The 72,089-nt window shown below is 42.8% G+C and overlaps 4 protein-coding genes across 9 annotated transcripts in view; 1 reads left to right on the top strand and 3 right to left on the bottom strand.

Moving 5' to 3' along the window:
* Positions 1 to 3,694, bottom strand: part of LOC135546399 (clustered mitochondria protein homolog) — a 29,855-nt gene extending 26,161 nt beyond the window's left edge. Inside the window, exon 1 of one of the 2 annotated variants that reach the window (XM_064974783.1) lies at positions 3,354 to 3,694. In XM_064974783.1, the coding sequence (XP_064830855.1) occupies positions 3,354 to 3,477 (124 nt within the window). In that variant the 5' untranslated portion in view covers positions 3,478 to 3,694. Of the gene's footprint in view, positions 1 to 2,223; positions 2,305 to 3,353 lie in introns of those variants that run through there. The other variant, XM_064974784.1, reaches the window with a different exon arrangement.
* Positions 3,695 to 12,241: 8,547 nt separating this feature from the next.
* On the bottom strand, positions 12,242 to 24,618 carry LOC135546398 (coiled-coil domain-containing 92B-like). The gene is made up of 4 exons (XM_064974782.1): positions 24,150 to 24,618; positions 23,006 to 23,163; positions 20,275 to 20,322; positions 12,242 to 17,872 (listed from the first exon to the last, which is right to left on the bottom strand). The coding sequence occupies exons 2-4, from the start codon at positions 23,139 to 23,141 to the stop codon at positions 17,061 to 17,063; spliced, it is 996 nt and encodes a 331-aa protein (XP_064830854.1). The 5' UTR covers positions 23,142 to 23,163; positions 24,150 to 24,618; the 3' UTR covers positions 12,242 to 17,060.
* Positions 24,619 to 32,265: 7,647 nt separating this feature from the next.
* LOC135546397 (TLC domain-containing protein 2-like) lies at positions 32,266 to 59,313 on the bottom strand. Its single transcript, XM_064974780.1, has 5 exons — positions 58,988 to 59,313; positions 58,577 to 58,659; positions 53,228 to 53,310; positions 37,566 to 37,734; positions 32,266 to 36,556 (listed from the first exon to the last, which is right to left on the bottom strand). The coding sequence occupies exons 1-5, from the start codon at positions 59,164 to 59,166 to the stop codon at positions 36,315 to 36,317; spliced, it is 756 nt and encodes a 251-aa protein (XP_064830852.1). The 5' UTR covers positions 59,167 to 59,313; the 3' UTR covers positions 32,266 to 36,314.
* Positions 59,314 to 66,126: 6,813 nt separating this feature from the next.
* The window catches only part of LOC135546393 (vacuolar protein sorting-associated protein 53 homolog), a 36,364-nt gene continuing 30,401 nt past the window's right edge, over positions 66,127 to 72,089 (top strand). For 2 of the 5 annotated variants that reach the window (XM_064974772.1, XM_064974773.1), the window contains exons 1-4: positions 66,130 to 66,293; positions 66,755 to 66,835; positions 68,173 to 68,222; positions 68,310 to 68,376. In XM_064974772.1, coding sequence (XP_064830844.1) covers positions 66,204 to 66,293; positions 66,755 to 66,835; positions 68,173 to 68,222; positions 68,310 to 68,376 — 288 coding nt within the window. In that variant the 5' untranslated portion in view covers positions 66,130 to 66,203. Of the gene's footprint in view, positions 66,294 to 66,754; positions 66,836 to 68,172; positions 68,223 to 68,309; positions 68,377 to 72,089 lie in introns of all 5 variants that reach the window. The other 3 variants (XR_010456579.1, XM_064974771.1, XM_064974774.1) reach the window with 3 other exon arrangements.

The following is a 72,089-nucleotide window of genomic DNA, read 5'->3' as shown; positions in this document are numbered from 1 at the left end:
ACGCAAGTACAGTGGTCGCTCAATAATTGTGACAATGATGAGACCTATCCAAGTTTGACAACTGAACTAACTATAGTGTGTGGAAAGTTATAGTTGTGCCAACACAGGCGTCTATGCATGCAACTCAAGGTCCTGTCAAATGTGACACTGAAAGCTGTGGCATTGTCATGAAAGCTGTCTAAGATTGTGTAATTTCAACAGTGGCCATAAATTCACCAAACCTATACCAGTACTACGTCCTGTGACTGTCTCGACTAAAGGTCGACCAATTCATCTGAATGGGTGATTAATTAGGGCCGATTAAGTTTTCATAACTTCGAAAACAGGTATTTTTTAACACCTTTATTTAACTAGAACACATTCTTATTTTCAATGACAGCCTAGGAACTTGCAACCTTACAGTTGGTGGTGGCAGGGTAGCCTAGTGTTTAGAGCGTTGGACTAGTAACCGGAAGGTTGCAAGTTTGAAAACCCCCAAGCTGACAAGGTACAATTCTGTCGTTCTGCCCATGAACAGGCAGTTAACCCACTGTTCCTAGACCATCATTGAAAATAAGAATTTGTTCTTAACTGACTTGCCTGGTTAAATAAAGGTTCAATAAAAAAAAAAAACTAGTCCAACGCTCTAACCACCTGCCCCTCATTGCACTCCACGAGGAGACTGCCTGTTACACGAATGCAGTAGAAGCCAAGGTAAGTTGCTAGCTAGCATTAAACTTATCTTATAAAACAAACAATAAATCAATCATAATCACTAGTTAACTACACATGGTTGATGATATTACTAGTTTATCTAGCGTGTCCTGCGTTGCATATAATTGATGCGGTGCGTATCGTTGCTCCAACCATGAACATCAATGCCTTTCTTAAAATCAATACACAGAAGTATATATTTTTTAAACCTGCATATTTAGCTAAAAGAAATCCAGGTTAGCAGGCAATATTAACCAGGTGAAAGTGTCACTTCTCTTGCGTTCATTGCAAGCAGAGTCAGGGTATATGCAACAGTTTGGGCCACCTAATTTGCCAGAATTGTATGTAATTATGACATAACATTGACGGTTGTGCAATGTGACAGGAATATTTAGCCTAATGGATGCCACCTCTTGGATAAAATACGGAACGGTTCCGTATTTCACTGAAAGAATAAACGTCTTGTTTTCGAGATAATAGTTTCCAGATTCGACCATATTAATGACCGAAGGCTCATATTTCTGTGTTATTCTGTTATAACTAAGTCTATGATTTGATAGAGCAGTCTGAGCGGTGGTAGGCAGCAGCAGGCTCGTAAGCATTCATTCAAACAGCACTTTCGTGCGTTTTGCCAGCGGCTCTTCGTTGTGCGTCAAGCATTGCGCTGTTTATGACTTCAAGCCTATCAGCTCCCGAGATTAGGCTTGTGTAACCGATGTGAAATGGCTAACTAGTTAGCGGGGTGCGCGCTAATAGCGTTTCAAACGTCACTCGCTCTGAGACTTGGAGTAGTTGTTCCCCTTGCTCTGCATGGGTAACGCTCCTTCGAGGGAGGCTGTTGTTGTTGTGTTCCTGGTTTGAGCCCAGGGAGGAGGGAGGAGAGGGACAGAAGCTATACTGTTATACTGGCAATACTAAAGTGCCTATAAGAACATCCAATAGTCAAAGATTAATGAAATACAAATGGTATAGAGAAAAATAGTCCTATAATAACTACAACCTAAAACTTCTTACCTGGGAATATTGAAGACTCATGTTAAAAGGAACCACCAGCTTTCATATGTTCTCATGTTCTGAGCAAGGAACTTAAACATTAGCTTTCTTACATGGCAAATATTGCACTTTTACTTTCTTCTCCAACACTTTGTTTTAGCAAAATTTAAACCAAATTGAACATGTTTCATTATTTATTTGGAGGCTAAATTGATTTTATTGATGCATTATATTAAGTTAAAATAAGTGTTCATTCAGTATTGTTGTAATTGTCATTATTACAAATAGATGTTTCATTATTTATTTGAGGTTAAATATATTTTATTGATGTATTATATTAAGTTAAAATAAGTGTTCATTCAGTATTGTTGCAATTGTCATTATTACAAATACATGTATCGGCATTTTTTGGTCCTCCAATAATCGGTATCGCGTTGAAAAATCATAATCGGTCGACCTCAAGTCTCGACCATCAATACTTTAAATGATGCGATCGGTGGCGAACAATGATTATCGGTTTGTTTAAACGACACTTACCGGCTGTATGACTCAGAATGTCTCAAGTACAACCTTCTCTCACGGTGCATGCACCATTACTATTCTCAAAGGGCCAGCTTCCGCTTCCCGGTCGAGGAACAGCCAACCTCTGGTTCTGAACGGGAGTGAGGCCGGGGAGGTATCACGCCAACTAACGGAGACATTGGTGATCTGGTCACTTCGATATTACTAGGTCACAACAATAGCATGCATTTGATGGACAATGTGAAACAAATACTTTTCTATTAATAGAAAACGGCGTGTGAAATTAATTCACATCGATTAGAACCCCTCTGTTCTCTTAATGTGCAGTTGCACTGAAGGTGACCTTCAGTCCATTCGTTCTTTCAGGCAGGTACAGAACAGCTGTGGTCCCATGTGCGTCAGGTGCTCGCACGACATTGTTAAGATACTGGATACACTTACGACTATTTCTAGAATCACATTTATATCAACCATTTTTCTACAACAAGCCAGCATCGCCGCTTGCTGCGTTGCTACTAGCTAGCCAAGTCTGGCTAGTTAACTATTTCTAAGCGAGCTAACTTTAACTAGCTACATCAAGTCAGCCACACAACAAGGGTTGTGTCTTTGACATACAGCTAATGAGCACACTTGCTAGCCGAACAGCTCACCTGTCAGCAATGTTCCCATTATCTAAATACTTAGTTATTTGATTGTTAGCCAAACCCTCGTGATATAGCCAGAGCTAACCACTTAGCAACATGCTAACGTTAGTTTAGCCAACACAACAACTACTAACGGTAGTTAGTTCAACAGCTCAAACAAGCCTAAAATGGCTGGTGTAACTAGCTGTCATCGTTTAATTGAGAATTGACTCATCTTGATTATAGAAAACTGTTTTGAATGCTGAGGCCCATTGCTGCATGTCCAGCTAGTTAGCAGACTAATCAACTCAGTGACAGATGAGATGACTAAGTTACTGTGAATGAACTATGCATCTGTGCAGTTAGCTTGCTAACATTACTATGTGCACACTTTCATAACTTACAACCGATGCCGCTGCTAAGCTAGTTAACGTTGGTTACCCAGCATTCCGATACCGCTTTAACATTTCGCAGGATAGTCTATCAAACTTGATAAATACGTAACGTTAGCTAGTTACTTACCACAAGGGTCCTTGTGTGGTGCCTTGGTAGTCTCTTTGCGGTCTGGCGTCTCTCCTACAAGATCAACTGTGTTAACATTACAGTTGGGTACTGACGCCGGGATGTCATCAGTCTTGCTCACCATTATTTGGCAGCTAGTTTGTCAAAGGTGGCAACAAAAATCCGTTGTTCAAAATTGCGATGTGAATCTGTTCAATGCTCCTTATTTAGCTAACGGGCTAGCTAGCTACATGCAGAGGGTACGATCTTACAAAAACAAGTCTACAGAGGAAGGACAGTCAACGCTGAACATGGCAATCACACGTGGTTTCTCCTCCTGACCTCTTTGCGTTCTTTCCCACCCCCCAAAACACAGATAGAAGAATGAGACAGATATTTCACTGGGTGTATAAATGTGAAGCATCCGGTTTGCGTTTTACTCACTACCAAATATGGTAGTGAGAGGAAGCCTACTGGTGGGCAGTGGGAGAAGATGTAAAAAGATGGATTTTGGCCCACATTTTGCAAATTTTCTCATCAATTAAACATTGGATCTCAATACAGTTTTCTGTTCCCAAAACTATAATATGCTATGAACAGTATGGACTATGTTTTGTAAACTTTATCCTTTGCAAAAGTTGTGAACAAATACTTTTTAGAAGGAGTGCAAAGGTAAATTGAGTTATTGCACACGCACACACAAAGTAGTTGTTCCCTAACGGAAATATGCAGATGTATACTAGAATGCTTGGCTCTGCCCACCTCCTTTCTTGTTCTGTGGTCTATCTTGGTATAATTATACAAAATATTTGGCCAAAACGTCTGGCTACGGGAAGTGCAATGTGCCAAATAACTTCTTTAACTTTTTTTATGAACAGTTGTATCTAGGATCACAAAATTATAAATTCTGAATTTATTTTGGACATGTAATTTGTGCCCATATGGCATACTGGTATAACGAAATGTAGAATTTTTGTATAACATCATTCTTAGGTTATTATGGCTATAGGGGTGTGAAAAACGTCTGCACTCAATATCAAAGCTGATGAACCAGGGATATAGGACTGAATAGGTTGACCTTTACCCATATTGGCCTACACTTCCGATGATGTTGTTGATGTTTATAAATTGGGTGGTTCGAGCCATGAATGCTGATTGGCTGATAGCCATGGTATATCAGACAGTATACCATGGGTTTGACAAACATTTTTTACTGCTCTAATTACGTTGGTAACCAGTTTATAATAGCAATAAAGCACCTTGGGATTAGTGATATATGGCCAATATACCACGGCTAAGGGCTGTGTCCAGCCACTCCGCATTGCGTCGTGCGTAAGTACAGCCCTTAACCTTGGTATATACTGGCCATATACCACACCACCTCGGCCTTATTGGTTCAATATAAACATGTATGTATGTATACTGAACACAAATATAAACGCAACATGCAACAATTTCAAAGATTTTGCTGAGTTACAGTTCATATAAGGAAATCAGTCAATAGGACCTGATCATTAGGCCCGATTTCACATGACTGGGCAGGGCGAAGCCACTGGGGAGCCCAGCCAATCAGAATTAGTTTTTCCCCACAAAAGGCCTTTATTAGAGACAGAAATTTTCCTTTCTGTGATCTTTTATTTCAGCTCATGAAACATGGGACCAGCAATAAAACACTCATATATCCTTATTCGATATATGAGTGTCTATTAGAAGTATTCAACCCCCTGCAGCAATTACAGCTGGGTAAGTCTAAGAGCTTTGCACACCTGGATTGTACAATATTCACCCTTTATTATTAAAAACATTCTTCAAGCTCTGTCAAGTTAGTTGTTGATCATTGGTAGACAGCCATTTTCATGCTGATTTAAGTAAAAACTGTATCTAGGCCACTCAGGAGACATTCAATGTCGTCTTGATAAGCAACTCCAGTGTATATTTGTCTTGCTGAAAGGTGAATTTGCCACCCAGTGTCTGTTGGAAAGCAGAATTAACCAAGTTTTCCTCCAGGATTTTGCTTGTGCTTAGCTCTATTGTTTCTTTTTATTTAAAAAAAGCATGTACATAACGTGATGCAGCCACCACCATGCTTGAAATATGAAGAGTGGTACTGAGTGATGTGTTGTGTTGGATTTGCCCCAAACATAAAGCTTTGTAATCTGGACAAATGCCAAGGGTGTGCAAATCTGTCATCAAGAGTGGCTACTTTGAAGAATCTAAAATATATTTTGATTTGTTTAACACTTTTTTGGTTACTAGATGATTTCACGTGTTATTTCATAGTTTTGATTTCTTCTCTAATATTCTACAATGTAGAAAATAGTAAAAATAAAGAAAAACCCTTGAATGAGTAGGTGTGTCCAAACTTTTGACTGGTACTGTACTTACACTAACACTCCCAACACACACTCATTCACACATAACACACAGGCACACATTCGTCACACACACTTACACATTCACCACATACGCTGCTGCTACTGTCAATTATCTATCCTGTTACCTAGTCATTTTACCCATACCTATATGTACATATGTACCTACATTTCCTTGTATCCCTGCACATCGACTATCCCATGTATTTAGCCAAGCTATCATTGCTCCATTGTGTATTTTCTCCTCGTATTACTATTTTCTTCTTCTATTATTATTATAAATGTACACTGTTCAAAAGTTTTGGGTCACTTAAACATTTCCTTGTTTTTGAAAGAAAAGCAATTTTTTTTGTCCATTAAAATCACATCAAATTGATCAGAAATACAGTGTAGACATTGTTAATGTTGTAAATGACTAGTGTAGCTGGAAATGGCTGATTTTTATGGAATATCTACATAGGCGTACAGAGGCACATTATCAGCAACCATCCTTCCTGTGTTCCAATATTAGCCAATCAAAGTTTAAAATTTTAAAAGGCAAATTGATCATTAGAAAACCCTTTTGCAATCATGTTGGCACAGCTGACAACTGTTGTCCAGATTAAAGAAGCAATAAAACTGTCCTTCTTTAGACTAGTTGAGTATCTGGAGCATCAGCATTTGTGGATTCAATTACAGGCTCAAAATGGCCAGAAACAAAGAACTTTCTTCTGAAACTCGTCAGTCTATTCTTGTTCTGAGAAAGGCTATTCCATGCGAAGAATTGCCAAGAAACTGAAGATCTCGTACAACGCTGTGTACTGCTCCCTTCACAGAACAGAGCAAACTGGCTCTAACCAGAATAGAAAGAGGAGTGGGAGGCCCCGGTGCACAACTGGGGAAGAGGACAAGTACATTAGAGTGTCTAGTTTGAGAAACAGACGCCTGTTGACTCCGGGATGCTGGCCTTCTAGGTAGAGTTGCAAAGAAATAGCCATATCTCAGACTGGCCAATAAAAAGAAAAGAATAAGATGGGCAGAAGAACACAGACACTGGACAGAGAAATATTGGAACTGTATTTGCAAGCTGGTTGCTCAAGGCACACACACTCACTCACTGGCTAGTTTCCCCCAAGGGAATTAGTTTTGAATGTACCACACCGCCCTCTGCTGGACATTGTCTGCAGATGACTTCTTGACTTCTACGCATTGGTGGATGGGAAAGCACTTCTCTCTGGGTGCATCGCAGCACTCTACAGTGGCATCCTCTCCTTGTCTCCTTTCCATCATCCGCACTGATCTTTCACCTATCCTACAGTGCCTTGCGAAAGTATTCGGCCCCCTTGAACTTTGCAACTTTTTGCCACATTTCAGGCTTCAAACATAAAGATATAAAACTGTATTTTTTTGTGAAGAATCAACAACAAGTGGGACACAATCATGAAGTGGAACAACATTTATTGGATATTTCAAACTTTTTTAACAAATCAAAAACTGAAAAATTGGGCGTGCAAAATTATTCAGCCCCCTTAAGTTAATACTTTGTAGCGCCACCTTTTGCTGCGATTACAGCTGTAAGTCGCTTGGGGTATGTCTCTATCAGTTTTGCACATCGAGAGACTGAAAAAAAAAATCCCATTCCTCCTTGCAAAACAGCTCAAGCTCAGTGAGGTTGGATGGAGAGCATTTGTGTACAGCAGTTTTCAGTTCTTTCCACAGATTCTCGATTGGATTCAGGTCTGGACTTTGACTTGGCCATTCTAACACCTGGATATGTTTATTTTTGAACCATTCCATTGTAGATTTTGCTTTATGTTTTGGATCATTGTCTTGTTGGAAGACAAATCTCTGTCCCAGTCTCAGGTCTTTTGCAGACTCCATTAGGTTTTCTTCCAGAATGGTCCTGTATTTGGCTCCATCCATCTTCCCATCAATTTTAACCATCTTCCCTGTCCCTGCTGAAGAAAAGCAGGCCCAAACCATGATGCTGCCACCACCATGTTTGACAGTGGAGATGGTGTGTTCAGGGTGATGAGCTGTGTTGCTTTTACGCCAAACATAACGTTTTGCATTGTTGCCAAAAAGTTCAATTTTGGTTTCATCTGACCAGAGCACCTTCTTCCACATGTTTGGTGTGTCTCCCAGGTGGCTTGTGGCAAACTTTAAACAACACTTTTTATGGATATCTTTAAGAAATGGCTTTCTTCTTGCCACTCTTCCATAAAGGCCAGATTTGTGCAATATACGACTGATTGTTGTCCTATGGACAGAGTCTCCCACCTCAGCTGTAGATCTCTGCAGTTCATCCAGAGTAATCATGGGCCTCTTGGCTGCATCTCTGATCAGTCTTCTCCTTGTATGAGCTGAAAGTTTAGAGGGACGGCCAGGTCTTGGTAGATTTGCAGTGGTCTGATACTCCTTCCATTTCAATATTATCGCTTGCACAGTGCTCCTTGGGATGTTTAAAGCTTGGGAAATCCTTTTGTTTCCAAATCCAGATTTAAACTTCTTCACAACAGTATCTCGGACCTGCCTGGTGTGTTCCTTGTTCTTCATGATGCTCTCTGCGCTTTTAACGGACCTCTGAGACTATCACAGTGCAGGTGCATTTATACGGAGACTTGATTACACACAGGTGGATTGTATTTATCATCATTAGTCATTTAGGTCAACATTGGATCATTCAGAGATCCTCACTGAACTTCTGGAGAGAGTTTGCTGCACTGAAAGTAAAGGGGCTGAATAATTTTGCACGCCCAATTTTTCAGTTTTTGATTTGTTAAAAAAGTTTGAAATATCCAATAAATGTCGTTCCACTTCATGATTGTGTCCCACTTGTTGTTGATTCAATAAAAAATACAGTTTTATATCTTTATGTTTGAAGCCTGAAATGTGGCAAAAGGTCGCAAAGTTCAAGGGGGCCGAATACTTTCGCAAGGCACTGTATATGTTTTCAGATCTGTGCAGAGGAGACAAGGAGAGGAAACTACTTTAGACTATGGAGATGCACCCCTTTCTCTCAAAGGCTCCTCCTCTCATTCACACTGACCACCACACTGCCTTGCTTCTGCTTTCACACTGACTCCATTTGCTCTGTTATGATTTTGGTTTTGCTTTTGGGTGACTTTCACACTTTTCCCCCTTTTTGGTTTATATTTCTTTCTCTTATTTTTTTCACCCTGTTTCTCTGGTACTGACCCTCCGCCCCCATCCTGTTTTGGCTGCCAGCGTTCACGCCCCTCTCATCCAGCCGCAGTGTGGGTGAGTTTGCCACTGCTGGCACTGCTCTACCTCACCCGGGTGCAGGTGCTCACAGTAAGTTCTCTCCCTCTCATTGGGCTCAGCCTCTAAATATTGGAAAAAAAGTGTTATGAAGAGATGAATCTAAGTTTGAGGTGTTCGGATCACAAAGAAAATTTGTGAGATACAGAAAAAATGAAAAGATGCTGGAGGAGTGCTTGACATCATCTGTCAAGCATGGTGAAGGCAATGTGATGGTCTGGGGGTGCTTTGGTGGTGGTAAAGTGGGAGATTTGTAGAGGGTAAAAGAGATCTTGAAGAAGGAAGGCTTTCACTCCATTTTGCAATGCCATACCCTGTGGACAGTGCTTAATTGGAGCAAATTTCCTCATAGAACAGGACAATGACCCAAAGCACAGCTCCAAACTATGCAATAACTATTTATGGAAGAGCAGTCAGCTGGTATTCTGTCTATAATGGAGTGGCCAGCACAGTCATCCGATCTCAAACCTATTGAGCTGTTGTGGGAACAGCTTGACCGTAGGGTATGTAAGAAGTCAAGCCAATCCAACTTGTGGGAGGTGATTCAGGAACAGGGTGAAATCTTAACAACTAGAAGGACAAAGGACACAGTTATTATTTCAATTAAAAATCATTATTTATAACCTTGTCATCGTCTTGACTATATTTCCTATTCATTTTGCAAATAATTTCATGTATGTTTTCATGGAAAACAAGAACATTTCTAAGTGACCCCAAACTTTTGAACGGTAGTGTATATTTTTGTATTCTGTATTGTTGGGAAGGGCCCGTAATTAAGCATTTCACTGTTAGTCTACATCTGTTGTTTGCAAAGCATGTTTTTGATATTCAATGTCAATGTGCTTTTTTTATTTACACCCATCTACAAATAGGTGTCCTTCTTTTTGAGGCATTGGAAAACCTCCCTGATCATTATGGTTGAATCTGTGTTGGAAATTCACTGCTTGACTGAGGGATCTTACAGATAATTCTATGTGTGGGGTACAGAGATGAGTCAGTCATTCAAAAATAATGTTAAACACTATTATTGGAGTGAGTCCATGCAACATATTATGTGACTTGTTAAGCATGTTTTTAATCCTGAACCTATTTAGGCTTGCCATAACAAAGGGGTTGAATACTTATTGACTCAAGACATTTCAGCTTTTCATTTCTGATGAATTTGAAACATAATTCCACTTTGACATTATGGGGTATCACACACCATCTCAATTTAATAAAACACATTTTTAACCTTTTTTGATCTTGTCTGATCGCTGCAACTCCCCAACGGGCTCGGGAAGAAAAGGTTGAGTCATGCGTCCTCCAAAACATGACCCGCCAAATCGCACTTAACACCGGCCCGCTTACCCTGGAAGCACCAATGTGTCGGAGGAAACACCGTTCAACTGATGACCGAGGTCAGCCTGCAGGCTACTGGCCCACCAGAATTAGTTGCGAGAACGCCCGGCCAAACCCTCCCCTAACCCGGACGATGCTGGACCAATTGTGCGCCGCACTATGGGACTCCCGATCATGGCCGGTTGTGATACAGCCCAGGATCAAACCCGGGTCTGTAGTGACGCCTCTACCACTGCGATGCACTGCCTTAGGAGGCCCCAATGTAATCAATTTTAATGCAGGCAGGAATACAGGAAAATTTGGAAAAAGTCAAGAGGTGTGTATACTTTATGTATGTATATGTAAACTCAGCAAAAAAATAAATGTCCTGTCACTGTCAACAGCGTTTATTTTCAGCTAACTTAACATGTTATGTTCATACAAATATTTACACGTGTTTCAACAACTGAAACAAACTGAACAAGTTCCACAGACATGTGACTAACAGAAATGCAATAATGTGTCCCTGAACAAAGTGGGGGTCAAAATCAAAAGTAACAGTCAGTATCTGGTGTGGCCACCAGCTGCATTAAGTACTGCAGTGCATTTCCTCCTCATGGACTGCACCAGATTTGCCGGTTCTTGCTGTGAGATGTTACCCCATTCTTCCACCAAGGCACCTGCAAGTTCCCGGACATTTCTGGGGGGGAATGGCCCTAGCCCTCACCCTCTGATCCAACAGGTTCCAGACGTGCTCAATGGGATTGAGATCCAGGCTCTTTGCTGGCCATGGCAGAACACTGACATTCCTGTCTTGCAGGAAATCACGCACAGAACAAGCAGTATGGCTGGTGGCATTGTCATGCTGGAGGGTCATGTCAGGATGAGCCTGCAGGAAGGGTACCACATGAGGGAGGATGATGTCTTCCCGGTAATGCACAGCATTGAGATTGCCTGCAATGACAACAAGCTCACTCCGATGATGCTGTGACACACTGTCCCAGACCATGATGGACCCTCCACCTCCAAATTGATGCCTTGCTCCAGAGTACAGGCCTCGGTGTAACGCTAATTTCTTCAGCGATAAACGCAAATCCGACTATCACCCCTGGTGTTTCAAAACCGCGACTAGTCAGTGAAGAGCACTTTTTGCCAGTCCTGTCTGGTCCAGCGAAGGTGGGTTTGTGCCCATAGGCAATGTTGTTGCTGGTGATGTCTGGTGAGGACCTGCCTACAACAGGCCCACAAGCCCTCAGTCCAGCCTCTCTTAGCCTATTGCGGACACTCTGAGCACTGATGGAAGGATTGTGTGTTCCTGGTGTAACTCGGGCAGTTGTTGTTGCCATCCTGTACCTGTCCCGCAGGTGTGATGTTCGGATGTACCGATCCTGTGCAGGTGTTGTTACATGTGGTCTGCCACTGCGAGGACGATCAGCTGTCCTTCCTGTCTCCCTGTAGCGCTGTCTAGATGTCTCACAGTACGGACATTGCAATTTATTGCCCTGGCCGCATCTGCAGTCCTCATGCCTCCTTGCAGCATCCCTAAGGCACGTTCACGCAGATGAGCAGGGACCCTGAGCATTTTTTAAATAGATTTTTTCTCAGAGTCAGTAGAAAGGCCTCTTTAGTGTCCTAAGTTTTCATAACTGTGACCTTAATTTCCTACCATCTGTAAGCTGTTAGTGTCTTAATGACTGTTCCACAGGTGCATGTTCATTAATTGTTTATGGTTTATTGAACAAGCATGGGAAACGGTGTTTAAAACCTTTACAATGAAGATCTGTGAAGTTATTTAGATTTGTACGAATCATCTTTGAAAGACAGGGTCCTGAAAAAGGGACTTTTCTTTTTTTGCTGAGTTTATGTATCTAGATTTCAGAGCTGGTGTTCGTCATCAAACTGTATAATCCAGGGTAACGCATTCAAAAATATAACACACAATAGACAAACTTTAGTCAAACCTAACTTTTATTCAAATAACATGTACAGCTCTATGCTCTACAGTAAGCTAACACAGTAGTGCGGTAGAGACGGAGGTTGGGGGGTGCTCAGCAAGGGACCATATGACAAAGCACACCTCGGGGTCTTGAGAGGAGGAGCCTTCAGAGTGTCTCATGGCACATTATGTTGTATGCCAGAGGGGACGTATGAAGTGGTGCCTTTTTATTGCTTGAAAAGACCAAAAATATCAAACAAGATTAGAACCAAATACTTATTAAAATGCCCATGTCGCGGACATGAGTCGGACTCGATGAGGTAATGGTGACACCCACTAGTATGAAATAATGTTGCGGATTTACCTCAGTGATCTCTGACTTTGTCGGTATTGACCTCTGGGCGTCAATGACAAAAACAACAACAAAAATGGCTCATCAAAATGGAAGACATTCTCTGCAGGAGAAATGTATTCAAATGTCTCCCTCGTCCTAATTTTCTTCATGCTAGTGAGTAAATGTATAGAGAAACATTTGAGGGAATGTGGAATTGGAAACCAGAAAGAAGATAGAAGTGATATAGTAGCTCAAAAGTCTTTACTTGATTCCTTGTGTCTGTTCTCCTTGACACCTCCTCAAAGAATCAGAAGGAAGGAAGGAGAGCAGGATGGGAAGATATGAGTTTTCTATGAATAATCAACAAAATGCTTTTATCATTCATCCTCCCTTGGTATCCAGAAAGAGGATAACATTGACAGAACTCAACACTAAGGCTTGCCTAATAAATCAGACTGATATGAATTATTGGTATACAGTCTGAAACAAAGTTTCCTTACAAGCCAGAATCTTCAATAAAATTACTTTTGAACTTACTCTACCTGTTGTGAGGTTGGTCCTTCAGAACATCCACAGGAAAGTATTATTTACCCAACGTTTACCTGCCGTTGCCATTTCTATCACCTGGCACATTCGCAAATCCATGTAAACACCTGCAATACTTCGGTTAGTATTCATTCATCTCGTGCATGTACGTCCGTCTTGCGCATATTCCTTTGGTCTCGAGCAAACGAATATTGATTGCCACACACAGAGACCTGCGTTTTGAAGTTGGTTTACTAATTTTGATCAACTGAATGACCAACCCCACGTACAATTGGCTGAGTAAGTTGAAATATAATTGTATTCCTCATCCGTGGCACTCAAGGGACGTTTCGTTTTTTTTATATGTAATTGTGCATGGCTGTGCTGTAACGTTACGCAGCATAGTCACAGCGCGACTACTCTAAAACAGAAAACCAGACAACTGTGTTGGGCCTCTTTGGCTCATCATTGTCATCATAAGACAACTTTCACCACAATCTGATTCAACAGGATATTAAAGCTGTTTAGCATTTTGATTAATTAAGAATAAAGGGATAGTGTTTTTAGTGCTATCTGTGATATAATATCGTAACAGCGTGTCTTACACATTTCAATGTCCAAAATGTGTAAGATTTGAAGTGTCAGTCTTCTCTGTTCTTATTGCTTAGTTGTAGAGTATTTTGGACATGGCTGGCTCTAGCCACAGACCACATCGGTACCTACACCACTATAAGCACAGGTATATCACAAGTACATCATCCAAGGATGTTTGCTTTACACGAAAGCTTAACAGTCTAACTTCTAGTTCCCTAAGAATCACATGTGCTGTATAAAAACATTTTCAATGAGGATTGCCATGTTACTGTAATTTTGCTATTGAATAGGGAATGTCTTCTCAGGAGCTGAGGTAATAGTGCACAGTCATGGTAAATTGCTTGCTTGCAGGCTAAGGGTTAAATTACATTGACCATTAATCTGGCCACCATGGCAGAACCTCCTTGCATTTTTTGTACACAGAAAGAACGTTGTGCCTATGGGACTTGGGACATCTTTTAGGGGCATTGACAGCAATTGTTGCCAGCAACGGTAACCATTGCAATTTATCAGTTGGTTACTTTTCAGTAATGAGACAGGTTCTTCTTACATTGTTGTTTTTTTACTATGTTAAATGTCTGCACTAAATTCAACCCATCTTCACTTATTCAAAGGCATTCCATGACAATTCCTTCTCCAAATGCCTTATAGACAGATAAATACGGAAAATAACAATAGTTTTATAGCATTATGTGATATAATAAACAATCAGTTAAATAAGTTTAAATATTAAGTTAAACAATTGTAATAAAACATATCCTTCTAATACCTTTTACAGTATTCCATTTTACTACATGTATTTAATACTCCATAGATGACTCTTCCTGTGTGGTTCAGTTGGTAAAGAATGGTGCCGCTAACGCTACGGTTGTGGGTTTGATTCCCACGGGGGACCAGTATGAAAACCTATACACTTACTTACTGTAAGTGTCTGCTAAATGACAATTATTATTTTTTTAAATGACCTCCTTGTTATATTTAGTTATAGTCAGACTATATATATATATGTGTGTATATGTACATTCATATAAGGGTTATGATATATTACCTACCGAGATAAACGGTTTAAAAATGTAAGAATCTGACATTGAATGTAACATCCACCAATTTCATCAACTAAAAGCTCATAAAAAGTCAAATAGTTTAGGCTAAATCTTCAGATCCATTGACACCCCACATCTTAATCTGTTTGTGTGCTATTCTGTCTCTACACCACTGGGGTCCGCCAATTGCAACTCAATGTCATTGGCTGTTTCTATTGTGTCAAATAATGACTTTCAACAGTTGCTGCCTCCACAGCTTGGAATCTACCGTGTATATAACCAATATGACCCTTTTACTTAAGAAACATTTTCTCCTCTCAGCTCTCTGAGACTTGAGACAAATCTGCCAGAAGGCCCTAACAACCCTTTTTGCTTGACTAGTAATAGTGAAATCAAATCAGCCATAAAAACACAAAGAAGAATTCAAATCAAATCAAACACTCTTCTCTGTGTACGGTATTACAAACACCTCACAAAACCTGAGAGAAACATCTGGCCAAACTGGTCCCAATATATTATCACCCAAAAGTGTCCTGTTTATGCAAAGCATCTGCTAGATTACAACCTATTCCTATTTACCCAGGAACTCCAGTTGAACTCATCTAAAAGCTTCAACAATGTTTGAAGATATCCCCCTAGTGGTTTTGGGGCTGTGGTTGGCCCTGTCTGGGTTATCGTTGGACGGGGCCACAGTGTCTCCCGACCCCTCCTGTCTCAGCCTCCAGTAATTATGCTGCAATAGTTTGTGTCGGGGGGCTGGGGTCAGTCGGTTATATCTGGAGTATTTCTCCTGTCTTTGCGGTGTCCTGGGTGAATTCAAGTATGCGCTCTCAATGTTCTCTCTCTCTCTTTTCTCTCTTCTTTCTCTCTCTTTTCTCTCTTCTTTCTCTCTCTCTTTCTCCCTTCTCTCAGAGAACCTGAGCCCTAGGCCAATGCCTCAGGACTACCTCGCCTGATGACTCCTTGCTGTCCCCAGTCCACCTCGTCGTGTTGCTGCTCCATTTTCAACTGTTCTGCCTGCGACTATGGAACCCTGACCTGTTCAACGAATGTGCTACCCTGCTGTTTTCGACTCTCTCTCTCTACCGCACCTGTTGTCTCTAACTCTGAACGATCGGCTATTAATCCTGAGGTGCTGACCTGTTGCACCCTCTACAACCACTGTGATCATTATTATTTGACCCTGCTGGTCATATATGAACGTTTGAACATCTTGGCCATGTACTGTTATAATCTCCACCCGGCACAACCAGAAGAGGACTGGCCACCCCTCAGAGCCTGGTTCCTCTCTAGGTTTCTTCCTAGGTTCCGGCCTTTCTAGGGAGTTTTTCCAAGCCACCGTGCATCTGCATTGCTTGCTGTTTGGGGTTTTAGGCTGGGTTTCTGTGTAGCACTTTGTGACATCGGCTGATGTAAAAAGAGCTTTATGAATACATTTGATTGATTGTAATCCTGTGATCTAATATGTTTTTCGTTTTTTTTTTAAGTTCAGAGTCACATTTTATTTGAAACCCACTAAGATTTTTGTGTCAGGCCAGTGAACTAATGTTACTTTAAATTATTGTATAACATATATAGTGTGCTGTAGGCCTACCTATTGTATGACCAATGGAATACAGAAAGATTCAGTGGGATAGGACGGCATGACTACCCCTCTTGGACCTGTGGGACCTTTGCCAGTGAAGGCCAACAATGAAGATCTGAAGATCAATCGTGTTCACAGCAAGGACATACACAGATGCAGATGCTCAAACGCTACCCAACTGTGACTCAGCGCAACAGAGGTCAGACACATTTTTTCTACAAGGGCGACCCAGTGTTGATTTATGGTTGGCCCTAAAACGACACAGTAGGGTAAGATAATTGCACAGTAGGTGCTGTGGTCTAAGGCTACAGGCCATAGGTTAAACTAACCTCCACAAAGGACGCCACACTCGGATAAGGCCCCATAATGACGTTATATAGAGCGACGCCAGTGTAAATGCATTCAACTACATGATTCCACACATTGACGTGAAGTGATTTGTAACAACAACCCCCTTTGGGTGTTCGTACACCTGGAAGTTTGAGTTAATTCAGGTCATGTCAAAATGTATAATTATAAAAAGTGTCCATTATAGCAATACATCTAAATACCAGTCATTAGTGTTAATAGGATTATAATCAACAATGCTATATTCATTTCAGAATCAATTCCATCAAGGTGTAGGACAATGGGCAATTTACAGTATTAATAAAATCAGACCGTCATAGGGATGATGATTACAATTATTATGATGATAGTAATGATGATGCTAGTGATGATGATGCATTTCTAGGGATGGTCACAGTGGGGCTAGCTATTCAGCCTTGATCTGACCAGCCAGCAGGTGGCGCTGTGGCCGTGGCTGCCATTCTAGGAGGAGCTCCATCCTGGGGCTCCATTGGCCCCTCTCCACCCCCCTCCTCCTCCCCTCTTTCCCCCACCAGAGGAGGCTGTCTGTGGGCCGGGGAGTGGGAATGCCTGGCCCTGGACCTGTGGTGCCTGCGGTGAGGGTGGAGGAACAGCGCTGGGTCAGGCATGGCGGTGGGCTCTGCGGGACCCATCACCTTCTCCTGGGGGACACACTCCCTGGCCCTCTCCGCCCGGAGCTGGTGCCCTGATGTGGCCCTGCTGCCCCTGCGTTTAGGCTTTACCACAGGGGAGGCTATGGTGGAGCTGGCATTGGAGGCATTGGAGAAACCGGAGGGCGACTGAGGAGAAAATGGAGAAAAGATGGCGGTGTCCCACTCAGCTGCTTGGCTGTACTGGAGCCCAGGGGGTTTCCCATGATGATCCCTATTCTCCCGGTTCTCCCTGAGGGCCTGCTGCCTCTGCTGCAGTCTCTGGTGGTGCAGTTTCTGGCGGGCGGCGTGCAGCTGGAAGGAGAGGTAGGCTGCTGCCTCGGTCTGCTTCTGCAGCTCTGTGTTCAGCACCGTGGAGCGGTGGCTGCGGCTCTTCAGCTCGTCCAGGAAGCGGCGCTCCTTGTCCTTGAGGTTAGCCCGCAGCGCGCCTACCAGCGCCCCCTTGTGAATCAGCTCTTTACGCAGCTCTCCCAAGGTGCACTGCTGCTCGGCCAGGCGATCTTCGACCTCCAGACAGCGGGCCTCCAGCTGCTCTTCCTCCTCCGCCAGGTCTGAGGACAGACACACAAACACACAAACAGATAAGCAAACACAAGTCAAATCATCAGAGATTCACAGACAGATGACTAACATACAGACAGAAAAACAAGCCCCAAATGCAGCTGCCAGATTTACATTAAGGGCCTTATGTACTTGGCATCTATTACCTATGCTGACATATTACCCACACATAGCACCCCTAACCCCACCCCCCAACCCCCTGTTCATCTGGACATAGGACCAGAGAACAGAGCATAGAGCACATACAGAGAAATAACACACAGCCTGGATATGATCCAGTCAGTCAAATGGATATGAAATGAAGTCATGTGACCAGCGCTTGCAGCTTTCAATCACCAATTTACCCTCAATGCACATTTGTGGATAATCTGGCAGAAAGGAAATGGTATGTGGGTTTAGGGATTGTCTGGACAAAGGCAGAAGACTGAGCACATATGTGCAAAGGATTACAGAGCCATTGAGGAAATCCCTGCCAGTAGCCACCACCCAATCCCTACCAACCACGGCATGGCCACTGGCAGGATGTGCCATCTGCTGCCACTTACCCACTATAGAGAGAGATTGAAGATAGCAGACTGGCAGACTGCTCACGTGCAGTGGTGGTGTGATTGGAGGGGAAGGAAGGTGATTGTTTTGGTGGTTGGTGGCCGATATTTATTTCAATCTAGTAACATAATAACTTATTTCCCAGTGGACAAAATTGGCTGCACTGATGTCATCATTACACCAGGAATTGGCAGTGATAACATCATTGCATCCAGTTTTAACCGCCAGTTTAAAATCCTTGTACAACATTTGCAGGGTTTTTGGTCAAACCTACGGTTCTCCATCACATTGAAATCCCTCTAGTAGGAAAAAGCCTTAGTCAGACCTAACTGTAGCTGTACTGTAGCTGTGGATTTGGGCTTAGACAGCTGTGCAAAGGGAGAGGAATTACACCACAGCCTCTGGTACGCTGGTTGACCCAAGAATTAGGTCAAAGAAGACGGATAGGAAGGAAGAATCCCCCAAAAAGAGGAACAAAAGGTGCTGTGATTAGTTGAAACTTTGATATGAAATCATTGTAAAATGATCAGTAGAGATATTTGTTAGGCCTATATTAGGGTTGCTGCATTACGTTTAGAATAGGAGGAACCTGATATTCATATAAGTAGCCCTTCCTTCCTCTATCTCCTTTCTCACCCTCCTCTCTTTCTCTTGTTCTTCTCTCCTCTCATCCCTCTTAATCCCTCTCTCTGTACCAGTCTCTCTCATTCCATACCTCTTTCTCCATCCCTCTATCTACCTCTTCTCCCGATCCCAATCACTATTTTACAGATTTTTCTTTCTCCATCTCTGTTTCTCCCCTCCCTCCCTTCATGTCTCTCTCCCCTCCCCCTCTCTCTGGGTAACCCCAGCTCTCTCTCCTGGGTGTAGTTCTCCCTGGTCTCTGTCTAACTGTCACCCACTAGACCAGGGTGGTGAGGTCATGCTCCAAATATAGAAAATGCTATGTAATCTAATCTCCATTTCTCCATCCTTTTCCCCTCCCCCTTCTCTCTCGCTCTCCCTCTTTCTCTCACTCCCTCTTTAGTACTTTATCTATCTCTCTCTTTCTCTCTCCCCCCTCTCTCACTCCCTCTTTGCCACTTTCTCTATCTCTCTCTTTCTCTTACTGTCCCTCTAACACTTTCTTGTGCCCCCCTAACTGTACCATCCTCCCTTGTCCCTCCACCTCTCTGTCTCAGCAAACAGACTGTAATTGGATCCCTCCACCAGGGCACAGAGGAACATGAGAGGGGAGTAAAAATGGATGGATCAATTTGCGAGGATGGAGGAGTGGGGGGGCAAGAGATGGACTGCTCTGGAAAAAGAGGGGGGTCCTGATGAGTTCTAATGGGCTGCAGATGGGCATGACCCCCCCCCATCTCCTCCTTTCTTTCTCTCCACCACCCTTCCCTCTCATCCCCTCTGTCTCTGTAATTATCTAAGCTAAGATATTAGCATAATATCCATCTTGTATCTAGACATTCCAATTCAACAAACAACCTATTAAGGTGCACACACAGCCCTTTGTCTGATGGTTCATATTCATGAACTTCAACTCTGCTGCCAATCTACCAATTCCCATCCTCCTATATGTTTTCCTGGTAACAGCAGACCAATCCATAAAATGTGAATCCCCTATATGATGATTGTTTTGGAATATGGTCTTTATGGGAGAAGGGAGAGATTGTTTGGGGAGGTCAATCACAGGGATGTCCGTTGGGGGATGGGTAAAGTGAGGCATACTGCCATGAGGGTGAGATGGGGAGTTGGGGTGATGAGCCAAAGAGGACAAACAGTCAGTGTCACAAAGCCAAGCTTGGAGAGAGAGGGGGGGGAGAGAGAGAAAGAGAGACACAGAACTTACCCAGTTCACTCTTGCCTGGAGGCTTCACATTCAGCTCAGATGTCAACTCTGAGAAAACAGAGACAAGAAATGAGACATCAGTGAGACAGAGACATGAATGAGTAATGTGTGAGAAAGAAATGAGTAATATGAGTAAGTCTAGGAGACAGATAGGAATTTAAAAATATAAAAGAAAGGAATGCGGGGACGTGTCTCATTGAAAGACTAAATGCTAAAACTAGGGATTCATATTTTCACAAGAAATCGACAAAGTTTCAATACCAAGAATAATTAATATTTAACATGAGAGTCTCAGGGAAATAATGCAAAAATTGGAAGTGCCATCATAGCCACGGGAAGTACGGGTGCTGCAGCACCCCCTGATAAATCACCCCAAAAATACTAAACTGTTGTGCACTAGGTCTTTATTACTCCTGTATGAGTGGAGCAAAATACTCTTCAACAGAATATTTCCTCAGCACTCATATGGGCAGCAAGTCGGCTAGGCTATGAGTCAGCGCAGAGAAGCAGGGGAAATGTTATTGCGCTATTTTGACATGCATAGGCAAGAGACGTGCTTTGATAATGCAACCTATGGATTACAGAATAAAGTTAGGGATTTTCATGCAAGACAGGAATCGGGATTTTATGTTTCACTAGGATTGGGACTGGATAGGAAAATAGCCTCAGCTCTAGGACAGGAGAAGACTACATTTTCCTCATGCCTCCCCGAATTGTTAACAGACTTCATGTCTGTGACAGAGATGCCTATGTAGTGAATTGTGTATAAGCCTATCAAATGTGTGACTGTCTGAAGATTCACCATGACAGCTGAAAGAGGCACACGTTATTTTGTAGTCAAAAGGCTTATAGTAGGGGTTTCCTGTAGGGTTTAACTGCATGCGGGTCGCGTGTGCAGTCCGGCAGTGTCAATTATGCATGCACTTTGAATTTATGGCGACTTTGTGTGAAGTCAATGCGCTAGATAGACTAAAGGCTTCATTGACAGTTTGTTTGGATAATCTGCTGTTTTGTTTTTTGCTGATCTGACACTGCCCATGTGTAGGGCCTGCATTAGTGCTAACATTGGGGGGAAATTGTGTCATTTTTCATGTCTTTCATTACATTTTTTCAGGAAATGTGAACAGTGTTCTCAGGACAGTCCCGGGATCCCTGTTACCCATGTTCATCTCTACTTGTAATTGCAGTGCTATTGAAGTAGCCTAGCGGCAGGGTAGCCTAGTGGTTAGAGTGTTGGGCCAGTAACTGAAAGGTTGCAAGTTCAAATCCCTGAGCTGAAAGGTTGCAAGTTTGCATCCCCGAGCTGACAAAGTACAAATCTGTTGCTCTGCCCCTGCCTCCTAAGCTGTCATTGAAAAATAAATAGTTTTAAAAAAGTGTTGCTATTGAATATGTCCAATATATTTGTTTGCATATCAAGTAACTTGATTGCAGACAGTTCAAACAGACATGATTAGGGCCTTGTGTAGACTGGACATACAGTAATCACATTGAGTTAAACTGATTCTGTTAATCTGGGTGGACTCTAAGCACTTCTCCAGTCAGCACAGACAGACGCCATGCTTGGGTTGCCCTCAAGGACAAAGACTAAAATATATTGTGCAGTATTTATTTTCTTTCCCTGCCCATGCCCTCTCACTCACATGAATAGACAGTTTACCTCCCAAAATAAGCACAGTAAATCCTTTAACCTATCACCCTTGCTCAGCAAATCCCACCAACCTCCACAGAGAGAGAGAGAGATAGACAGACAGACAGACAGACAGACAGACAGACAGACAGACAGACAGACAGACAGACAGGCAGGCAGGCAGGCAGGCAGGCAGGCAGACAGACAGACAGACAGACAGACAGACAGACAGACAGACAGACAGACAGACAGACAGACAGACAGACAGACAGACAGACAGACAGAAAGATAGAAAGAAAGAAAGAAAGAAAGAAAGAGAAAGGGATGATGAAAGAGAAAGAGGAGGAGGATAATAGATGAACCACAGCAGAGAGGAGGAATCAGACCCTCTGACTACCAGGAACAGGAAGGTATTGACCTGTGGTTCCCTTTCATGGAAACCCTGGCTGTAGTGGGGAGAGGATTCACTGAGGTAAACCTTGCTCTGTTAAAGTTAATAGTCCCAAGGAACTATTGGGCTGAAAGACTAGTACAGTAGGCTACATTGAGTTTGTATCTAAGATTTGATGGCTATAGCATCTTTGCTGTGTATAGGCCTAGTCTGTCAGTCAAACCATAACACCATGTGGTGATGCCCTTTAACTCAACAGTAGGAGAGCCGAGGGCAGAGAAGAGATGCATCGATAGGGATGCTTCATGGCCTTCTTGGCTACATCTTGTTCTGCAGTGAGGGCTCCCTCTGCATGGCTTGCAGTAATACTGCTGTTGTAAAGAGGGTCACAGTCTACTCCACTAGTCTAATTTGATCTGACCACCCCTTCTCTCTCTCTCTCTCTCTCTCTTGCTCTCTGGATCTGTTCTTTGCTGCTGACGTGTCAAGTGGACAGAGCTGAGCCTCCTTCATATGGGTTATGACATCTGTCTATGGATTATGTATGATGTGTGTGTGAGAGAGAGAGAGATATATAGAGTGTATTAATTCTATAATGGATTCTGTCCCGCATCGCTTGCCACAAAGCCTGATTAAATACATACCACACCATACATTAGTCACTGACAGGAAATGATGTAATTGTGTGTGTTTGTGATGTATAGACTTACCGGTGCATCGTTTCTGCAAGGACAGGATCTCCAGGTGTAGGCCATGCAGTAGGGTGAGATGTTCCTGTCTGAGAAACACTGTACTCCTCTCAACACTCTTCATCTGCATGTCCAAGGTGGAGCCTGTAGGTTCCATGATGACACACCTGTCCTGCACCCTGCACAGAGAACGGGGTCAGAGGGCGTTAATGAAGCAATAAGGCACTAGGAGGAGTGGTATATGGCCAATATACCACAGCTAAGGTCTGTTCAGAGGCACGATGCAATGTGGTTTATAATGGATGTTTTGAGCCCTGAATGCTGATTGGCTGACATCCGTGGTATATCAGACTGTATACCACAGGTATGACAAACCATTTATTTTTACTGCTCTAATTACATTGGTAACCTGTTTATAATAGCAGTAAGGCACCTCGGGGGTTTGTGGTATATGGCCAATATCCCACGGCTAAGGGCTGTATCCAGGCACTCCATGTTGCGTCGTGCATAAGAACAGCACTTAGCCGTGGTATATTGGACATATATATACCACTTAGTGCCTTGTGGCCTAATTATACCTGCATGTGTATAAGTGTGACTGTTCTGCTACTAATGATGAACAATAATAAAAGGATTACAAATGTGTGTGTGTGTGTGTGTGTGTGTGTGTGTGTGTGTGTGTGTGTGTGTGTGTGTGTGTGTGTGTGTGTGTGTGTGTGTGCGTGCGCGTGTGCGTGTGTGTGTGTAATGATGCATTTGCAGTATCTTTCCCCCTTCTTTATTGAACTTCCCTGTAGGTTAATTATTTCATGTTACTTTATAATGCAGTTTAGAATACCACCTGACATACATTTTCATTTTCATTAAGCATTACAACAAGAGAAACACCGAAGTCTCCATATATTCTAAGATAAATAAAAACTCACATTGATTGATGATGGTGATGTCAGGCAAGATAACGTGTGTATGAGTTCACCATTGAGGTCATGCGGTAAAAGGTTCATCTATCACCCAATAGAGAGATGGGAGAAACCAACGCAACATGCTTGGTAGGTTACGGTATGTTGACAGTCCTAATACCAGTATAATTCAATTTATCAATAGATTGCATGCCTACAATACACTCAATAGATGTGGAAATGTTATGAAAATGATCCATGCTTACCGTGCTATTTTAGATAATTTTGAACGGAGTCCCGCAGAATTACTATATGAAATTCATAAGATCGATAAACAAGTTCTTCGATCCATACATGATTGTTTTCCAGGAATGTTCCAAAACCATTTATACTGTTCGTCCAATAATTGAGCTCAATTCAACATTATCTGCCGACGACAACGTTGTATCAAGGACGAAAGACGACGAATCTATCAAGGATAGCCTGTATGCAGAAAAAAATCAGCGACGCATCGCACAACGGTCCTGGGAGGCTACAACAGGATAAATATATATTCCTTACTGCCGCACCATCTCGCTGCGTCATTCAATGTTATTGCAAAAATAATACTCATAACAAGGTCACCATAAGCAAGTAGATTGTAGCCTACATCTGTGTAACATATTGAAACGGAGCGCGATACATTTCGACAGGCGCAGCATCCCTCTCCTCCCTCGTCCGTTGGGTTGCGCTGGTTGAGCTGGTACTGTAGGCTACTGTCGTATGATGAAAACAAGACATCGTGACCGGAACACGCGAGATGATCGTACGACTAGAGTGCAGCTTGTTGTAAGAAGTGGCCGTACCCAATATCGACTTTTGCCAGGATCGATATAGCAGTAGTCCGAAGGAAGAGACAGGACAGGAGAGCCTTTATTATGAATATTAAAATGACTGTACTTTTGGTTAGACAAATGTTGGGGTTGCACCAAAGCCTGTTTATTCCAGCCAGGCCTCTTACGATATCAAATGGGCAACTTTGAGAATATGCACTCCAAATAACTGTCTCAATTTCAGGACCATGGACAGGGTCATTGCTCTTGACACGTGTTCCCTGAAGTATGAAATGCTACATTTGGTATGATATTTATTAATTTGTGAATGTCCATCACCCATTCGTATGATATGTTACAAATTACAGTTCATATTATATGTTACGAATTTGCAAAACGTACAATATGTTATGAATTTGCTAAATGTATGATATCTTTACGAATTCAAGCTAGGTGGCTAAGGTTAGCTAGATGGCAAACGTTAGCTTTGCTAGGGTTAAGGTTAAGTTTAGTGTTAGCTAAAAGGGTTAATGTTAGGGTTAGGGGAGGGTTAGCTAAGATGCTAAGTAGTTGCAAAGTAGCTAAAAAGTAGTAAGTAGCTGAAAAGTTGCTAAAGTTGTCCGAGATGAGATTCAAACCTTTGGGTTGCTTGATGTTCGTGTGATATGCTCACCCCGACCAATCACCATACCTTTGTTTTTGCCTTAGTGACCATCTGTCTTATGTAACCATATCTAACATAACATATCATACTAATTTGGGTGTCCCGGATTTACCTTTACTATGTTACGTCTAGTCTATGAGACCAGGCTGTGATATTAAGTTACTGATGCCTCAAAGATGTTGGCAAACATCTGCACCCTGTGACGTCTGCTTCCAACTCATACCCTCAAACATGTAGATCCCCTGAACGCAGATCCCAATGACCTGAATTCTAATCACCTGTTCACACATCTGTATGTCATTATCCCACACTATTTAGTTCAGTTCTTTGCACCCCATCACTGTGAGGTGTTGTTTGTTTTGTGACACACAGCTTTTTGAGTGCTGGGTTTCCCATGAATGATAGGCGTTGTTAGCGAGGCAGGCAAAAACTATTCCCAGCCTGGATTTCCTGTTATCTCCCTATTGCCTGATCTCCCGGACGATGTTACTAGCCTTTTCCCTGCCTGTACTGTTGCCCTTTTGGACCCCCTGTGTATGACCTTCTGCCTGCCCCTGGACCCAGCTACCATCCTCCTCCTGTGTATGACCTTCTGCCTGCCCCTGGACCCAGCTACCATCCTCCTCCTGTGTATGACCTTCTGCCTGCCCCTGGACCCAGCTACCTGCCTCCTCCTGTGTATGCCCTTCTGCCTGCCCCTGGACCCAGCTACATGCCTCCTCCTGTGTATGACCTTCTGCTTGCCTGCCCCTGGACCCAGATACCTGCCTCCTCCTGTGTATGACCTTCTGCCTGCCCCTGGACCCAGATACCTGCGTCCTGTGGTCCTTTGCAATAAACACCTGGTGCGCCCTGCACTTGAAACCAGCTCTCTGTCTCCCCTCGTGTTCATTACTCAACCACTGATGGAATGAATGCACAAAATCATTTCCAATGTTATGTTTTTTATTTTCACATTAAAATACTAAATATCTGTTACATTGGAATCTTAGTCATTACAATACCCCAATTAATTAAAAAAACAAAATAAAAAAACAAAAAATTATCATCCTATACATAGTGTAGACAAGATTGTATGACATATGATCTACTCAGGGGGAAAGGCAGATAGGCTTAAACATACACAGGTACCTGCCAAAATAATGGAAACACTTAAGTAAATGAAAGGGAAAGGTGCATAGGTGCAATGAAAGGGAAAGGTGCATAGGTGCAATGAAAGGGAAAGGTGCATAGGTGCAATGAAAGGGAAAGGTGCATAGGTGCAATGAAAGGGAAAGGTGCATAGGTGCAATGAAAGGGAAAGGTGCATAGGTGCAATGAAAGGGAAAGGTGCATAGGTGCAATGAAAGGGAAAGGTGCATAGGTGCAATGAAAGGGAAAGGTGCATAGGTGCAATGAAAGGGAAAGGTGCATAGGTGCAATGAAAGGGAAAGGTGCATAGGTGCAATGAAAGGGAAAGGTGCATAGGTGCAATGAAAGGGAAAGGTGCATAGGTGCAATGAAAGGGAAAGGTGCATAGGTGCAATGAAAGGGAAAGGTGCATAGGTGCAATGAAAGGGAAAGGTGCATAGGTGCAATGAAAGGGAAAGGTCAGTTGCACAACTGAATGCATTCAACTGAAATGTGTCTTCCGCATCTAACCCAACCCCACTGAATCAGAGATGGATAATATGTATATTGAAAGCAGGTGCTTCCACACAGGTGTGGTTCCTGAATTATTTAATAAGCAATGAACATCTCATCATGCTTAGGGCCATGTATAATAAAAAGTCTGGCCAAGTTATTATTTTGGCTTTTATTTTGGCTACCATGGCTATAGGATGACAATGCCTCAAATCTTCAGGGCATGAATGGGCACTGAATGGTTTGATGAGCATGAAAACGATGTAACCATATGCCATGGCCCACTGTCACCAGATCTCAAACCAATTGAAAACGTATGGGAGATTCTGGAGTTGTGCCTGAGACAGAGTTTTCCACCACCATCAACAAAACACAAAATTATGGAATATCTGTTGTGTTGTGACAAGGTATTAAGAAGATAGCCCTATTTTGGTCCATATTATGGCAAGAACAGCTCAAATAAGCAAAGAGAAATGACAGTCCATCATTACTTTAAGACATGAAGGTCAGTCAATACGGAAAATTTCAAGAACTTTAAAAGTTTATTCAAATGCAAAACTATCAAGCGCTATGATGAAACTGGCTCTCCACATGAATGGAAGACCCAGAGTTACCTCTGCTGCAGAGGATAAGTTACCAGCCTCAGAAATTGCAGCCCTAATAAATGCTTCAGAGTTCAAGTAACAGACACATCTCAACATCAACTGTTCAGAGGAGACTGTGTGAATCAGGCCTTCATGGTTGAATTTCTGCAACAAAACCTCCACTAAAGGACACCAATAATAAGAAAAGACTTGCTTGGGCCAAGAAACACGAGTAATGGACATCAGATCAGTGGAAATCTGTCCTTTGGTCTGGAGTCCAAATTGGAGATTTTTGGTTCCAACCGTCGTGTCTTTATGAGACACAGTGTGGGTGAACGGATGACCTCTGCATGTATATTTCCCACCGTAAAGCATGGAGTAGGAGGTCTTATGGTGTGAGGGTGCTTTGCTGGTGACACTGTCTGTGATTTATTTTGAATTCAAGGCACACTTAACTAGCATCACTAACACAGAATTCTGCAGCAATACACCATCCCATCTGGTTTGGGCTTAGTGGGAATATCATGTGTTTTTCAACAGGACAATAACCCAACACACCTCCAGGCTGTGTAAGGGCTATTTTACCAAGAAGGAGAGTGATGAAGTGCTGCATCAGATGACCTGGCCTCCACAATCCCCTAACCTCAACCAAATTGAGATGGTTTAGGATGAGTCGGACCACAGAGTGAAGGAAAAGCAGCCAACAAGTGCTCAGCATATGTGGGAACTCCTTGGAAAAGCATTCCAGGTGAAGCTGGTTGAGAGAATGCCGAGATTGTGCAAAGCTGTCATCAAGGCAAAGGGTGGCTATTTGAAGAATCTCAAATATAAAATATATTTTGATTTGTTTAACACTTTTTTAGTTACTACATGATTCCATATGTGTTATTTCATAGTTTTGATGTCTTCACTACTATTCTACAATGTAGAAAATAGTACAAATAAAGAAAAACCCTTGAATGAGTAGGTGTTCTAAAACTTTTGACCGGTAGTGTACATGTTATAGATCAAATAATGAGCAAGATACTGTATTTGTCTGAAGAAAGAGTGTAAGTAATCTCAGGATCTGCACAGTGTTCAAATAGCCCTTGTCTCTTTTTACAGCGCCACTGATATTCAAGTTGAATAGTCCTATTATCTATCAGTAATAATAAAGGAAAGAAGATAAGGCAAGGAGTCGTTTCAAGATTTTTGGGACATCTGTGGACTGTGGTGCTGGGTATAAGTTGCCCCTAATGACTGGCCCAAGGTTAGATATTTTACTATCCTCATAATTGTTAAGGCTAGGATTTGGTGTTGGGTAATCAAGGCCTGTATTCATAAGCGTTTCAAAGTAGGAGCGCTGATCTCCGATCAGGTCCCCCCCTGTCTATTCAATATAATGTAAAGGCAAAACTGATCCTCGATCAGCACTCCTACTCTGAGTTGCTTTTTACAGGCCTCCCAGGAGGTTGGTGGCACCTTAATTGTGGAGGACGGGCTTGTGGTAACGGCTGGAGTGGAATCGGTGGAATGGTATCAAATACATCAATGGAATGGTATCAAATACACCTAGATCTTTGGTGGTTAAGGCCATTTCTACCTCAACACGGCTAGGTGGGCCAAAGCATTGTATCTGCATTAGTTTTCAAGATGATCGGCCCCTAGTGAGTGATTAGCTGGTTTTCACATATTGTGTATATTTATGTATTCTGAACACATGTCTGTTTGTTGGCAATGTCAATTCTTGCACATCTTTTCAAAATACTTCACTAGCTGGGCATTCCAGCTGTTTTTAGAGAAGATTGAATTGCAAGATATGCTATACAGTGCCTTGCGAAAGTATTCGAACCCCTTGAACTTTGTGACCTTTTGCCACATTTCCGGCTTCAAACATAAAGATATAAAACTGTATTTTTTTGTGAAGAATCAACAACAAGTGGGACACGATCATGAAGTGGAACGACATTTATTGGATATTTCCAACTTTTTTTACAAATCAAAAACTGAAAAATTGGGCGTGCAAAATTATTCCGCACCCTTAAGATAATACTTTGTAGCGCCACCTTTTGCTGCGATTACAGCTGTAAGTCGCTTGGGGTATGTCTCTATCAGTTTTGCACATCGAGAGACTGAAATTTTTTCCCATTCCTCGTTGCAAAACAGCTCGAGCTCAGTGAGGTTGGATGGAGAGCATTTGTGAACAGCAGTTTTCAGTTATTTTCACAGATTCTCGATTGGATTCAGGTCTGGACTTTGACTTGGCCATTCTAACACCTGGATATGTTTATTTTTGAACCATTCCATTGTAGATTTTGCTTTATGTTTTGGATCATTGTCTTGTTGGAAGACAAATCTCCGTCCCAGTCTCAGGTCTTTTGCAGACTCCATCAGGTTTTCTTCCAGAATGGTCCTGTATTTGGCTCCATCCATCTTCCCATCAATTTTAACCATCTTCCCTGTCCCTGCAGAAGAAAAGCAGGCCCAAACCATGATGCTGCCACCACCATGTTTGACAGTGGAGATGGTGTGTTCAGGGTGATGGGCTGTGTTGCTTTTACGCCAAACATAACGTTTTGCATTGTTGCCAAAAAGTTCAATTTTGGTTTCATCTGACCAGAGCACCTTCTTCCACATGTTTGGTGTGTCTCCCAGGTGGCTTGTGGCAAACTTTAAACAACACTTTTTATGGATATCTTTAAGAAATGGCTTTCTTCTTGCCACTCTTCCATAAAGGCCAGATTTGTGCAATATACGACTGATTGTTGTCCTATGGACAGAGTCTCCCACCTCCGCTGTAGATCTCTGCAGTTCATCCAGAGTGATCATGGGCCTCTTGGCTGCATCTCTGATCAGTCTTCTCCTTGTATGAGCTGAAAGTTTAGAGGGACGGCCAGGTCTTGGTAGATTTGCAGTGGTCTGATACTCCTTCCATTTCAATATTATCGCTTGCACAGTGCTCCTTGGGATGTTTAAAGCTTGGGAAATCTTTTTGTATCCAAATCCGGCTTTAAACTTCTTCACAACAGTATCTCGGACCTGTCTGGTGTGTTCCTTGTTCTTCATGATGCTCTCTGCGCTTTTAACGGACCTCTGAGACTATCACAGTGCAGGTGCATTTATATGGAGACTTGTTTACACACAGGTGGATTGTATTTATCATCATTAGTCATTTAGGTCAACATTGGATCGTTCAGAGATCCTCACTGAACTTCTGGAGAGAGTTTGCTGCACTGAAAGTAAAGGGGCTGAATAATTTTGCACGCCCAATTTTTCAGTTTTTGATTTGTTAAAAAAGTTTGAAATATCCAATAAATGTCGTTCCACGTCATGATTGTGTCCCACTTGTTGTTGATTCTTCACAAAAAAATACAGTTTTATATCTTTATGTTTGAAGCCTGAAATGTGGCAAAACGTCGCAAAGTTCAAGGGGACCGAATACTTTCGCAAGGCACTGTATGTGTAGGATATACTGTGTTGGCTAATATGTACACGACTGTTCAAAAGTTTGGGGTCACTTAGAAATGTCCTTGTTTTTGAAAAAAAATGTCCTTTAAATTCATCAGAAATACAGTGTAGACATTGTTAATGTTGTAAATGACTATTGTAGTTGGAAAAGGCAGATTATTTGATGGAATATCTACATAGGCGCACAGAGGCCCATTATCAGCAACCGTCATTCCTGTGTTCCAATGGCACGTTGTGTTAGCTAATCCAAATTTTTCATTTAGAAGGCTAATTGATCATTAGAAAACCCTTTTGCAATTATGTTAGCACAGCTGAAAACTGTTGTTCTCATTAAAGAAGCAAGAAAACTGTCCTTCTTTAGACTAGTTGAGTATCTGGAGCATAAGCATTTGTGGGTTCGATTATAGGCTCAAAAATAACATTCTTCCGAAACTCATCAATCTATTCTTGTTCTAAGAAATGAAGGCTATTCCATGTGAGAAATTGCCAAGAAACTGAAGATCTGGTACAACGCTGTGTACTACTCCATTCACAGATCAGCACAAACTGGCACTAACCAGAATAGAAAGAGTAGTGCACAACTGAGCAAGAGGACAAGTACGTCTAGTTTGAGAAACAGACGCCTCACAAGTCCTCAACTGGCAGCTTCATTAAATAGTACCTGCAAACACCAGTCTCAATGTCAACAATGAAGAGGCGACTCTGGGATGCTGGCCTTCTAGGCAGAGTTTCAAAGATAAAGCCATATCTCAGACTTGCCAATAAAAAGAAAATATTAAGATGGGCAAAAGAACACAGATACTGGACAGAGGAACTCTGCCTAGAAGGCCAGCATCCCGGAGTTGCCTCTTCACTGTTGACGTTGAGACTGGTATTTGCGGGTACTATTTAATGAAGCTGCCAGACCAGAGGTGGCAGAACGGAGTGCTCGGGTTGGGGTATAGGGTTTGAGCATAGCCTGAAGGTAGGGAGGGGCAGATCCTCTTGCTGCTCCGTAGGCAAGTACAATGGTCTTGTAGTTGAGGGACATGGGAGTTCTGATTGGTTCCAAGTTTGGCAAATTTGCCTGAGCAGAGTGTTGAAATATACTTATGAGAAAATGTGCAAGAACTGAAGGTGCCAACAAATTGTTCGGTCATCATAAGAATGTTGTACTCTCATATATTTAACAAAAAATGAGCTCCTCCCTCGACGGGGATCGACCAACTTCACGTTTTTTGGCTTCGCCCCACCACTTATGCAACACTGTAAGGATTGTCGTATCCTTTATTACCAAAGTTACAAAAGACTACAACAATATACAGATATTTACCAACCATCTAGGCCACAATGGTACTTTACAATTATAATGGCAAATAGCAATAACAGTATGTCATTCCTGGTATCATATCATTACAAAACAGCACACAATATAAAGCTCATAAGTTAATGCAAGTACTTCAGATATCACCATCACAACTGAAGGTTAAGCTGCTAGAAAATAAACAAATATAGCACATACATATACGTGGCGAACAAGTCAAGTTCATTCAAGAGTCTTTTCGCGAAAAAAGGCAACTTTTGAATGGAAATAAATGACTGTTTTTATAGACAAATATTCAGCCCTTCATTGACTCTCTGTTGTTAGGGAGGTCTATTCAAGCAGCTGAAGCAAGCTTGTTAATTATTCTTTGTTAATTAGCTTCATTTCAAACATCATTGGTGTCTTTTCATTGTCGATAGCGGTACAGTATAGCAGTGTGTTGCCATTGGTAGGGGCATCTAATTTTGCTATTCTCATCATACTATTCCATCAAGAATTGGTCAAGTATAATTACTGCTTGGATGTAACCAAAACTTGCACCCACATCAGCCCTTGCAGGGTAAGACTGCTCACCCCTGCAATAGTGGATGTATTTAGTCAGAGAGCAAAATCAGCAAAAAGCAAAAAGTAATAAAGTCTCTTTCCAAAAGACCCTCATGGATGTTCTAGACTCAGGGAAACAGGCAGCACACCTCACTGGTTACAGAAACACCACAATGCCCAACAGCTTATACACCACATACTGTAGCTAGCAATCCATATATCTTCAACATAACCAACAATTCTTCTGAAGGTATAAACAATATTATTCAAAGGGATAACTGTGTTCATTAACCATATTTATACTTTTATTCACCCTTGACAATTAATCCACATTTTTTTAGAGTACAAATAAATTAAAAATATAAAAACATTTAATTAAATAAAAACTGGAACAAAACTTAGAAATACATCTTGTTATAAAATCTTCAGCGCAACAATACCGAAGTGCCGGAGTGGTGCCACACTTTCCCATCCCTAACAAACACAGCTGATTAAACCCATTTCATTCTAAACTGAAGATCATGATTAGGGGATTCTAATAATTTTTTTGTATATATATATTCTGCCTTTTTCTCCCATATTTCTTGTCCCATCACTGCAACTCCTGTATGGACTCGGGAGAGGCGTGCATCCTCCGAAACAGAACCCAACCAAGCCGCACTGCTTCTTGACACAATGCCCGCTTAACCCGGAAGCCAGTCACACAAATGTGTCAGAGGAAACACAGTACACCTGGCGACTGTGTCAGCATGCACGCGCCCGGCACAGAAGTCACTAGAGCGCAATGGGACAAGGAGATCCCTGCCAGCCAAACCCTCCCCTAACCCGGACGACACTGGGTCTATTGTGCACCGCCCCATGGGTCTCCAGGTCGCAGCCAGAGCCTGGACTCAAACCAGGATCTCTAGTGGCACAGCTAGCACTGCAATGCCTTAGACCACTGCGCCACTCGGGAGGCCCATGATTAGGTGATTACTGGAGTCTGGTGTGTTAGCTGGGGGGAAAGTGTGACATCAATCAGGACTGGAGCTCTAGGTTGAAGTTGCCCTTTTAGGCACAAATCCAGGATTAGTTCACCTGTCCCATATCCTTCCTTAGAGACTGTAAGGAACCCAACCCCTGTCCTAGATTATGAATCTATGGAGAATGATGCCTCCTTCAGGCCAAATCTGTAATGACACTTCAATGACCACCACCCCATGTGAGTCATCAGACGCCAGCCTAATGGCCCGTGGGGTTGGATGTCATTAGTGATGTCATTAGCTGGTGGGCGTGGGAAGAGCTTTCTCTCTTGGTTGTCAAGGTGAATGTGTGGACCTAGAATTGACAGGTACACTCTAGACTTAAAGAGCAATCTCCAAATGGACTAACATAGCAGCTGTTGCCTCTGTGTGTGTGTGTGTGTGTGTGTGTGTGTGTGTGTGTGTGTGTGTGTGTGTGTGTGTGTGTGTGTGTGTGTGTGTGTGTGTGTGTGTGTGTGTGTGTGTGTGTGTGTGTGTGTGTGTGAGAGAGAGAGAGAGAGAGAGAGAAACCCAATCTGAAGTCAGCCTTGTTGTTTGGTTAGCAACCAAACAGTTTTGATGAATACCAACATGCCACTTCTATTCTTAATTTGGATGATTTATTATTCTTCTGGTTGAAACATTAAAGACTTCAACAACCGAACAACTAGTGAAGTTCATCAACCTTCAAATAAAAAGGCCAATTTCCTTTTTACCGGTTTGCAATTGGCAACAAGACAGCTGAACCCTTACAACATAGATAGCAAAGCTCATGTTGGGAACAGATGCAGCTGCTACAGACTTTTGAGGTAGCAAGTGTTTAGTTTATATAAGAATTTGCCAATAAACGTCTTCAATTCTTAGTGCTAGTGTTAATCAGCATGTTTACAACATGTTCAAGACGACACAGGTTTGGATTCAATAATTCCCTGTAGTATGTATATTTTTATATATATTTTCTTTCTTTGTCAGTGCTATGGGATTTGCACCTCAACTTGTAAGACATTTCATATGTATAATTTCAAATGTCTTGACTTTTTCCACATTTTGTTAGGTTACAGCCTTATTCTAAAATTGATGAAAGTATTTTTTCCCCTCATTAATCTACACACAATAACTCATAATGATAAAGCAAAAATAGTTTTTTAGAAATGTATTAAAAATTTAAAAAACAGAAAGACACTTTGCTATGAGACTCGAAATTGAGCTCAGGTGCATCCTGTTTCCATTGATCATCCTTGAGATGTTTCTACAACTTTGATGAATTAAATTGATTGGACATGATTTGTAAAGGCACACACCTGTCTATATAAAGGCCCACAGTTGACCTTGCATGTCATAGCAAAAACCATGCCATGAGGTCCAAGGAATTGTTCGTAGAGCTCCGAGACAGGATTGTGTTGAGGTACAGATCTGGGGGAGAGTACCAGAAATGTCTTCAGCATTGTATGTCCCCAAGAACACAGTGGCCTCCATTATTCTTAAATGGAAGAAGTTTGGAACTACCAAGACTCTTGGTGGCACATGACAGCATTTTTGGAGTTTGCCAAAAGGCACTTAAAGGACTCTCAGACCATGAAAAACAAGATTCTCTGGTCTGATGAAACAAAGATTCAACACTTTGGCCTGAACGCCAAGCATCACGTCTGGAGGAATCATGGCATCATCCCTACGGTGAAGCATGGTGGTGGCAGCATCATGCTGTGGGGATGTTTTCAGCGGCAGGTACTGGGAGACTAGTCAGGATCGAGGGAAAGATGAATGGAGCAAAGTACAGAGAGATCCTTGATGAAAACCTGACAAAGATGAAAACAGGACAATAACCCTAAGCAAACAGGCAAGAGTGGCTTCGGGACAAGTCACTGAATGTCCTTGAGTGGCCCAGCTAAAGCCCAGACTAGAACCCAATCGAACATCTCTGGAGTTACCTGAAAATAGCTGTGCAGCAATGCTCCACATCCAACCTGACAGAGCTTGAAAGGATCTGCAGAGAAGAATGGGAGAAACTCCCCAAATATAGGTGGGCCAAGCTTGCAGCGTCATACCCAAGAAGACTCAAGGTTCAAGAAGACTCAAGGTTGTTATCGCTGCCAAAGGTGCCTCAACAAAGTGCTGAGTAAAGGGTCTGAATACTTACGTGAATGTGATATTTCCGGGGTTTTTTTCAAATTAATTTGCAAAAATGACTAAACCTGTTTTGGCTTTGTCATATGGGGTATTGTGTGTAAATTGATAAGGGAAAAATGTAATCCATTTTAGAATATGATTGTAACGTATCAAAATGTGGCGAAAGTTAAGGGGTCTGTATACTTCCCGAATGCACTGTAAAACACCAAATGTAATGAATAGTAGAATTGTATATTTTATACATACGTGTATTTTTGGCTATCATTCAATGGACTTGTGTGAATTGTAAATGCCTGTACCCCAAAACAGGAGAGAGATCACCCCACACTACGTCTCCTTCTTTCCCTCTCCTTGCCCTCTACTCTCTTTAACCTCTGTGGGCATGGGTGCACTACTCTTGAGGAAGTCAGACCTCAGCAGGCGGTAGAAGAGGACTATATTCATGGCGGTCATGACGGCAAGCCCTACACTCCCAGCTGTGTAGCTGAACAGGGGGATGTTGTCCCGGTTCAGGACCAGCCAGCGGGTCATCCAGGCCAGGGTGTTGATCCGGAACACCACGTAGGTACCTGGAATGATATGCAGGTTGTTACTTTCAGCACAACGTCTTAGCGCCAAGAACATAGATTTATTAAATTATATGTATTTCTATACTGAACAGAAATATAAAACGCAACATTCAACAATTTCAAAGAGTTTACTGAGTTACAGTTCACCTGAGGAAATCAGTCAATTTAAATAAATAAATTAGGGCCTAATCTATGGATTCCCCATGACTTTTGGTCACAGATATATTTAAAAAAAAAATGGGCCTCACAATCTCGTCATGATGACAGTTATTTCTGTGCATTGAAATTGCTATCGATAAAATGCAATTGCGTTCGTTGTCCGTAGCTTATGCCTGCCCATACCATAACCCTACCGGCACCATGGGCACTCTGTTCACATCAGCAAACCACCTGCCCACATGATGCCATACACGTGCTCTGTGGTTGTGAGGCCGGTTGGACGTACTGCCAAATTCTCTAAAACAACGTTGGAGGCGGCTTATGGTAGAGAAACAAACAACAGCTCTGGTGAACATTCCTGTAGTCAGCATGCCAATTGCATGCTCCCTCAAAACTTGAGACATCTGTGGCATTGTGTTGTGTGACAAAACTGCACATATTAGATTGGCCTTTTAATGTCCTCAGCACAAAGGGTACCTGTGTAATGATCATTATGTTTAATCAGCTTCTTTATGCCACATTAGTCAGGTAGATTATCTTGGCAAAGGAGAAATGCTAACTAATAGGGATGTAAACAAATTTGTACTCAAAATTTCATAAAATATGGGACCAACACTTTACATGTTGCGTTTATATTTTTGTTCAGTGTATCTGTAATTCTGTATGTAATTCTATGGTGCTAACATTTGTATAATCTACTCACAACAGTGCTTTACAACAGTTGAAACGTCATGTAAACAAACCCCTTCATGGCAACTCATGATGTGAAGTTATAGATAATGACTAGCAAAAGCTAGCTGTTCATTAAAAATATGCTTTCATCATTGAAACCTTATGAACATGACAGTACCTAGGTTGACCATGCTGTTGATGCGGTAGAGGTCGCCCGCTGCTAGGCTGGCCATGCGTAAGATCTGGCGCAGGTGGAGGAACACAGAGTTGATCTCAACCAGGAGGGCCACCACAGCAAAGCCAACGTAGCGACCGGTCAGGACGGCGATGCCAAAACAGCTGATCACCTTGGAGGAAGAAGAGTGAGAGAGAGAATGAGAGAAAGTTAGTCACTTAGTGGCAGTGATGTATGCAGGTTCCTAAGTCGAGAGTTTGACTCAAGTCCTAAGTTCCAGCTTTCGAGTCCAAGTCAACTCACGAGTCCTATAACATAACAAAAAAACAACGAACTCTTCCACCCAGAAGTCACATGGTTAACCAACATCTCATGAGGTAGTTAGTGGTGGGATGACTGGGATCTCATGACTTAGGTCATGTCTACCACATTAACAACGGTGCAAAACGCATCACATCCTGTGACCATCTCTGTCTGACTCACAACACTACAGCCTTTGTTTTTATGATAAATATTGTATTATTTCCAGGAAAATGTCATAGTTAGATTCTCATAACAAGCCCTTGTTTGTTTTTCCTTTATTTGATACATGCCTCTGAACGTCAAACACTATATAATTACATTGAGGAAGGTCATCATGCTTATCAAACATCTGCAAGGTCATGGTTATGAATTTAAAGTCAGTGAGGTTACAGCATATCAGATAGTCAAATATTTATATTACTAATGTGAGCAAATGAGTCATAATGGGCAGAACAAGCAAGGAGATGGGCAGAGCCAAGCACGAGCTAGCGAGATCTTATTCGCCCATTCTAGCATACATCTGCATATTTCCGTTAGGGAACGCCTACTCTGTGAAGTGTGCGTGTGCAATAACTCAATTCGCCTTTGCACTCCTTCTAAACAACTACATTTTTTACAACTTTGGCAAAGATTAAAGTCTATAAAATGTAGTCCACTCTGTTCTTAACAGATGATAGTTTTAGGAACAGAAAACTGTATTGAGATCAAATGTTTCATCGATGAGAACATTTGCAGAAGGTCGGCCAAAATCCATCTTGTTCCATCTTCTCCCACTGCCGGCCACTGGGCTTCCTCTCCCTACCATATTTGGTAGTGAGTAGAAACGCCAAGCAGATGCTTCACATATACATCCTGTGAAATATCTGTCTCATTGTTCTATCTGTGAGTCTTTGGTAACAGGGCGTGATGTTGTAGTAGCGTAACAGAACCAATAGGTGGCACCCAGTGCCAGGCTACAATAGAGACACTATGAATGTATGCGTACTGCTCTGTGATACAACAACTTCAGGGAAATCTTTTGAAAAATATTGTTTTAGATTGCAGCTGCCTTTACAAGGTCTGTATTGTATTGTGTGTCAGAGTTTGATCAGTAAATCTCACATCCAACTTAGTTACTGTAGCAGACTGGAGGGCAGATTTGTTTTCTTAAAATATCCCATTCCGAAAGAACAACACCCTAGTAGTACAATGACCTCACCCTGTCCACACTGTTACTAACCCTAACCTTCTCCACACTGTCACTACTCTCCATTCAAAGCACTGGATTACTCTGTCTCCCAAATGGCACCCTATTCCCAATATAGTGCACTACATGCTTGTGCACAAAAGTAGCAAACTACATAGGGAATAGGGTGCCAATTGAAACGCAGCCTTAGCCCCCCAGAACTAACTGTAGACCATGTTACATAGCAGTTACTGGCACACCAATGTAGCAATGTAAAGCACAACGATTCAAACATCCTCAATGGCTTGGTTGTGAGACTGAGCTTAACAATTAGGCAGGACCCAATGGGAGGCTTTAAGTGTGTGAGTGTGTGTGTGTGGCCCCAGGGGTGAGGCTGAAGTCAACGGAGGAGGTGCCGTCCCTAAACTGACAAATGGTCATGTGATATACAGCACCACACACACACTGGGGTCTAGTCTAAAGGTCAGCACATGTAACAGTATAACTTTAGTCCGTCCCCTCGCCCATACCCGGGTTCGGACCAGGGACCCTCTGCACACATCAACAAGTGACGTCACCGATTGAAATGCTATTAGCACGCACCACCGCTAACTAGCTAGCCATTTCACATCCGTTACACACACACACAACGGCTAGTGGCAACCCTCTCCACAGGAATAAAAAGACAGAATGAGACGCTTACATGTAGCAACTCAAGTCCAAGCATGTCTGAACAATAACACCTATTGAGCCAGACTAGCATTAGGCCAGCACTGACATGAGATACAGTACGATGTCCTATCTTCCCCTTGTTTTCTAATGTAGAGGCCTTAATCACATGCTGCTCTTAGTCAATAAGGTGCGTGTGACACTCTCCCCAGAGAGAAGCCCCAGGTAAACACCCCAGTCTCTTATATATACACACCCACACTAAACCTCAAGCTGTCTTATCATTCCTCCTGGTCACACACAAACAGACATGTTCTCAGGGACACTCAAAACAGGAACCGTGGTGGTCAAATAATAGCCTTATACAATGCCCTGATAAGAGACCTCATGGCCAGGATTCTGTTTACATACTGTAGTTATCTATCACCTAGCAGCTCTCTCTGTTACGTCTTGTATGGTCTCTCAACGTTGATCCTTGGCACTCACTGTGTAGACTGGTTCTCACTTCAGCTGAACATCAAGACAGACACTTGCTGTAGGTATTAAGAACAACTGCGTGGTTAATTAGAACACACATTTTTTAATCACCTATTTCATAAATACTTTTAGATATTCAGACACTATTTTGGTTACCTATCTGTGATACTGAAATAGTAGAATTTGACCATGGATTACTGGTTGAAATAAACAGCTAGCATACGGCAGGTAGCCTAGTGGTTAGAGCATTGGGCAAGTAATTGAAAGGTTGCTAGATCTGATAAGGTAAAAATCTGTTGTTTTGCCCTGAAAAGGGCAGTTAACCCACTGTTCCTAGGCCGTCATTGTTAATAAGTGTTTGTTCTTAACCGACTTGCCTAGTTAAAAATAATGATTCCGGGGACAATAGACTTATCAGACTCATTGGAGATCCTAGTATGTGTGTTTATGCCTGCTTGTATGTCCATGGCTTCATTTATGATATTTGAGGAGTGTTGTTAGTGAGCGGGATCTTCAGTAAAGTCACTGATTGTAGTTTCCTCCCTGGTCTTGGGAATGTAAGGGGTAATCAGAGCCATGTATATAATAACTGACTGTAATCATTGATATAAGTGGGTGAGAAGGCACTCACTCAATAACCCCTTACACAATCTCCACACTATATTACCTTACATAAGCTACACACTATCACCTTACACAATCTCCACACTATATTACCTTACATAAGCTACACACTAAATCACCTTACACAAGATACACACTATATCACCTTACACAAGCTACACACTATCACCTTACACAAGATACACACTATATCACCTTACACAAGCTACACACTATATCACCTTACACAAGCTACACACACCCTACTACTATAAAACATGTGATATGAACTGTACATCTCTTATACAGCAGCCAGCCATTTAATACAGCAGTTGGTGGTTACAAAACCTTTAACCCATGACCCAGCGAATCAGTCAGGGCATCATCTGGAGATGGTAGTCCCAAAGCACCGAATATGTCCCAACTGACCCATCTGAACTCATCCTGAGAGAGACAGGGGGTCATCACGAGGCCCGAGCTCAGGCATGTGGCTCTTTGTGGGGTAGGATTAGGACCAGAGACCAGAGCCTGGGTCCTGGCCGGGTCTTGTCAGTCAACCAAATTAAATCAAATCAAACCATGAGAGGGGATGAATCCCCAAACCGTGCCTGACCGTGATCCCCCTTCCCTGGATCAACACAGTTAAGACAGCCCCCTGGACCATTAGAATGATTCAGCATTAGCAGGCTATCCCCTGCTAAGCCAAGGTAAGGCTGGACGTCTAGCTGCTGGTAGCTTAATAACAGTGCCACAGACAGACACATAGTGGATACACACAGGGCCAGGGTGATGAGACTGCTGGCAGGGGACCCAGTCTGTGGGCACGGTGAGGTTAACCTTGTCCCTACAGTATGTGCTGCTGTGTCGTGTTCAGTAGGGTACAACATAACAATACGTTTTGAAACGGAAAGCAAAAATCAGCAGTAGAAACCTCGTTTCAAAAGAGTTATCTCGTTTTGTGTATATTGAACAGGTTTGGATAAAGGAGAAAGGGTGAAAACAGTATGTGTGAGTGTGTGTGTATATTTCCTCAACCACAGTAAAGAATGGCAGATAAAGGACAGATAGAGCCAAGATGGCCGATATTGTTCAGGAAGAGCCAAGGTGACACACAGCAGTGGCAGACCTACGAAGGCGGAGGATAAAAACAAAGGTGGCATAGATACTCAATTTGTAGGAATAACATAGAATGGACTTTGGTGTAGAAAAGCCTTTAGATGCAACTTCCTCCGACTAAGATTTGAGGGTCATGGCAAAGATGGCAGACAAAGATAAAGCAGCAGAGAAACCAAAATGTCAGACAGGTGTGAATGGAACAACAGAGTCAGTTCATCCTCTCTCTGAGCGGTAGAGACACACCTGGAACCAAACCTGTTCCCCTGGTTACAGATCAATTGAAACCTCTCGACAAAAAAAGGCTTCCGGAGTGAATGTTGGCAGCCTGAGCAGCCTGTTCTGCAGGATAATCAGAATAATGAAATGACACACACACACACACACCACTACCACCACTACCATCACCACTACCATCTAGAAGGTGGAGACAGTACAGGTGCATTAAAGCATGGACCGAGAGACTGATAAACAGCTTCCATCTCTAGGCCATCAGACTGTTAAACAGTCATCACTAGCTAGCCTCTGCCCAGTACCCTTCCCTACTGTACCTTTGACACGGCCACTAGCCGGCTACCACCAGGTATTCTACACTGCACCGTAGAGACTGCTGCCCTTTAAAAAAACATTTTAAAAAATGTCCCGCGGCTGAATCCAGTTGCCTAACCCAGGTCTATACATACCATTTACATACATAGATTTGTTTATATCCGGACTTTGATATTGCTCATTCTGATATGTCTTCATTTCTTGTATTTATTTATTTTTACTTTTGGATTATGTGTGTATTGTTGTTGTATTGCAAGATATTACTGCTTTGTTGGAGCTATAGACATAAGCATTCCGCTGCACCTGCGATAACATCTGCAAAACTGTGTACGCGACCAATACATTTGGTTTTTATTTGACGAGCACCCCCTCACACCAAATCTTAATGTGTCTCATCACAGCGTCAAAGGTGAAGGTAAACAGCCTTTGTGATGGCCACTCCTCAGGGCAGTGCAGTATGGGTCATGTAAACATGGGGACAGGGACCAGGCAGCCAGGTAGTGTCACTGCATCCCACAAATTCCTCACAGGGCCTAAATATAACAGGAAGGCATAAACAATACTCAGACCCTAACTCCCTGTACAATATACTATCACGCATATGCACACAAACTTCACACACACTCAATAAGCATGCCAAACCCAAAATGGGGTGTTACGTGTTTGATGCTTTTGTGATTTTATCACAAGCCTAATGATTAAAGAGAGTGGGTTGAGTGGGATGACATCAGAGGGTGGGTTGTCTAATATAGTAGCCTCTGACTATGAAGAACATAGCAACAGCAGGAGTTCTGTGTCATCTCGACTAGTCATGATACTAAGAATCAAAATGGTAACAGGTATTCCTAACAAAATGTTTTTTTTTATGAGGAAAAACCCACACAAGGCTATTACTGTAAAGTTGGGTTGCACAACCAGTCTGGTAAGCTCACACACACAACCCCGTAACCACTGCATTGAACCCCCCCCCCCCCCACACACACACACACACACACGCCACGCTCCATAGCGACCATCACACTCAAACATTTACACTGATAGCAACGTGTCAATACTGGACTCGAGTAAGGGAAGTGAAAATGGGCTTGGCAAGTCTATGGTGAGGAACTAATGGGAAAGCCTTTGGAAGATGTTCTGTCTTGTATAAAGCAGGGCCAGGGTGTGGTTCAGGAGAGGAAGTTTTATTTACAGTACGGGAGTGTAGCGAGGGGTCAAAGTCTACACGTAAAAGATACGTGTATGAGCCATCATGTTCACACATATACACATACTGACATGCCCTGACCATAGAGAGCCCTCGGGGTTCTCTATGGTGTAATAGGTCAGGGCGTGACTAGGGGGGTTTCTAGGTATTATATTTCTATGTTGGTGTGTGTATGGTTCCCAATTGGAGGCAGCTGATAATCGTTACCTCTAATTGGGGCTCATACTTAGTGTGTCCTTTTTCCCACCTGCTATGGAGGATATTGTTTTGTGTGAGTGCCTATGTGCGCTACGTATTTCACGATTGTTATATCTTTGTTGTTTTTGAAGTTTCACTATCATTAAAATGTGGAACTCCACTCACGCTGCGCCTTGGTCCAATTATTCATACGCCGGTCGTGACACATACACACAAGCTTATATAAACACATACACACACATCCACATTACATAAAATAACATCCGCAGTAGTAGATACTAGGATGACGCTTCTAGGGCTGACCAGGGTCAATGTCACAAGACTAAAGTTAAACAGACGACCATAGATTTAGGAAAACCCCAAACATTATGTGTATGGTGTGTATCCATGGTTAGTAATGATAAAAGAAAAACAAAGTTTGTCAACTAATATGTTTAGAGGTTGCTGTGACATTATTCATAATCAAGTCACTAGTCCTCACTAGTGGTTGCCAGGCAATAGGTGTGGAAGTGTGAATTGGTTTTGGTGTGTTTTTGCAGTGACTCACCTCACTGTTTCTCACCTAACTGTTTCTTCAAGATGTTGATTAGTACAGAAGCAACTTTAAAAACAATCTACCTACACTATTCAGTGACCCCTTGGCTGTAAATGTACACTACTAGCAGTGAAACAATACACTTATCCTATGGATACTTGTGCATTACGTTTTGAGCAAATGAAAATGTTTCCATAACTACCCAGCATACAGTTTATGCTGTGTTATCCGAACAAGTGTAAGTGAGCTAAATATAAGAATTCCCTTAAACATGTTGGAATCTGGGATATCTTTTGAGTACATCCTCTCCTCCCAAGACTACACACATTCCATAGTTGCTGGGAAACCACAGACGTGCATGCTTTGGAATTCCCAGGTATCCTTCTAGCTGGCAGCTGAGTCCGGGAGGGATCTCTCTCGGTGGGGGACACACACAAAACAAATAGAGACCATTCCTCCTCAAGTCAGTAAAGACCAACTCCCTCATTCTCCTCCCCCTGAGCCTGACTCTACGGTTTCTAAACGCATCAGATTCCTCGAAGAACCGCATTCCTGGTTGCCATGTCAATGTCTCACAACAGTCGCTCTGTTTAAGCACATCTGGATTTCCTGCCCAACCTTTGGAACTGAAGGTGTTGTCATGACAATGAGGGGACCGTGGGGACAATGTGGGGTTTTTCTGGCAATGTGGACACTTCATAACAATGTAGGGACATCATGACTTCGCAGGGACTTTTTCTCCAGGGGACGTTGTTGACATTCTTATTGTCAGGCCCTAGGCACAAGAAATATGTTTCTGTCCAATACCAGCGTACGACAAAATGTTTACAGTTCACTGTTGAGTTATTCGAATTCCAAGAAAATGTATTTACTTGCATTTTTGAGAACTTTACTCATCTGTCCTGCATGTTTTATGGTTGACTGGTTTATAGTTAAGTGAGTGGTTCAATCTATGTATGGATGTTGGATGAGAGGGGCCTTAGATAGGATAGTATCATTGGGTGAGTGGTTTACTGTATAGAACAACACTGAGGAATGGAAAGCTAAATGATGAAAGGGGCGGAGGCTGTGAGTGGGTGGATTTGTGGGGGATGGGGTGATGTTTTGACTGTGTGGGTGTAGGGGATATAGGGGCGGACAGCTGGGCTGAGTGTGTGTGAGAGGGGGTTCATGTGGAGACCAGATGTCTCCTGTCTGGAAACACACCAGGTGCCCTTTGGAGTGTTTCCCTGCTCCGCAAAACACACCACGACTCTCCTGCCAAGAATCTATAGACACGTTCTCTCCCTCACCCTGCGTTTCTACCCTTCACACTCAATCTCACACTCAATCACATTATCCTTCTCCATTGTACTACACAGTAGGTGGGTGGATGCTTGGTAGGATGGCAGCCCAACTCAAAACTGGTGTTCTCACTTTGGCTATTGTAAGTTCGAATAACATTCATGCAGGGACAGGGCTAAAACACCATATGAGGTTATAGCTCATAGCTCTATGTTTAGGCGACATGTTGAAAGAGAGGAGAATTGCGCAAGAATAAACAGCAAGCGGTATTCCTTCTGGCTCCTCAACCCACAGAATAGAACCCTGGCCAAAATGGGAGTGTCTGTGTGGAGCACATGAAGTTTTTTGGAATATTTATTTTGCAAATACATTCAGCAGCCTGCTATACAAATGAAATTGCTCCTGCTGGCATTGCTTCTTCAAGTCCAGGGACATTAAAGTTGTTTGTGAAAAGCAAACCACAATTTAACAAACAAAACAAACCACATTACGGAAATGTATGTTAAGGAATTTACTTCCGTAGCAAATTCGATATTAAAACTCAACATGCTGTTTTGCTTTTAGAGTACACATAAGAGAGAGCAGGGGGTTGAGAATGTTCAAAAATGTTGGAATGACGAAGCAGAACGCATGGCATGCACCACAGCTTTGGCGGCTGCTGTACTGCGGCCATATTAGACTGCGAGTCAGTGGAATCTGACAGAACGAGGGGACATGGAGAAAGACTGGTCTGCAGGAGTAGGACTATCAGGGTCTGTAGATGTCACGTCCTGACCTTAGTTCCTTTTTTATGTCTCTGTTTTAGTTTGGTCAGGGCGTGAGTTGGGGTGGGCATTCTATGTGTTGTTCTATGTTTTTGTATTTCTGTGTTTGGCCTGGTATGGTTCCCAATCAGAGGCAGCTGTTTATCGTTGTCTCTGATTGAGAACCATACTTAGGCAGCCTGTTTTCCCACTATGATTTGTGGGTAGTTGTTTTCTGTTTTGTGTGTATTGCACCTTGCAGAACTGTTCGTTTGTCGTGTTGTTGTTTTTTGTTCAAGTATTCGTATTTATTTAAAGTATTATGAATACTTACCATGCTGCACCTTGGTCCTCTTCTCCTTCTCCCGACGACAATCGTTACAGTAGAGAAGACGCTTGGGGGAGAGAAAATGAGAGGACAGGAGAGGAAAGGAAGAGAAGAGAAGCTGGCAGGCATGACATTCCATAAGCGTCACACCACAGTGACACAACCACAGCCACCGGTGACATCCAAATACGGCCATGCGGAAGTTCTTGTAGAACCCGGAGTCTCCAAGTTAGGCCTAAGTCATGGATCCAATCGTATGACATTCTCACAGGGAGCAAGTCCTCCCTGGACTCCAGCTTCTCCAATACTGCCTGCTTATATCAATCATCACTGTAGTCTACTGAACAGAGTTCCATTCATATCTTTAGGCTGGTGTTTAATGACCCTTCAAGTGGAGAATAGACTAAGCATGGAGATGGGGTGAGAGAACCTGAGGGAGGATCAAGGAGGGTAGACTGGGTTCCCAATATGGCAGCAGTCGTAGACAGGGCACATACAGAATGTAAGGGAATGGATAACATAGTAAATCTCAAAGATGGAACACAGCAGTAAATGTCAGTTAGAGGGTAGTGCATGACACTCGCTTCCCTTCCAGCCCTAAGCACTACTAATAAGCAAACTCAATTATGCGTAATGAGACAGGGATGAGGCAAATGGCAAACACACTGTGGAAACCTTCAAAAACATCTGACAGTGAGAGAACATTTGAACTGAGAGCGAAGCTATAGAGTTCAATTATAAAAGCAACTTGAGTCAAATGACATCTTCCCTGCTGATCTACATATCTTAAATGAACTGTATTAGATGCAATGCCATTTTCAAAATGCTTTTTTCATTAACTTCTGCAGCAGTTCTCTAGCATCTACTCACCCTCGTTCATAGCAACCTTAATATTTCCAAATATCATGGCCAACTGGGGCAGCACACAAGGAGGAGAGGGGAGTGTTTTATGGTAAATGATTCCTCCAAAAATGTTACTGAAACTACAGGAGAAAAACCCCTAGAAACAAAAAGCGTCCCTGACAGCTTCTATGGTTCTGAAAATGCAAATTTAGTGTTTGTCAGAATGTCTGTCCATTTCGTTCTGTTTCCAGACACTTATAAAGCCCTTATATCTTCTGTTATGAATCTTCATTATGCTTTTTCATACATATTTTACAGTATCTTCTCAGTCAGATCTGAGTGGGGCAGTGCTGTGTTGTTACAGGTGCCCTATTTCTGCCACAGACAGTTTCTCAAAGGAAAGGAAGGGTCAGTGGCTATACTGTGTTGCTCTGTGTAAAACTGCCAGTGGTGTACCCATATGTCATTGTAAGAGAACTCCCGTCTTTCTTACCCAGCAAACTCCACTTAAGTGGAAAAAATCCCCAAGTTTCCATGGAACGTTTGACAGCTTATCCACCCCCAGTTATTAAGACTGGGTCATGTTCACTAGACATGAAATGGTAGAAAACAGGCTGAAACTGGGAGGTAGCCTTCTATCTGAACTTGTCCAATAAGAAACCTTAGTTTATGTTTTCCATTGCACATCGTTTTGACCCATTTTGCTACGATTTGCCCTGATGAATACGAACCCTGGTCGACGACTACTGGAACTACTACTACAACTTTTCCTTGTTAACTCTTTAGGGACGTTCCTTAGCTTGAGTCTTTAGTGTTGTTAAGTCTGCATTTCAGAGAAACCCCTCTACTGGATTACAAACTGACTGACTGACTGTAACCAACATTACTTTCAGAGGATGGGGATGGGGTATGCCAAACTAAGGTTTTTTTTGCCGCAAACCATAGAAATAGTCAACAAGACAATAGCAAAGACCAACAAAATGCTCCATTGAGATCTCAGATTCAGAAAGAGAGTTTCTCCCCCTTTACTTCTCCCAAAAATCACAAAACAATGTTCTTATTTATCATTACTGCCAGTCCCAGACCCCAGCAGTAAACACCAGATGGAAGGAGGAAAAGAGAGAGTGAGAGCAAAGTGAGAAGGAGAGAGAGAATATAGAAAGACTGATAAGGAGATAAAGAAAAGGAGAGGATGGGAGCGGGGAAATTAAAGGGTTCACAACACAGAGAAAAAGGAGGATGCGAGAGAAGGAGAGGAAAAGTGGAAGTCATAGTTCCTCCCAGGCCACAGCCATGGATGGTCTGTCAACACTCATCCAGACTTCCTCCTTCTCCTGTCCTGAATGGAGCTTCCAGCAAATAAAAGGAGCAAAGAGAAACAACAACAAAACCTCAGAATGGGGGACTGACTGGCTGGCTGGCTGGCTAGCTGGCTGGCTGGCTGGCTGCTGGCCCTGGGATAGGAAAGGATGAGAACCATAGGGAGACATCAAGGGAGCTGGGAGTCCAGGGAGGGACTGAGCCAAAATACACTGGTTCACTAACCTTCCAGGGCCAGAAGCAGGTGGAGCTGCCTGACAAGCTGAGCTGAATCCAGTCAGTCAGTCAGCCAGTCAGTCAGTTTAGATATGGAGCTGCCTGGCAGGGTTAGTCCAGTCAGCCAGTCAGTTTAGATATGGAGCTGCCTGGCAGGGTAAGTCCAGTCAGTCAGTCAGTTTAGATATGGAGCTGCCTGGCAGGGTGAGTCCAGTCAGTCAGTCGGTTTAGATATGGAGCTGCCTGGCAGGGTGAATCCAGTCAGTCAGTCAGTCAGTTAAGATTTGGAGCTGCCTGGCAGGGTGAGTCCAGTCAGTCAAGATATGGAGCTGCCTGGAAGGGTGAGTCCAGTCAGCCAGTCAGTTTAGATATGGAGCTGCCTGGCAGGGTGAGTCCAGTCAGACAGTCAGTTTAGATATGGAGCTGCCTGGCAGGGTGAGTCCAGTCAGTCAGTCAGTTTAGATATGGAGCTGCCTGGCAGGGTGAGTCCAGTCAGACAGTCAGTTTAGATATGGAGCTGCCTGGCAGGGTGAGTCCAGTCAGTCAGTCAGTTTAGATATGGAGCTGCCTGGCAGGGTGAGTCCAGTCAGTCAGTCAGTTTAGATATGGAGCTGCCTGGCAGGGTGAGTCCAGTCAGTCAGTCAGTCAGTTTAGATATGGAGCTGCCTGGCAGGGTGAGTCCAGTCAGTCAGTCAGTTTAGATATGGAGCTGCCTGGCAGGGTAAGTCCAGTCAGTCAGTCGGTTTAGATATGGAGCTGCCTGGCAGGGTGAGTCCAGTCAGTCAGTCAGTTAAGATATGGAGCTGCCTGGCAGGGTGAGTCCAGTCAGTCAAGGTTTGGAGCTGCCTGGAAGGGTGAGTCCAGTCAGTCAGTCAGTTTAGATATGGAGCTGCCTGGCAGGGTGAGTCCAGTCAGACAGTCAGTTTAGATATGGAGCTGCCTGGCAGGGTGAGTCCAGTCAGTCAGTCAGTTTAGATATGGAGCTGCCTGGCAGGGTGAGTCCAGTCAGACAGTCAGTTTAGATATGGAGCTGCCTGGCAGGGTGAGTCCAGTCAGTCAGTCAGTTTAGATATGGAGCTGCCTGGCAGGGTAAGTCCAGTCAGTCAGTCAGTTTAGATATGGAGCTGCCTGGCAGGGTGAGTCCAGTCAGTCAGTCAGTTTAGATATGGAGCTGCCTGGCAGGGTGAGTCCAGTCAGTCAGTTTAGATATGGAGCTGCCTGGCAGGGTGAGTCCAGTCAGACAGTCAGTTTAGATATGGAGCTGCCTGGCAGGGTGAGTCCAGTCAGTCAGTCAGTTTAGATATGGAGCTGCCTGGCAGGGTAAGTCCAGTCAGTCAGTCAGTTTAGATTTGGAGCTGCCTGGCAGGGTGAGTCCAGTCAGTCAGTCAGTTTAGATATGGAGCTGCCTGGCAGGGTGAGTCCAGTCAGTCAGTTTAGATATGGAGTTGCCTGGCAGTGTGAGTCCAGCCGGTCAGTCAGTTTAGATATGGAGCTGCCTGGCAGGGTGAGCCCAGTCAGTCAGTCAGTTTAGATATGGAGTTGCCTGGCAGTGTGAGTCCAGCCGGTCAGTCAGTTTAGATATGGAGCTGCCTGGCAGTGTGAGTCCAGTCAGTCAGCCAGTCAGTCAGTTTAGATATGGAGCTGTCTGGCAGTGTGAGTCCAGTCAGTCAACCAGTCAGTCAGTTTAGATATGGAGCTGCCTGGCAGTGTGAGTCCAGTCAGTCAGTCAGTCAGTCAGTTTAGATATGGAGCTGCCTGGCAGGGTGAGTCCAGTCAGACAGTCAGTTTAGATATGGAGCTGCCTGGCAGGGTGAGTCCAGTCAGTCAGTCAGTTTAGATATGGAGCTGCCTGGCAGGGTAAGTCCAGTCAGTCAGTCAGTTTAGATATGGAGCTGCCTGGCAGGGTGAGTCCAGTCAGTCAGTTTAGATATGGAGCTGCCTGGCAGGGTGAGTCCAGTCAGACAGTCAGTTTAGATATGGAGCTGCCTGGCAGGGTGAGTCCAGTCAGTCAGTCAGTTTAGATATGGAGCTGCCTGGCAGGGTAAGTCCAGTCAGTCAGTTTAGATATGGAGCTGCCTGGCAGGGTGAGTCCAGTCAGTCAGTCAGTTTAGATATGGAGCTGCCTGGCAGGGTGAGTCCAGTCAGTCAGTTTAGATATGGAGTTGCCTGGCAGTGTGAGTCCAGCCGGTCAGTCAGTTTAGATATGGAGCTGCCTGGCAGGGTGAGCCCAGTCAGTCAGTCAGTTTAGATATGGAGTTGCCTGGCAGTGTGAGTCCAGCCGGTCAGTCAGTTTAGATATGGAGCTGCCTGGCAGTGTGAGTCCAGTCAGTCAGCCAGTCAGTCAGTTTAGATATGGAGCTGTCTGGCAGTGTGAGTCCAGTCAGTCAACCAGTCAGTCAGTTTAGATATGGAGCTGCCTGGCAGTGTGAGTCCAGTCAGTCAGCCAGTCAGTCAGTTTAGATATGGAGCTGTCTGGCAGTGTGAGTCCAGTCAGTCAACCAGTCAGTCAGTTTAGATATGGAGCTGCCTGGCAGTGTGAGTCCAGCCAGTCAGCCAGTCAGTCAGTTTAGATATGGAGCTGTCTGGCAGTGTGAGTCCAGTCAGTCAACCAGTCAGTCAGTTTAGATATGGAGCTGCCTGGCAGTGTGAGTCCAGCCAGTCAGTCAGTTTAGATATGGAGCTGCCTGGCAGTGTGAGTCCAGTCAGTCAGTCAGTTTAGATATGCAGGACTTGCCCTGGACAGTGTTGATACATTGACGAGGAACAGTCAGCTGTGAGTCATACATACCCATGAGAGGCTGAGTGTGAATACTGTACTACTCACCAGCATGTGTGCGAGAGATACTGAGACACACACTTATAGAGGCTCACACATATAAACAGGCAAGTGCCCATATACATTGGCTCAATTTCAGACGGGTATACACAAACATTAAGTATATAAGTAAGAAATCTATGAGACAGGCAGACAGAAACCGACACAAAAAAATCCTTGAAAGGCAGGTGCAAACCTACACAAATCATCTTCTATCCACTGATCTAAAAATGTACATCAACATCTCAAACAGGTCCTTAAAAAAAGTCTTCAAAAGCTCAGCATTGCCATGGAAATGGCATTTTACACCTCAATGGTTAAGGTTAGGATGGGGGGAGGTAAAAACTGATCCTAGATCTGTTGCCAACAGGCAACTTTATTCCCTGAGGTAAAGCCTGGAGCAGCATTCTACAAAGATGAGACATCCATTCTCAAGGGAATGAGAACAAGACCATCAGGTCTTTCTCAAGAACACTGGTAAACAATGAACACTTTTCTCAAAGGACAATGATGAATAATGAGCGTTTCTTTTCACCAGGTGCTCTCATTTGAGGCCTATTATGTCGTACTGGAGCTGTGATGGGAAAGAGAACGATAATGAGGGGTAGTTCCTAGCTACTGTGACCGATGGGGTTAGAACTCTGATTTTCTGAGGGACAGAATAGCACATTAGCCTGCTAAGCTAAAGTCTAGGCATTGACTTAGGGATCCAATGCAACTCATCAGGTCTCTGGCAAATTTACTCGTCATGCAAGTGTGGTTGCCCAAAGACCTCTGTTACACTGGAGTGGCTGGGGGTTGACATCCTCAAGGGGATGTCTGACAGGTCTGGAGCCTGATGAGGAATGCTAGCTGGACAAGGTTAACAGTCAGGTTCTGATACGTCTTAATTTCTTGTTCTTCTTTTTATTTGTGATTATGTGATTATTGTTATTGTATTGCTATATATTGCTGCGTTGTTGGAGCTAGAGGGATAAGCATGTTGCTGCACCTGTGATGCCATCTGCAAAACTGTGCAAGCAACCAATAAAATGTGATTTGGTCGGTGCTGTATGCTAACAGGGGCCAATGACTGTGGTAGTTTTATGTGTAAAATGTGTGTGCACTGTTTCAGTATTCTCTGGTGGATGTGTTAGCTAGATAATAAGGTTGAGACAGGAGATTCTAGGCTAGGTTTCACCTAACCGCTGATTCATGATCAAGGTTATGGTGAGTGAGGTAAGGTAACATGATCCTAGATCTGTGGTTGTACACAACGTGTACCTCAAACCTCCTAGATGCTACCAGGAGGACCACTTACCACTGTGTGATGGAATAGGAGCTCCCATGACAGGATCATCTTCTGGTTGAGCACCATATCAAGGAAGTCATAGATGAAGTAACCTGTTGAACAAAATATAGAAAAGGCATATTCTAGCTTAGAACCAAAACAGAGGAATGGAGATCGATTGAACAAAGGCTTTTTCAGTAGAGGACCATTTGGTTTATCAAGTATATTTAGTGGGGACCCCTCTTGCCAGTCGCTTCTATGACGAAACCAAGGATGGTAACCAAGATGTCAGTTAGAGAACACTATTTAATCAGTCCTCTGCTATGGGTGTAACCATGGAGACAGACTTTCAGAATGGTGTAAAAAGAATGAAGAGTTAAAGATAGTCTGGCGTGTGTGTGTGCGTGCGCGCACGTGTGTGTGTGTGTAGGGGAGGAGGTCCTCCTCTAGGGCAGACTAGAATTAACCCCAGTCTGCGTTTCTACTACATATTCCATTTGACATCTATTTGACAACACCAAAAAGCTGTTATATAGTGACGAGATGTGCACCTTGAGAGCATCCTCAGTTGCTACAGTGTATGACAAACACACGCTGAAGAAACAACTGATGTTTACTTAACCAAATCGTCCAAATTGAATCCCCAAAATAATTCTCACTGTGCATTGGGAATCGATTTTGACTGAATAGGAGCCATAATATTAGATTTAAAAAAGTGTCATCCATTCATATTTTATCATTCTTAGAGGTGTATAAAGAAAAGCCATTTTACAACCAGTGAAGACAGGCAACCTAGGTCAAGTGTTCACATTATCGAACCATGGTAGCATGTGACCAACACTCTGTCAGTTGGCCTTCCAACAGGTTCTCTTATCATTATGACACTGACAGTGTTTCATAAGGATTCATTGATTCTGTCTCTCTCTGCCCCTCTCTCCCTCTCCCTCTCACTCTCTCTCCCCCTGCCCCTGTCCTTCTGCCCCAGTCTCTCACCTGTCTAACACCACACGTGGCTTAAAAAGTTTTTTTTGAGTACTGTTTAAATACGACAGCAGCATAGCTCTATATGTTGTCACAATGGGGACTGGAGCCAAACTCTTCCGTTCTGTGGGTTTTGGGCAATGACCGTCCAACGACATGGCGATCAAACACAACTTGTCTTTATACTGGCTGACAGCCAAACCCTGGAATGTTTGGTTCTTGAGATGGTAACTAATAATACAGAAGTCTACTGAAATAGTTATTATCAGAAAATATTGTGACCGATCACGGATTCTCAAAACAAAAATATTTTTGAATGAAAAGAACGACACACCCAATAGGAGAGGGGCACTTCATGAGTGTCATGTTTGGTGTCTAACACTGCGTTTACCTTTGGTCAGCCTGGGAGGATACCTAATGTAACTGTTCTGCATTCCAAAATGTCAACACCGTTGTCTTGGCCTGACAACATCAACTTGGCCCACAAACAGAGTCCCAGGCTAGTGTTTGTTTGGTCAATCAGAGCAAAAGAAAAAGTTATTATGTCAATATGTCCTCCGAACATATAGTGGGTTTTCACTATGTGGCCAATCTGCCATGTTGAAATTGCCTATAGTGAAAATACTTTCTCTTTCCGGCTTTGCATTGTGGCCTGATAGAGACGACCATACTATAGGCTCAGTGTCATGGTCACGCCACATTGTTGTAGGCAGGGCCCAGAGGACGTACCTTCCTCACCCTGACTCCCTTCTCTGTTACATATGGCATTTGACCCGGGTAGGCTGCTGTGGCATAAATCAACAGCCTACTTCTCAGGCGCTACAGCCCATTCTAGGGTCACGTGATCTATGGGGGTAGGTCCGGAGCGGTGCTTGGGACGAAGCAACATAATGCCCCTCCATTGATTCTAGAACTCTGGCAAAACTAACAACACTGGCAGGCAGCATTCGGGGGTGGGTGGGATTCTCTGGGAGAATGCTAACAAGCCTTGGAATTCTAAGGGAGCCCTTGTTGGAACCCTTGTTAGCAAGGCACATATCCAATAAATTAGCAGTTTTTAGCATGGCATGCAGTCATTTAAATGGGCTCATGCCATTGGGGGAAACAATACACTAGCCAATTAGAGTCAAAGTCAAAATAGAGGAAGTTATATTTAAAGGAGCTGTACTGCTGGGGTTTACTCTAAGCTTGGCGTAAAGATTTTGTCCATCGAGCCGAGACTCCTAAAAATGTGAAAGCTATGGTCTGGTGTTTGACTTGTGCTGCAGGCTTAATTCTCATTCTACAGAGCAATTTTAGCTGTCAGACACATGAAGCGTGTTGGGGAGATTGGGGGAGAGATCAGAGGAAGGGTATAGGCTGCCTGACACACACACACACACACACACACACACACACACACACACACACACACACACACACACACACACACACACACACACACACACACACACACACACACACACACACAGTATTGTTCGAAATCACCTGAGAGATAGACATTGTCAGGTGGCATGTCAGGGGAGCCTAGTGGTTAGAGCATTGGACTAGTAACTGGAAGGTTGCAAGTTCAAATCCCCGAGCTGACAAGGTAAAAATCTGTTGTTCTGTCCCTGAACAGGCATTTAACCCACTGTTCCTAGGCTGTCATTGAAAATAAGATTTTGTTCTTAACTGACTTGCCTAGTAAAATAAAAATACTTTTTAAAAATGTCAGTCCAGTGTGTCCATCCACACAATTTCATAGTTGCCTTATAATGGTCCTCACAGATCATTGTGACAGTTAACCATACAAATAATAGAAAATGGCCATATGAATGCATCAGTAACCACGAGCGACAGTTAAGAAACAATTTAGTCACAATTAAGGGAGTCCAGCTTTTCAGTGAATTGGTGTGGCATAACATGTCCATCTATAGAGGATATACATGTCTTGGAAGGTGGTGTGTGTTCCACATCGCAGTGCATCTGTTGTTGATGGTCTAATCTGTTGATCCAGCCAGCTTCACTAAGCCTAGTGTGGCATCGTGCTGATATCGGATCAGGTCCCCCCTCTCTATATAATATTATTCATTATAATCTAGATTAAGGCAAAACTGATACGAGACCAGCACCCCTACTTTGAGACTTTATGAATGCAGGGCCTGGTGTTGCAGGTTAGAATATAGGCAAAAACATTTCTGTTTTTTTCCCCTCATTGTGTCACATTACAAACATGAGTTTGTAGAGTCTGGGTCCCACACTGCTTCAAAACAAATGAAATGGTATTAGTCACATGCACCGAATACAACAGGTGAAGGTAGACCTTACAGTGAACTGCTTACATACAAGCCCCTAACCAACAACGCAGTTTCAAAAATATACGAATAACAATAAGAAATAAAAGTAACAAGTAATCAAAGAGCAGCAGTAAAATAACAATAGCGAGAGTATATACAGGGAGTACCGGTACAGAGTCAATGTGCGGGGACACTGGTTAGTCAAGGTAATTGAGGTAATATGTACTACTCGGTAAAGTTATTAAAGTGACTATGCATAGATAATAACAGATAGTAGCAGTGGTGTAAAAGAGGGGGTGGGGTTGCAAATAGTCTGGGTAGCCAGCATACCACCGGCATACCTCTCTCTCTCTTTCTCTGGGGCTAGAGCTAAGTTTCTCTTTATTTTTATTTATTTTTAAAATATTAATATCACAGTAGACGCCTAAGCCTATAGGCCTATGCATCCCTTACGATGATGCATTTAGTGCTCAAATCTCTGACAGCTGAACCGTGAGGGTGACAATGGTTGCTTTAGGAAAGTAATAACCCACAAGGAAACACAAGGAATAGTGTTTTTGTAAGTTGTTATAGGCTGTTTTTAATGTCATGTAAATGTGGCTTATTTGGCTAATGTCCCTCATTTAGGGCTCCTGAGCCTCAGTGAGGCGTCACTGCAGTAGCTGGTTTGAATTCAGACTGCGTCACATTTGGCCCAGCGTCGTCTGGGTTTGGCCCGGGGTAGGCCATCATTGTAATTAAGAATGTATTCTTAACTGACTTGCCTATATGTATATGTATATGTATATGTATGTATGTACATATGTATGTATGTGTATATATATATATATATATATGTATATGTATATGTATGTATGTACATATGTATGTATGTGTATATATATATATATATATATATATATATATATATATATATATATATATATATATATATTTTGTGTTGGCTGCGTGGGTGGGCATCCTAATAGGTTATGAACCCAGTGCATATGGATGACCGGTAAATTTGTCCAGCGACGAATCTTCATAACGGAAACCCTGATATATAATATAGGCTACAGTAGGGTACAAAATAAACTGTCCAGTAACTGACTCAATTATGAAGATGTAGCATAGGCTACTCACCGGTGATGGCTGATGTGCTTGTGCCAATATCTCAAGATAAACTACTTTGAAAAGCGGTGCTGTTCGCTCAGAATCGCTCAAAAGTTGAGAAATAAAGTTAACTTCTACAGACAGATTGGCATTCTCTTTTCACCCGCAGGCATTTGCTTTCCAAACGGTAGGGCCACGTTTTTCTCGTGAATGTATTTTTAAATTTGTGAAATGCTTACTGGCAGCCGTAACCAACCACAGAAATATAATTAATAGATGGCAGTTCCCACTCAAGTCAAGACTGACAGAAATTGCTAGTGTAGCCATGAGTTTAACAGTCCTTCTATGGGTTATATCGATGTGTATTTATTATGGTTCCCCATTAGCTGCTATAAAAATAAATAGAGTCGCACACTCTATAAATAAACTCCCCATAAGCTGCTGCCAGCTACTCTTCCTGGGGCCCAGAAACATTAAGGCACATCACACAATTAACAAACACTTTTCTTAATAAAGGTACATCAAATAACATCATTAACCCACTACATATTTACAACAAAATGTATACTACCACCATATAACAATATAAAAATATACGTGTGTGTATAGTGTGTGTGCTAGCGTGTGTGAGTGCCTGCGTGTGTTTGTCTCAATCAGTCCGCGTTGGCCACAACGGAACAAGCTGTTATATATTTGGAGGGTGTATTGGTCAAATTGCAGCCTTCCCAACTGTACGTGCCTGTGATAAAACTTAATCGACTGCTATTTTTTAGAAGCTATTAACCCTCTGTAGCTAAATTAAGCTCTCTGGTGTAGTATTTTGAATAATTTGATTCGTGTCTGTTTAAACAGGAGTAATATCATTTTGGGGGAAATTATTTGTTATAACCTAATTTTGGCAAAATTATTTTAAATTATGAGGGGAAGCTGCAGCACCTCCAGCACACCTACTTCCTGTGGCTATGTGTGGAAAGCTCACACACCCCTTCCCTTGCCCATCTACCTTTGCCCATCCACACACACTCACCGATTGATACAGAAACCAACGCATGCGAGAACAAAGAATGGGTTCCTATCAAATCTTCGGCCATCTGTGGGTGTACGAAAAAGCTGTAGGGGAAGAATAGACAAATTCATTTGCGATAATAAACAGAAAGCAATTAAAATGTATATTTTATTCAAAACAATGAAATATTATTTTTTTTATTGGGAGAGAAATTGACATAATTAGAATAGTGAAAATATGTGTTGGCTAGATAAAAGTAGAATCTGAAGCATTTTATATGATCATAGATATATTGATTTAACATTTCACAATTCAGTCCAGAACAAAACATTGTCCACATTATTCCGTTACCTTATCCGACACAAATAAAGTGCTAATTGAAAACAATGTATCTTTACATTTTAAGCATCATGGCAGTGGAAAACGACTCACCACAGTACAGCCCATATCCCAGTTATCAGACTGTGTGTCAAAGATGTGCATACATTTCTCCATTTCCAGGCGTTTCTGCACGCAGACCCAGGTATAGGGAGTTTACTGACACCACAATTGACAAGTTTAAAAAATCCAATAGAGCCACCCGCCGTCAAAAGCACTGAATTCAACTCCATGGCCACGACCAACTCCTGTCTGTGTCTTTCTCCACTCTGTCTGTGTCTTTCTCCACTCTGAAAATTCGCGCGCTGAAGTTGTTAAAGATCTGACGTGCTCGCTCTCTCTGCTCGGGACTGATAATTACTCTGTCAACGCGGGTGCAGCTACACTCACTGAAGTGTGCGTCATGAAGTTATCGCCCCGCCTCTGTTCATTCATAAAGCGTTATGGGAATCGTTTTTTTCCTGAAACGTACCAGACAAAATAGACGCAGGTTGATTTCTGTGTTGAAAAGGGCGACTTCTTGTGGCCATGGTAGATATTAGGCCACACAATTGATTTTGTAACTCCTATATATGGTATGTGATTAGTGGTTATTGCATACATGACCGCTAATTAGGCTGCTACTGCACAATACATATCTATTTTATGTAGTAGTTATAATTACTCCCTCATCCATACTGACTCCTTATTTTCCTAATCTATTAGGCATAATCCTCCGTAAATTAAATGTATTTGGAATTTACATGTATGGTTGTGCATGGACTGATAGGCTTTAAAATCCAGTAGGCTACAATATTCAGTGGGTTTTGACAGGGTTTCCCAAACTCGGTCCTTGGGCCCATACTGGGTGCAACCAACTCTGGTTATTTGAATCAGCGGTGTCGTGCTGAGGAGGTGTGGGGTATGACTGTATGGATTATATAGCTATGTTATTTCCCTTGGATAAAACGAGTTCAGCTTGGTTTGGCTCTTGGTGCTGCTGTGGGTAGAAAAGGTCTCCGACGTCTCGGACTCATCAGCACCGTGACAGACTGGGATGCACGCGCGAACGACTCTTTGGTTAAAAAATAAAAGAGCCGACCAACGGTATTGTACAGTCTGATACGTTCAATGTTTCATTTTCTCGGGACTAGTGCATTGCCTGGCAGGACAACAGGTGAGCAAAGTTTGTTATTAAGAAAATGAATGGCCTGTTCTAGGAAACTATGTTCGCAATTTTGACAGTGCACGCAATCTCATCGCCATCGGATGGAAAACACAAAAGTACTTGGAGAGAATGGTTCCCCATTTGACAGCATTTGCTTTTAATGTAAAAAATAATGGCTTCTTTAACCCATCCTCTTTGCATCATCTTATTTGTGGGGAAAAAATACAGAGATAACCTTCCTTTTACATTTTCCCTGTGGAATATGATTTTTCCCCCATTGCAGATATGAGTCAATGCCAGGGTCAAGCTTCTACAGGTCAGGGTCAGGTCACTGGGATGGTGTGTCTGGAGTCTGACCTGCAAGATGGACATTAAGATCTTATCATATACCCATCACACAATCGGATAGATTGTTAATATTATATGACTTTTGCTGTAACTGTAAGATACAAAATATATTATTCCATTTTAGGCATGCGGCTCATGTACACGAGCACACGGTAAATTGTCGCGTGTTGCTTAGGCGCCCAGAGTGGCTCGCTTTTGGGTGTGCTGGCAGCATATAGCAGCACCTTCGACTGTGCGTAAAGAATTCAGGACAGCAAGTTCATTTATAACCAGCAAGGTCTGGTTATAAAGGTCTGGTTATAAATGGGTAATTAGTTTAATCCATTCTCCATTTCATGAATTTATTCACAGGTATACAGTAATATGCTCTATAACGCTCTGGTGACAAACAAACTTTGCTGCCTTGTTTCCAATCATCCACATGGCTGGGAGAACCTATTCAAGTAAGTAAATACGTTTAGAAAATGATGTACACTACTGGTCAAAAGTTTTAGAACACCAACTCATGCAAGAGTTTTTCTTTATTTTTTACTATTTTCTACATTATAGAATAATAGGGAATTCATAAAAACTATGAAATAACATATGAAATCATGTAGTAACCAAAAAGTGGTAAACAAATCCAAATATATTTTATATTTGAAATTCTTCAAATAGTCACTCATTTGCCTTGATGTCAGCTTTGCACACTCGTGGCATTCTCTCAACCAGCTTCATGATGTAGTCATCTGGAATGCATTTCAATTAACAGGTGTGCCTTCTTAAAAGTTAATTTGTTGAATGTTTTTCCTTAATGCGTTTGATCCAGTCATTTGTGTTGTGACAAGGTATACAGAATATAGCCCTATTTGGTAAAAGACCAAGTCCATATTATGGCAAGAAAAAGCTCAAATAAGCAAAGAGAAACAACTGTCCATCATTACTTTAAGACATGAATGTCAGTCGATACAGAACATTTCAAGAACTTTGACAGTTTCTTCAAGTGTAATCGCAAAAACCATCAAACTCTATGATGAAACTGGCTCTCATGAGGACCTCCACAGGAATGGAACACCCAGAGTTACCTCTGCTGCAGAGGATAAGTTCATTAGAGTTACCAGCCTCAGAAAGTGCAGTCCAAATAAATGCTTCACAGAGTTCAAGTAACAGAAACATCTCAACATCAACTGTTCAGAGGAGACTGTGTGAATCAGGCTTTCATGGTCAAATTGCTGCAAAGAAACCACTCCTAAAGGACACCAATAGCTATAGGCCTACAACGTTTGTCACCATATTTTCCATGACAATCACATTCTAATTTGAATTGGTGACCATTTGAATTTTAAATGTCAAACTACTGAATCTGTATGCCTATCTACTGCTCTGTCCTATGCTAGCATATTAGCATGTTAGCTGTTGTTTTACCCACGTCTCCCTCTACTCCTGCCTCTCTAAAGGCGAGGCCTCTGAGCTGTCCTGGCTCTGAGCTGGAGGGAGTGAGGATACTGCAGAGCTACGAGGACGAGAAGGAGATCCACCAGTTCTGTGTGGTCATTGGAGCCTCCTTCATAGGTTAACCATAAAGAGATCATTTCATACTGTACACTGAGGAGAAGTCCTATTTTTATTTTTTTATTTTTTAAAATATGTAAATATTAAATAGTTTATATACTATAGGTTTGTGACTTGGTTGTTTACAGTAAGGTAAGGTTGTTGAATTTGATAAGTAAGACTTTCATTTGATTTGTGTGCCTCAAAACCAAATTTTCCCTCCTCCATTTTTAAGTCATAAATATGGAGTGGCATCCTAATTGGCAGACAAAGCTGCCAGTGTGGTGATGGTTGGTAACTGCTCATATCCCTTTGAGAGGTGCCTGGGCCCAAAGATTGGGAAGATGACAATGCAGGCCTGAGACAATGGTTATCATATGTAATGTACTCTACCTGATACAACACCCACCACTAGGCTACAAATGTTTATGTATATGTAAATCCCAAGTTTTGATAGTACAAATATCAACATGAGTGTGTGTTTCTCTTCTGTCAAAAATGATGGAGGAGAGCAAAATCAAGTTCTACATGAAAGACAGAGTGGTGGAGATCAGAGGGGAGAATGGTAAGGTAAAGTAAACCAATATTCACCCATCAGCAAACATCATCTCAACCTCCTCACTTAGGGAGTGTTATATCACTGTAATACACGTAATCAACATTCTCTCAAGACCCATAGTGATGATTAAGATGGAAAATAGTTGTTTGTGTAGGTGAAAGGGGTTGTTCTGAGCATCGGTGCAGTCGTGGAAATGGATTTGGTGATTGCAGGGATTGGTAGGTCATCTCTGATACTTCTACATATCCTCAAATATACATCAATTATCTATTAGACTTTCCATCAGCTCACACTTTCACTGTTAAATCTCTCTACATGGTCTCTGTGGAACTTTCCTATCCTATTTCCACAATTTGTTTGAATTAACCAGACCTGGATTCAAGTAGTATTCAGTGTCAGGCAAGCTCAATCAACCAGAGCTGAAATATTTTAAAGAAAATAAATACTATTTGCACGATGGCGCACATGCGCAGCGGGTTTGGGTTCGGTGTTAAATGTCATCGCTAACTCTGACTTCCTGGAGGAAAGCCAGGTGGAGGTGGATTCTAGAAAGTCTGTCAACATTGATAGGTAACTATGGAGATGGTTATCATTAACAAACTATAGTTATGTTGATGTAATAACTGTGGTACTAATGGTTTACACTCCCCAACACATTGCCGCCTCCATACAGTTCATGAGGACCAACATTCCAGATGTTTATGGAGACATGACATCCTTTCCTCTCACCATACCGAAATACCAGAGGATCAACATCGGACATTGGCAGCTGGCATCAGCTCACTGTAAAATCTAATTTTATTTGTCACATGCTTCATAGACAAAATGTGAAAATTAACAGTGAAATGCTTTACTTACAGGTCCTTTTCCAACAATGCAGAGTTAAAGATAAGATCAAATAAAAAATATAAATAGTGACATGAGGAATAAATGCCAAGTGAATAATGAATAGAAATAAAGAGTAAAAACTACAAGGATATATATAGGGAGGACAAAATAACATGGCTATATACAGGGAGTACCAGTATCTAGTCGATGTGCAGGGGTACGTAATTGAGGTAGCTAAGTATTCAGACCCCTTGACTTTTTCCACATTTTGTTATGTTACAGCCTTATTCTAAAATTGAATAAATATCCCCCCCCCCCCACTCATCAATCTACACACAATACCCCATGATGAAAAAGCAAAAACGTTTTTTTTAGATTTGTTTTCTCATAAAAAAAAACAACAACACTGAAATATGTATTCAGTCTCTTTACTCGGTACTTTGTTGAAGCACCTTTGGCATAGATTACAGCATTGATTCTCCTTGGGTATGATGCTACAAACTTGGCACACCTGTATTTGGAGAGTTTCTCCCATTCTTCTCTGCAGGTCCTCTCAAGCTCTGTCAGGTTGTCTGGGGAGCGTTGCTGGGTTTAAGTCCGGGCTCTGGCTGTGCCACTCAAGGACATTCAGTGACTTGTCCCGAAGCCATTCCTGCGTTGTCTTGGTTGTGTGCTGAGGGTCGTTGTCATGTTGTAAGGTGAACCTTCGACACATTCTGAGGTCCTGAGTACTCTGGAACAGGTTTTCATCAAGGATCTCTGTACTTTGCTCCGCTCATATTTCCCTCAATCCTGACTATTCTCCCAGTCCCTGCCGCTGAAAAACATCTCCACAGCATGATGCTGGCACCACCATGCTTCACCGTAAGGATGGTGCCAGGTGTCCTCCAGATGTGATGCTTGGCATCGAGACCAAATAATTTAATCTTGGTTTCATCAGACCAGATAATCTTGTTTCTCATGGTCTGAGAGTCCTTAAGGTGCCTTTTGGCAAACTCCAAGCTGGCTGTCATGTGCCTTTTACTATGGAGTAGCTTCCGTCTGGCCACTCTACCATAAAGGCCTGATTGGTAGAGTGCTGCAGAGATGGTTGTCATTCTGGAAGGTTCTCCCATCTTCACAGAGGAACTCTGGAGCTCTTTCAGAGAGACAATCGGGGTCTTGGTCACCTCACTGACGAAAGCCCTTCTCCCCCCATTTGCTCAGTTTGGCAGGGCGGCCAGCTCTAGGAAGTGTCCTGGTGGTTCCAAACTTCTTCCATTTAAGAATGATGGAGGCTGCTGTGTTCTCGGGGACCTTCCCACCTTGGTTGCTCCCTCAGCCAGTGATAGGTCTAGAGTTGCTTGAGCTGTTGAGGAAGGAGTAGATTCAGTTTTAAGTTACCATTTAAGAACACAATACTATGCTTTCTTGACTATATTAACAGATGGATCTAAGGACCCTAAAACAGGGAGGACAGGTGCAGCTTTTCGTGTTCCCGGGTTTAAGGTGGCAGTGACAAAAAGAGCAACGGATAATTGATATGTTTACACAATGGAGTTGATTGTGTTAAGTTCTAAATAAACAGAGTAAAAACTAACGGACAACTATGAAAAGCTCAAAACAAGTTTATTCACCCACAGAAGCAGTGTCATTTAAACCTTTCTCCTATGCTGAGTCTCCTGCTTACACATCTAGACAGCCAATACACCTCTGTTGCTAGACAAGACTTTAGTGATGTCTGTTCTTTCTCACTTCATCTGACCTGACCTCGGCCCAAATTCCTCACACCTCCCTCACGGCTGTCCTGTTGACTTGTACCAGACCGTGGCCCTTCTCCCTTCCACATGATACCTGATGTATAACAATAACATGCATTCCCCTCTCTCCCTCAGTACCATGAACAAGGATATTTCATATTTCAGGTGTAGAAGTCAGAACCCATCAATGGCCATACTCTTGGCTGCAGAGTGGCTGGAAGACGTGAGGCCAGACAGGGTAGTCATTGCTCTGACTGCCGTGCAGCGCTGATGAGCTTAAATTAATTTGTATTAATGAGGTGAATGAGGAGGTGGATGTTATCGCCATGCAGACTCTTAAACATCCTAATGTTGAGATGGAATTGTCAATCAGTTAAAACAGAAGCTAAGGGGTTGATAAAAACAGTGGTTAAAAACGAATGGCAAGAGTTGTGGAAAAGGAAGTGAAGTGAAGACAGAAATAGGGAAAGGGGGATACCTAGTCAGTTGTACAGGTGAATATATCCAATTGAAATGTTACTTCCACATTTAACCCAACTCCTCTGAATTTGAGAGGTGCGGGGGGGGGGGCTGCCTTTTTTGAGATTCACATCATCTGCGCCCGGTATTAGAGTCATGAAAAGGTGGGGGCAGGGAGGGTCCTCAGGCCGAGGGAGTCGGGAGGAAAGTGTAATAACAATTATGAGATTGGGACAAAGAGGCTCAATAGTACATTGAAATTGGTGGGAAGACATCTGATTGGGAGGCACGATCAGTGTCAGGAGGAGATAGAGACAGTGAAACACGTTCTACTTCAGTGTCAGAAATATGGGAGGGAAAGAGAGCGATTGTTATTAGATTTGAGGTGTAATGGGGTTGAAGAGCCAAGATTAAGTGCACTGATGGGGAAATATTCAGGGGATGTAGCATTTAATTATGTATTTAGTTTCCTTAGGAAGACGATAATATTGGGTAGGATGTAGACCTTCCCTGTCTCTGGTCCACGCTCCAATCCAGTTAGTGACGGTAATACACCTTAATGTTGGTTGCCAAACGCCACTTAAATCCACAGAAGAAGAAGAAGAACAATGTGAAGGAAGTGACCTGCCTCGGCTTTCTGCGGTAGTTTGCTAGCTGTGCATGATGATGGAGGAGGAAGAATTGGAATTTTCGGAGGATTTGGAGGCTATTTTGCATCTTACTCCAGAGGTGCAGTTGGCCATCGAGCAGGTAATCATGTGCTAAGAAGGATACGTTTCTTATCTACAATGAAAATGATAGTCTGTATTCAGGCATAAGCTAGATAGCTTACCTAACGTTAGCTGTGTTGCTATCCTAGTTAGCTACTAACGTTAGCTATCTTTAATACACGTCAACAGTCATCATATTGTCAGTGTATAGTTTTCTATTTCTAGCTAACTTAGATAGCGGACTAGCTAGCTTTGTACAACATCACCTAGTTACAGTGGTACCGTAAGATAATTATCTGAAAATGTCATTAGTGAAATGCATGAAATCAACCTTCTTTACGAAATGCATGGTTGTTGATTCTAATTAATTAGGAAAACTGTTTGTTAGGCTAGCTACATAGATAGAAAACGTTAGCTAGCTATTAGCCACTGTATAGGCTAGGTGTTAAGCAATGAAGAACCAACAACGTATTCATTGAGTCATCTTTTTTTATGCCTTAGGTTTTCCCCAGTCAAGACCCATTGGACAGAGCAGATTTTAATGCTGTGGAATACATCAATACATTGTTTCCCACTGAGCAGGTAAGACTAGAGTCCATTACTTCACAGAAACTAAAGTTATTTTATGTTACACTCTAGTCTTGGATACTTCTGTGATTCTAAGCAAAGCTATGTTGTTACATGATAATACAAAAGTTATAGTCTAGCACCTGGCTGACACCAAACTTGAAGTCTTCCTGGCTTCAATCTGGGAAGGGATTCTCTAAAAACACTGCCTGACTTTTCTTAGCAGGTTAGGCGAGCTAAATGTAATTTTAATTTGTACCCCTTTTTCGTGGTATCCAATTGGAAATTACACTCATCGCTGCAACTCCCATACGGACTCGGGAGAGGCGAAGGTCAAGAACAGTGTGTCCTTTAAAACCCAACCAAGCCGCACTGCTTCTTGACACAATGTCCACTTAACCCAGAAGCCAGCCGCACCAATGTGTTGGAGGAAACACCATACACCTGGCGCCACCACAGGAGTTGCTGGTGTGAGATGGGACAAGGACATCCCTGCCGGCCAAATCCTCCCCAAACCCAGATGACGCTGGGCCAATTGTGCTCCATGGGTCTCCCGGTCACGGCCGGCTGTGACAGAGCCTGGACTTGAACCCAGAATCGCTAGTGGCACAGTTAGCACTGCGATGCAGTGCCTTAGACCACTGCGCCACTTGGGAGGCCCCTTTTCCTAATCTTAACGTAATTATCCTAACCTGCTGCGTAAGTTCTCCTAACCTGCTATGAAAAAGTCACTTAACGGTCATAGTTGTATCGAAGTGGCATGTTTATAGGGAATCTCGCCTGGAAAGGCTCCTTGATGTTGTAGGCACGCTCTGTCGATATACTGACTGAGGGGATTCGATTAAGCTGCCCTGTGTTGAACCAGGCTATGGCCTGCCACGTGACCGTGCAAAGCGTCTGAGCGCGATGTGCCCTGCTCGTATCAAACAGACCTTGTAGCCGAAATGTGTCGGATTTTTTACAACTTTGTTTCTATTGAACATTCCATACAAATAACGGCATTTTAATTAATTATATGATGAGTGCCTTGGTCCTCCTTTCTTTTTAAAGATCCTATAGTATTTTAAAAAGTGTTTACTTATTTTTCTTTTGTCGCATACTCACCTTCCTTTCAAAAAATGAAATTCATTAAACATTTTGTGAAATGTATATGGCCTAGCAAAACAAAGGTCTGATTGACCAAATCGAAAGTAATAATCATGTAGACATGCCCAGTAGGTGGCGGTGCCTGCATACCTTTGTAACATTAGAAAAGGATCCTTCATCATCCAAATCAGTTAATGCAACTTGGTTTTATGTGGGGGAGTAGATTATGGTCAATTGATAATCATGATACCCCTGTTTCCACACAGTCACTGGCAAATATAGATGATGTGGTCAACAAGATCCGTCTGAAGATTCGGTGAGTGAACTCATTGTGTTGTTTTGGTTGAAGTTTTTTTAAAGATGAGTTTGACATGATATTATTGATTTTGTGTGTGTGTTTCAGGTGTCTGGATGACAACATCAGGATGGTGGTGAGAGGTCAGACCAACGTGGGCCAGGATGGCAGACAGGTGAGTGAGGGGATCGTCTGGGATTACCCTTCAGTGTGTTGTTATTGGTTAATTTTCCTAGGAACTGCCCTTGACTGTAAATAGTTTGGCTGTTGGTTGGTAAGGACTAAGCTGTGTGCATGTGTAAGCTCATGTTTGGAAGGGGGGGTAATGTGTGTGTGTGTGTGTGTGTGTGTGGCAAGCTGTGTTTTGTTATGCTTGGCTTTAAGCACTGGGCTCAGCGACAGCATGCTGTGACAGATGAATAGCAGTAGCAGTTTACTGTTAGACACAGTAGGGCCTTTTGGTGACGAGAGAGACCGGCCAGTCAGTCTACACTGGTGGGCCCTCACAGAGGGTTGACTTTGGGGCTACAAGACTGTAGCATGTTGCTTCAGTCTCACACTGACTACACACATACACATACACACCCATCACCCCTCCAACAGACTGGTTGAGATGATGTTTTGCAACCTTTTCCCCAGGATTAGTCCTTCTAACCCAGACAAATATGTTGGTGCTCCTTTTTCTGTTCTTCTGTCCTCACTAATACCATGGAAAAGGACAGGATGAGTCAGAACCATCTCATTCCCTACTGTTAGAACTACTGCTGTCTTAAAGGAAAAGATTACCCTTCATTATTCAGGGATTACTTTTGGACCTGTGGCTTGGTGTCCCGCCATTTCTCGTCTGAGAAAGTCAGAAAAAAGCCTTGATTTAACTCAGACCCTCGCTCTGTTAGGGAACTGTGGTTTTGAGGCGTGACACCTGATGGGGGAGCTGTTTCTGTGTGTGTGTTGTGTGTTTCTAGGATGGTGGTCCCGTCCTGCTCTGTTTCCACTAGATTATCAGAAGTCTTCTGGACAGAATCCACTAACCCATGAGGTTGGTAGGCATGGCAAGCATGACACTGTACTGTACCGTTGGGTTTCTGGGTCTTGTGGTCTCGTAGCTGAGGCCCACTGAACAATCCACATCTCCCAAAGAGCTGAGGGAAAATCCTATTTGCAGACAGAAATGTGGAGAGGTGTTCATTACAGCCAGAGATGGAGACTGAGAGAAGAGGAGTGCGGGATTTGATTTAGCTCGCCTGGGGCTCTAGTTTGGCAGAGTGTGTCTGAAGGTGCCAAATCCACCTAATTAATTGAGCGCTCCTAATGACAAAGAAAGGGAACAGAAAAAGAACTGAGGTGGAGAAGGACTGTTAAGATTTCCCTTGTATTTAGTCTGTAGGGGCGGCAGACTGGCAGTGATCAGCAGGGTGGGGATGGAGGTGTCTGCTTCAGATGCCCAATCCCCAGGTAAGGGGTAGATGGAATCAGAATGCCAGGGATATTGGGTGTATGTATGTTGGTGTAGGTGCATATCAGAGTCTTAGAACTAGGAGGGGGCTCTTTGATGTTGTTGATTGATGGAATTACATGCACACACACACACATTCCATTCAGTCTTCTCTTCCCTGTATAAGCAGTTCTGACTGGTTTGTTGTTGTTCGCTAGCTCTTCTACTAAGCAGCTGTCAAAAGTAGCTACAAGTGGTTTGTCTGTCCAGCCTATCGTTATGGTAACATGGACCAGAAGGCCAAACATGTCTCACTCTGGCTCACTGCAGTTTAAACTGCCTCAATCCCAAGTCAACTCTAGTTTTTTCCATTCCTCGCCATTCTCTTTAGTCTTTACAATCTCAGAGGGAACAATTTTCTAAGTGATTCATAATTTGCTCTCAGACATACTGATTATGATACTTTACAGCCAAAACTAAAAGGGGAAGTTATTTCTGCCCTGAGGAAATTGATTAATTGTTCTCGACAAGCAGTGAGTCAGTATGGGAGAGTGAGTTGCGGAGGCTCAGTTTTGGGGGAGGGTGGGACATTATGGGAGTGGGGAAAGGAGGATACCTAGTCAGTTGTCCAACTGAATGTATTCAACTGAATTGTGTCTTCCACATTTAACCCAACCCCTCTGAATCAGAGAGCCGCGGGGGGTTGCCTTAATTGAATTTAAAAAAATATTTTATTTAACTAGGCAAGTCAGTTAAGAACTAATTCTTATTTACAATCGCCCAGGGACATCCACGTCTTCGGCGCCCGGGGAACAGAGTTAAACTACCTTGCTCAGGCAGGGGCAGAACGACAGATTTTTACCTTGTCAGCTCTGGGATTCGATCAAGCAACCTTCTGGTTACTGGCCCAACACTCTAGTCACTATGCTAGAGAGGCTCATTCACAAACCAACATTTGTTATCAATTACACGTAGCCTAGCCATTCATGCCAGAAAATGTTAACAGCATTGAGCTTGCATAGCTCAGTCACCATAGCCATTATTCAGCTAAGCACCAAACTTTTCCCATGTGCAGCTTGATGTCCCCACATGGTCAGGTCAGCTGTGGGGCTTTATGGTCGTCAACGAGGCAGCGGGTGGGGATCCGGCCGGCCGTCATGTGGATGGGTTATGGCTATTGTGTGTGTGTGTGTGTGTCCATGCAAATGTCTTAAGTGTGTGTGTTGCAGATGTGTTACTGTAGCTCCTAGCATCTGGATGTACTTATTAGGAACACTGAGACGGAATGGGAACCTCCTTGAGAAGCAAACATAACATAAATATTTCATCTAAACTCAGGGAGGTTTACTGCTTCAAGTTGGGTTCTCTGCTCTTTCATCTGCTGTGTATCCCTTCCTATCTTTTCCATACAATATACTTTATTGTCCACTTACATGGAAATTCATTTTGTGACCTAAGTATACAAAACACAATATATTACATGCAGTACGGAAAACTCTCGATTACCCTCTTCCTCTCTCCCTCACTTTCTCTTTCTCATTCTCTGTTTGATGTTGATGTGTTGCTGTTGCCTGTTCCCCAAAACAATATGAATATATCCTTTAACACTGGGTTAATGTGATGGTTACCATGTAATTTGGACACACGTGTGGCCCACCCAACCACAGAAATAGATTGACTAGAATTGACATGCCCATACAAACCAATGCTCATTCTATTTCTATGGACCAAGCATCCAGCTGTACATACTGGATTCTCAATGACTTTGCCCTCTCCTGTAATAAATCAGAACATATTTCTGTCCTTGTTATCATGGAGTACTTAGTTCAGACAATTGGCTACTTATTGTTGCCTCGCCTGTTTGCTTTCTTAACAAATGTGTGTGATTGTTCAGCTAGGCACATATGAAGAATGTCTTCATTCACTATTTCAGGGGGACCGAGTGGCACTGCGGTCTAAGGCACTGCATTGCACTGCTACAGGCATCACTACAGACCCGGGTTTGATCCCGGGCTGTATCACAACCGGCCGTTATCGGGAGTCCCATAGGGCGGTGCACAATTAGCCCAGCGTCGTCCGGGTTTAGGGAGGGTTTGGCCGGGGTAGGCCATCATTGTAAATAAGAATTTGTTCTTAACTCACTTTGCTTTGTTCAATAAATGTACAACCTAGGCTTACCCCATAAACTACAGGGTCTGTGGATAGGAGGAATGTGTGACTTGTCATTGTGGGGTACATCCACATCTCTTCATATCTGACAGTGAAGAAACCCCCCTCTAACCACCCCCTGGCTTCCCCTCCTCCTCCAAAAATCCCAAATAGAGTCCACATGTGTGGCAGACAGTGCTCTATTTCTGCAGGGTTGAAATATGGCCTCTCCCCGTCTGGGACTGGGTTGGAACAGGGGATGGATGTGGGCGTAGTAAAGATAGCGATCTCAGCCAGGCAGAAGT

Source organism: Oncorhynchus masou, chromosome 9, assembly GCF_036934945.1.
Source record: "Oncorhynchus masou masou isolate Uvic2021 chromosome 9, UVic_Omas_1.1, whole genome shotgun sequence".
Classification (NCBI taxonomy): Eukaryota; Metazoa; Chordata; class Actinopteri; order Salmoniformes; family Salmonidae; genus Oncorhynchus; species Oncorhynchus masou.
Note: the sequence above shows the minus strand (reverse complement) of the source record. Positions and strands in the feature narration are given on the sequence as shown.

Excerpts from the sequence above, each read along its gene's own strand:
- LOC135546398 (XM_064974782.1), bottom strand. The coding sequence starts at position 23,141 with ATGGAACCTACAGGCTCCACCTTGGACATGCAGATGAAGAGTGTTGAG. Across the intron at positions 20,323-23,005 it reads CTTGCAGAAACGATGCACCG|AGTTGACATCTGAGCTGAAT; the intron begins GTAAGTCTATAC and ends CTGTTTTCTCAG. Across the intron at positions 17,873-20,274 it reads TCCAGGCAAGAGTGAACTGG|ACCTGGCGGAGGAGGAAGAG; the intron begins GTAAGTTCTGTG and ends GTCTGTCCTCAG.
- LOC135546397 (XM_064974780.1), bottom strand. The coding sequence starts at position 59,166 with ATGGAGTTGAATTCAGTGCTTTTGACGGCGGGTGGCTCTATTGGATTT. Across the intron at positions 58,660-58,987 it reads GGGATATGGGCTGTACTGTG|CTTTTTCGTACACCCACAGA; the intron begins GTGAGTCGTTTT and ends CTTCCCCTACAG. Across the intron at positions 37,735-53,227 it reads TCCTATTCCATCACACAGTG|GTGATCAGCTGTTTTGGCAT; the intron begins GTAAGTGGTCCT and ends TCTTCCTCCAAG.